The sequence below is a fragment of the Lampris incognitus genome, chromosome 2, assembly GCF_029633865.1.
Source record: "Lampris incognitus isolate fLamInc1 chromosome 2, fLamInc1.hap2, whole genome shotgun sequence".
Taxonomy (NCBI): Eukaryota; Metazoa; Chordata; class Actinopteri; order Lampriformes; family Lampridae; genus Lampris; species Lampris incognitus.
In genome coordinates, this window is record NC_079212.1 from 148,253,825 (window position 1) to 148,325,913 (window position 72,089).

The 72,089-nt window shown below is 46.5% G+C and overlaps 1 protein-coding gene across 1 annotated transcript; it reads left to right on the top strand.

Annotated features, from left to right (window-relative positions):
- The first annotated feature begins 5,591 nt into the window (after positions 1-5,591).
- On the top strand, positions 5,592-38,266 carry pdhb (pyruvate dehydrogenase E1 subunit beta). The gene is made up of 11 exons (XM_056273375.1): positions 5,592-5,641; positions 5,740-5,799; positions 11,392-11,499; positions 12,306-12,368; positions 14,048-14,083; positions 18,947-19,137; positions 20,598-20,692; positions 25,118-25,228; positions 25,432-25,523; positions 33,796-33,937; positions 37,204-38,266. The coding sequence occupies exons 1-11, from the start codon at positions 5,606-5,608 to the stop codon at positions 37,347-37,349; spliced, it is 1,080 nt and encodes a 359-aa protein (XP_056129350.1). The 5' UTR covers positions 5,592-5,605; the 3' UTR covers positions 37,350-38,266.
- The last annotated feature ends 33,823 nt before the right edge of the window (positions 38,267-72,089 follow it).

The following is a 72,089-nucleotide window of genomic DNA, read 5'->3' on the forward strand; positions in this document are numbered from 1 at the left end:
GGTGCAGGTGGAAGTGTGCTGGTAGGTGCAGGTGGAAGGTTGCTGGTAGGTGCAGGTGGAAGGTTGCTGGTAGGTGCAGGTGGAAGTGTGCTGGTAGGTGCAGGTGAAAGGTTGCTGGTAGGTGCAGGTGGAAGGTTGCTGGTAGGTGCAGGTGAAAGGTTGCTGGTAGATGCAGGTGAAAGGTTGCTGGTAGGTGCAGGTGGAAGTGTGCTGGTAGGTGCAGGTGGAAGGTTGCTGGTAGGTGCAGGTGAAAGGTTGCTGGTAGGTGCAGGTGGAAGGTTGCTGGTAGGTGCAGGTGAAAGTTTGCTGGTAGATGCAGGTGAAAGGTTGCTGGTAGGTGCAGGTGGAAGGTTGCTGGTAGGTGCAGGTGGAAGTGTGTGGACTTGTATCCATGGTAAATCTTGCTAGCATTTTGAACAACCTGCCACTGCAGTAGAAACCAGAAGTCAGTGGACTACAGTTATGCACAGAGGCGACTGGCCGGATACAACAGGGAGAAGGGGGGGTACAACTGGGAGAAGGGGGGGATACAACTGGGATAAGGGGGGGATACAACTGGGAGAAGGGGGGAGGGTACAACTGGGAGAAGGGGGGGGGGTACAACTGGGAGAAGGGGGGGGTACAACTGGGAGAAGGGGGGGGGATACAACTGGGAGAAGGGGGGGATACAACTGGGGGAAGGGGGGGTACAACTGGGAGAAGGGGGGATACAACTGGGAGAAGGGGGGGGATACAACTGGGAGAAGGGGGGAGGATACAACTGGGAGAGGGGGGGATACAACTGGGAGAAGGGGGGGATACAACTGGGAGAAGGGGGGGTACAACTGGGAGAAGGGGGGGATACAACTGGGAGAAGGGGGGGATACAACTGGGAGAAGGGGGGGTACAACTGGGAGAAGGGGGGGATACAACTGGGAGAAGGGGGGGATACAACTGGGAGAAGGGGGGAGGATACAACTGGGAGAAGGGGGGGGTACAACTGGGAGAAGGGGGGGATACAACTGGGATAAGGGGGGGATACAACTGGGAGAAGGGGGGAGGATACAACTGGGAGAAGGGGGGGGGATACAACTGGGAGAAGGGGGGGTACAACTGGGAGAAGGGGGGGGATACAACTGGGAGAAGGGGGGGGATACAACTGGGAGAAGGGGGGGATACAACTGGGAGAAGGGGGGGTACAACAGGGAGAAGGGGGGGATACAACTGGGAGAAGGGGGGGGATACAACTGGGAGAAGGGGGGGATACAACTGGGAGAAGGGGGGAGGATACAACTGGGAGAAGGGGGGGGTACAACTGGGAGAAGGGGGGATACAACTGGGATAAGGGGGGGATACAACTGGGAGAAGGGGGGAGGATACAACTGGGAGAAGGGGGGGGATACAACTGGGAGAAGGGGGGGTACAACTGGGAGAAGGGGGGGGATACAACTGGGAGAAGGGGGGGGATACAACTGGGGGAAGGGGGGGCACAACAGGGAGAAGGGGGGGGATACAACTGGGAGAAGGGGGGGATACAACTGGGAGAAGGGGGGGGATACAACTGGGAGAAGGGGGGGATACAACTGGGGGAAGGGGGGGGATACAACTGGGAGAAGGGGGGGGATACAACTGGGAGAAGGGGGGGGATACAACTGGGAGAAGGGGGGGGGATACAACTGGGAGAAGGGGGGGGATACAACTGGGAGAAGGGGGGGGATACAACTGGGAGAAGGGGGGAGGATACAACTGGGAGAAGGGGGGGGTACAACTGGGAGAAGGGGGGGATACAACTGGGATAAGGGGGGGATACAACTGGGAGAAGGGGGGAGGATACAACTGGGAGAAGGGGGGGGATACAACTGGGAGAAGGGGGGTACAACTGGGAGAAGGAGGGGATACAACTGGGAGAAGGGGGGGGATACAACTGGGAGAAGGGGGGGTACAACTGGGAGAAGGGGGGGATACAACTGGGAGAAGGGGGGGGATACAACTGGGAGAAGGAGGGGGATACAACTGGGAGAAGGGGGGAGGGTGCGTGTTGTTGGTTTTGGAGAAAAGATAGCAGACATTCCACAAACATCCTGAGCCGATACAGACAAACCATTTAAGTGTGGGACGGAGAACTGGTGTGTGGCCTGTGTGTAGTGTTCACACTCTTTATAAAGGATGGCTGAAGAGTTGTCGTTTAGTTTAGTTTAGTTTAGTTTAGTTTAGTCCACACACACAATGTCCTCATCTACATGGGACTTAGACGCCCCGTCTGCCCGAGTGTCCTGTAAAACACCGCTGTAACACGACGTTCATTAGCTAATCCTCCCCTCACCCGTCCCGGGACCTGTCCAGAGGTCGTTGGGGACCCGCTGTTGAATCCACAACCCGTCCTCTCCATATCTGTCTGTCCTCAACTGCCCTCTGTAAGCTGGCAAAGTCCAGGCCTGTCCACTCTGATGTTACACAGCCACCCCTCCTCCTCCTGCTGTCTCCCCCGTCTTCACCCGCCCCCACCTGTGCCTTGCAGGATGGCCTTGGCAAGGCCGGGACCTCTCGAGATGTGACCATACCGTTTCAGTTAATTATCTAGATAATTAATAGTTAATTATTTTGTTAATTAGATAATACAGAGGCAAATACGGCCCAATAAAGTAAATACATAAGAAATAGAAAACTGAACTTCATAAAAAGATGGGTGGAAATGTTTTTATTTCTGCACATGCAAAAAGAAATAGAAACATTCCATCACACGCACGCACACGCATGCACACGCACGCACGCACGCACGCGCGCACACACGCACACACACACCACTCCATTGTGGAATTGCAGGTGTGTGGTATTTAGAAGTAAATCCTTGTTTTATACTAATTGGCTTGGGAAAGGAACGTGGTCTGTGCTGCACTTGAAACGTCACGTGTCATGTGACTCGCTGTTCAGACTTGAACCCACGTGGTGCTGGTATCACAGCAGTGCCACGCGCTGTAGCCGTGACGTCTTGTAGCGCGTATCAGAGTCATGTAGGTCCTTCCTGGACTTGTGGTGAATGGACGTGAGCTCAGCGGTCTAAAACTGCCCACCGCCACAACCCGGAGAGTCTTTGTCCAACAGTTTTATCCGTTTTCATCAAACACAAACTCAGTTGTCCTCCACAGATGAAGCTGAGACACTGAGAACAAAACTCTGTTAAGTTGCCAGTTGCAGCAGAAGTAAAGGAAGTGCACTTTAAAGTTCTCAGTGGACTACCTCCTGCCCTGCCGTGGGTTTGGTTTAGACTGGAACCACTGCTCGTTTTGCCTTGAACACACTGAAGCAACACAACATGTGTGTTGTGAGTGTCAGCTTGCCGCTGCCTTTTGGGGAGATCTGCATCACTGGTCGTGTTTCCTACATGTGACAGGTGCTCTGCTCTAAAAAGAGGATGTGGGTTTTGGCATGCTTGTGAAAGATGGAACACACGGTTTGGCAAACAATTGTTATCCTTGGAAAGTTCTTTTCAAAATCAAAAATGCAACTGCAACTGCTCGGCACCATCATAACAGCAACTCTTCTATACGGTGCAGAGTCCTGGACCCTAACAAAAGCTATGGAGAAACAAATACAAGCCTCTGAATCCAGAGCATAGACTACTAGAATGCTGCAGATCCCATACCCAGCACACCTCACCAACACTGAAGTGCTGAACAGAGTTAAGGAAGCTATTGTCACCATGACAGTTTACTGACAGTGGTAAAAATAGGGAATCAAACTGGTTTGGTCATGTTTGTGGGACAGAAAGGGCACCTGCAAAGGACATCCTGCAAGGCCTGGTGGAAGGGACTAGGACGAGAGGGAGACTGAGAAAAACCTGACTAACCCACATCGCTACAGATGAGCTCAGTGGAGGCGGGGAGAGCTGCGATGGATAGATGGCTAGATGGATAGATAGACGGATAAAGATGGATAGATAGATGGATAGAGATGGACAGATAGATGGATAGAGATGGACAGATAGATAGATGGATAGAGATGGACAGATAGATGGATAGAGATGGACAGATAGATAGATGGATAGATGGATAGATGCTAGATAGATGGACAGATAGATGGATAGAGATGGACAGATAGATGGATAGATGGACAGATAGATAGATAGATGGATAGATGGATAGATGCTAGATAGATGGACAGATAGATGGATAGAGATGGACAGATAGATGGATAGAGATGGATAGATAGATGGATAGATGGATAGAGATGGACAGATAGATGGATAGAGATGGACAGATAGATAGATGGATAGAGATGGACAGATAGACGGATAAAGATGGATAGATAGATGGATAGAGATGGACAGATAGATAGATGGATAGAGATGGACAGATAGATGGATAGAGATGGACAGATAGATGGATAGATGGATAGATGCTAGATAGATGGACAGATAGATGGATAGAGATGGACAGATAGATGGATAGATGGACAGATAGAGAGATAGATGGATAGACGGATAGATGCTAGGTAGATGGACAGATAGATGGATAAGGAATGGTGGAAGAGACTTGTTGATGCATCGGCTGTGCCCCTACGCCCTCCATAGGTTACGGAAGTGATGATGAATGATAAAAATATTAATAGTACAAATACTAACTCTGCTAATATTAATGATACAATGTCATTATAATCAGTGATAGTGATATTTCCTTTCCCTTGTCACTTGACAGGTGGTGCCCAACCCTGCTCCTGGAGCGCTGCCCCCCTGCCGTGTTTCACCCCACCGCTCATTTAACACCGCTGGTGGGACCGCAAACCTGCTGACCCACACCGGGATTAGTGGACTCGGGGGCGCTGAACCGGGCTTGGCGTGAAAACCGGCAGGGGGCAACTAGCTCTCCGTGGGCAGCTAGCTCTGCGGGAGCAGCTAACTCTCCGGGTGCAGCTAGCCCTCCGGGGGCAGTTAGCTCTCCGGGGGCAGCTAGCTCTCCGTGGGCAGTTAGCTCTCCGGGGGCAGCTAGCTCCGCGGGAGCAGTTAGCTCTCCGGGGGCAGCTAGCTCTGTGGGAGCAGCTAGCTCCGCGGGGGCAGCTAGCTCTGTGGGAGCAGCTAGCTCTCCGTGGGCAGATAGCTCCGCGGGAGCAGTTAGCTCTCCGGGAGCAGTTAGCTCTCCGGGGGCAGCTAGCTCTGCGGGGGCAGCTAACTCTCCGGGGGCAGCTAGCTCTGTGGGAGCAGCTAGCTCTCCGTGGGCAGCTAGCTCCGCGGGAGCAGTTAGCTCTCCGGGAGCAGTTAGCTCTCCGGGGGCAGCTAGCTCTGCGGGGGCAGCTAACTCTCCGGGGGCAGCTAGCTCTGTGGGAGCAGCTAGCTCTCCGTGGGCAGCTAGCTCCGCGGGAGCAGATCTCCGGGGGCAGATAACTCCGCGGGGGCAGCAGGGGGCGTGTGGCAGGCAGTCCTCCTGAAGCTGCAGTTGTCCTTGGAGTTGTTTTGTTTTTTTTCTCCCCCAAATGTTGAGATTTGTTCCGCTTCCCGCGCGGAGAGCTCCCTTATTGGTTGGCTGTGATGACGCACCCCCGGCCCCAAACCAACAGCAACTTTAATTGGCTGAAATCTCGGCTCGCCGCTGTAGCCCCTCCCCCTGCCGAACAGAGGACAGGTCAAAGCAAGATGGCGCTGCTGAAGTGTGTGGTCCGCTCCGGAAGGGTACGTCGTGAGCTGAACGTTTCTCCTACCTCTGCTGTCCGTGTGAACGCGTCCAGCTTTGGCCGAGAGTCTAAATTAACCTCCTTGTCTTTTTACAGAATGCCGTGTCGCTGGTTCTGCGGCGGGAGTTGCACGGAAGCACGCCGGCCTCCATGCAGGTGAGTCCGGCTGGGACCTGCATGTGTCCATGTAGCGTTCAGCCTGAGGTCCAGGTTGGGAGGAGAGGCCGACATGTTCCGGTACAGGTGTAGGTTATTTCCTGGTGTCGGGTAGGCTGCTCCCTGCTCCTGCTGCTGGCTGCCCGACTGCACCATGCTGTGATTCGGAACCAGGCCCTCCAGCCGGTTTTCTGTAAGCCATCACGTTCACCTGTTCCGGTTTAAAACGTCCCTGGTACGAGGCTGGTAAGTGGAGCAGGTGAATGTAATGGACTACCTAGACTAGAGTCCCAGCAGGACTGGAAGACCTGACTGAGAAGCACTGGCATGATGGCTGTCATGACAACACCTTGCCTGGCTGCCATTCTCTGTTCCGCTGCGTCGTTTGGTTTTCTTTATCACGTCTTTGTTTAGTTTAGCAGTTTAACAGCAGAGGTGCTTATAAAACGTGTGATTGATGAGTGACAGGAAGACGAGCAGCACAAGTCCTTGGACAGGATTTGAATGCAGGACGCCATCAGGGCAAAGCCTCCTATCATGCAGTAGGGTTTGGTGTCGTTTGGGTTTTTACCAGCACCGCTGATGGAGCCCCAGTGATGGTTCTGATCATGTTATGAGAACGAAACCAAAACATTTTATGTTGATGGAATATTTGAGGTTTGGATCTCCATCCATCCATCCATCCATCCTTCCATTACCCAAACCGCTTATCCTGCTCTCAGGGTGGCGGGGATGCTGGAGCCTATCCCAGCAGTCACTGGGTGGCAGGCGGGGAGACACCCTGGACAGGCCGCCAGACCATCACAGGGCAATGAAACGTTCAAAAAATCTTTTTCTGTAAAAATTTCAAAACAGTCAATAATACAAGCACATTTTCTGAAATGTGAACGAAAGGAGAAAGGCAAGCTACTCCTTAAAACTCTCCTCTGACCAGATAAGAAGAGTTGGTACTAATCTAGTGTCATCATCACATCATCATCGGCGGTCACTCGGGGTCGAGTGTGACTGTCCTTTAGGACACCGGCACGTGGAGTGGCTGATGTGCCTGCAGGCACCACATGGTCCTTGGCAGGGGGTGGGTAGAGTCCACTGGTGTGGAGAACCAAGACAACTGGGGACCACCCTCTGTTGCAGCCTTCATCTGCCTTCACTGCTGTTGTCCCACTGTTTATTAAAGCTAGACATTATCATTCGTTACAGTTCTAATCCTGCTGTCATTAGAAACGCCAGCCGTAGATAGTTTTATCCTAAATGAATATCCTGTGAAAAGCAGGATGTTAACCGTGTGCTGTGTCTAACTAAATGCAAGAGTCTCAGCAGCTGAGGAGGAATGTAAACCCTTCGAGACAAATCCTATTTATCCTCTTGATCTGTCCATCCAGCAGTGAACAGAAGCTCTCTGGAGATGAACTGGAAGAGTTTCTGTTGATCAGTGAGCTTTAATCTGAGAGTCATGTAGAATGTAAACTGCATTCTCTGAGTAATGTAGAGTATAAACTGCATTCTCTGAGTAATGTAGAGTATAAACTGCGTTCTCTGGGTAATATCGGATATAAACTGCATTCTCTGAGTAATATAGGATATAAACTGCATGCTCTGAGTAATATAGAGTATAAACCGCATTCTCTGAGTAATATAGAGTATAAACCGCATTCTCTGAGTAGTATAGAGTATAAACTGCATTCTCTGAGTAATATAGGAGATAAACTGCATTCTCTGAGTAATATAGAATATAAACTGCATTTTCTGAGTAATATACAGTATAAACTGCATTCTCTGAGTAATATAGAATATAAACTGCATTCTCTGAGTAATATAGAGTATAACCTGCATTCTCTGAGTAATATAGAGTATAAACTGCATTCTCTGAGTAATATAGAGTATAAACTGCATTCTAATTAATGCATTTCATAAACTAGTTCTTACTGCTTAATGTATTACATAAACTAGTTCTTACTGCTTAATGTATTACATAAACTAGTTCTTACTGCTTAATGTATTACATAAACTAGTTCTTACTGCTTAATGTATTACATAAACTAGTTCTTACTGCTTAATGCATTTCATAAACTAGTTCTTACTGCTTAATGTATTACATAAACTAGTTCTTACTGCTTAATGTATTACATAAACTAGTTCTTACTGCTTAATGTATTACATAAACTAGTTCTTACTGCTTAATGCAGTTCATAAACTGGTTCTTACTGCTTAATGCATTTCATAAACTAGTTCTTACTGCTTAATGTATTACATAAACTAGTTCTTACTGCTTAATGCAGTTCATAAACTAGTTCTTACTGCTTAGTGTATTTTATAAACTAGTTCTTACTGCTTAATGTATTACATAAACTAGTTCTTACTGCTTAATGCAGTTCATAAACTAGTTCTTACTGCTTAATGTATTTCATAAACTAGTTCTTACTGCTTAATGCATTACATAAACTAGTTCTTACTGCTTAATGCAGTTCATAAACTAGTTCTTACTGCTTAATGCATTTCATAAACTAGTTCTTACTGCTTAATGCATTACATAAACTAGTTCTTACTGCTTAATGCATTACATAAACTAGTTCTTACTGCTTAATGTATTTCATAAACTAGTTCTTACTGCTTAATGCATTTCATAAACTAGTTCTTACTGCTTAATGCATTTCATAAACTAGTTCTTACTGCTTAATGCATTTCATAAACTAGTTCTTACTGCTTAATGCATTACATAAAGTAGTTCTTACTGCTTAATGCATTACATAAACTAGTTCTTACTGCTTAATGTATTACATAAACTAGTTCTTACTGCTTAATGTATTACATAAACTAGTTCTTACTGCTTAATGTATTTCATAAACTAGTTCTTACTGCTTAATGTATTTCATAAACTAGTTCTTACTGCTTAATGCATTACATAAACTAGTTCTTACTGCTTAATGTATTACATAAACTAGTTCTTACTGCTTAATGCATTACATAAACTAGTTCTTACTGCTTAATGTATTACATAAACTAGTTCTTACTGCTTAATGTATTTCATAAACTAGTTCTTACTGCTTAATGCATTACATAAACTAGTTCTTACTGCTTAATGTATTTCATAAACTAGTTCTTACTGCTTAATGCATTACATAAACTAGTTCTTACTGCTTAATGTATTACATAAACTAGTTCTTACTGCTTAATTTATTTCATAAACTAGTTCTTACTGCTTAATGTATTACATAAACTAGTTCTTACTGCTTAATGTATTTCACTTGTTCTGCAAACACAAGTGAAATGTGCTTTCAGGGTTTGATGAAGGGCTTCAAAACAACCAGCTCCAACTCAGACCTGGTTCTTAATACCGTTTGGTGTTGGTGTGTATTAGGGGTGCCCGGTGTATGAGGTAGACGGTATAAATGATATAAATTTGGCCTACGGTAGAGATTTGGACTCTACCGACCAATCGCGATAACGCTTGTTGATGACGTCATCGTATCTGCCTCAGTGTGACAATGGCTTCAAGCACAGAGACCACGGAGCAGGAGGAGCTGGTTAAAAAAACCGGTGCTACGTCAGTGATTTGGACTTGGTTCGGATTTAAGAAGTCGGATAGTGAGCAGAAAAATGTCATTTGCAAGATGTGTCGAGTGACAGTGCCTGCAAACAAAGGTAACACGAGCAATTTGTTCTACCATCTAAAAACAAAACATGTCCTCGAGTATGAGGAGAGCCAGAGGATGCGCTCGACTCAAAGGCCCAGTCAGTCTCCCAACACAGGAGGGAAGAAAAAGGTTTGCCCTACTACCCAACCGCAGACCTCTACTGCGCAAGCTTTTTCGAAGAGTACTCCCTCTGATAAAAAGAGCAAGCGTTGGACTGACATTACACAAGCCATTACGATACACTTATGCAAAGACATGGTCCCTTTCCAAACAGTGGAACACAGCGGGTTTCAAGACATGATTAAAACCCTTGATCCATGATACGTAGTGCCGAGCTGCAAGTACTTTAATGAGACAGAAATGCCCAAACTGTATGGCCAGCTGTATGGCCAGCTGTATGGCCAAACTGTATGGCCAGCTGTATGGCCAAACTGTATGGCCAGCTGTATGGCCAGCTGTATGGCCAGCTGTATGGCCAAACTGTATGGCCAGCTGTATGGCCAAACTGTATGGCCAAACTGTATGGCCAGCTGTATGGCCAAACTGTATGGCCAGCTGTATGGCCAGCTGTATGGCCAGCTGTATGGCCAAACTGTATGGCCAGCTGTATGGCCAAACTGTATGGCCAGCTGTATGGCCAGCTGTATGGCCAGCTGTATGGCCAAACTGTATGGCCAGCTGTATGGCCAAACTGTATGGCCAGCTGTATGGCCAAACTGTATGGCCAGCTGTATGGCCAAACTGTATGGCCAGCTGTATGGCCAGCTGTATGGCCAAACTGTATGGCCAGCTGTATGGCCAGCTGTATGGCCAGCTGTATGGCCAAACTGTATGGCCAAACTGTATGGCCAAGCTGTATGGCCAAACTGTATGGCCAAACTGTATGGCCAGCTGTATGGCCAGCTGTATGGCCAGCTGTATGGCCAGCTGTATGGCCAGCTCCGAGAGAATATTGAAAAAGACCTCCGTGAATTAAAGTATTTCGCAACTACTACGGACTTGTGGTCGAGTCGCAGCATGGAGCCTTATATCCGCCTCACGAAGCAAGTGAACTGGAGTAAACACCAAAGTTTAGTGTTTGTGTTTGCAGCTTGATTTTAATTTGAAATATGCTGCTTTTTTCTTAACTGAAAAGATGCTAAGTACTTTAAGTATTTCTTTCTTAAAAAATATCTGCAACTTGAGAAATTTGGTGTCGAGTAACACTTTTGCACTATAGAACAAAAGCCTGTCGTACTTGAAGTAGTGTTATTTAGAGTATCTATTTTATTTTTGTGTTCTTTAAGATGTAGAAAAATTAGTGTTTGGTAACTTTTGCACTATTTTGCATTACAGAAAACAACCTGTTGTACTTGAAGTGCTGTTTACAATATCTAGTTTATTATTGTGTTCTTGAAGTGAGAAATTATTGTTGGCAACCTTTTCACTGTTTTTGCAATTTGCATTATAGAAAACCTCTTTTACTTGAAGTACTGTGTACAATATCCACCTTATTTTTGTGTTCTTGAAGAAGTGAGCAATTGTTGTTGACACATTTTCACTATTTTGCATTATAGAAAACAGCCTGTTGTACTGTTTTTATTTAAAATATCAGCAATGTTATTTGTGTTGGTTTGCACTATTTTGCACCATAGAGTGCTGAGTTTTAATTTTGAGTTTTGAGATCTGCACAATAAATGTCCTCAAAATTACATTATATTTGTTTTTGTTTTTTTGTTGTTGTTTTTTATTTATTTTTTATCAATTTAGCTTTGCTAAGGGACTATATAACTCATTCAGAAACACTTCCATTATAATTTTTACACTTAAGTTTATATCGCGATATATACCGTTACCGTGAAGGGATTCAATTTATACTGCGATATGAATTTTAGGTCATATCGCCCAGCCCTAGTGTGTGTGTGTGTGTGTGTGTGTGTGTGTTTGCTGATGTTAATGTTGATGCTTGTGTGTCCAGGTGACTGTGCGTGATGCATTGAACCAGGCCATGGACGAGGAGCTGGATAGAGATGACAGAGTTTTCCTCCTGGGAGAGGAGGTCGCTCAGTATGATGGAGCCTACAAGGTGAGGACAACAACAACACACACACATTATTACATTACACCAAGTTCTGCTTCATGTCAGACTAGATGTTGTTACATCATTACTGTTGTGCGTTACATTAGAGAAGCACTCTGAGTCCCGATGTTACCGGAGGGTGTGTTAGTGTGTGTGGGTGTGTGTATTTTAGGGGAATTTAATCTTCTCTGATATTTTTCAAATTGCCAAATTCAGTTCAGTTTATTTTTTTATTTTTTTTAAATTTATTTCTGATTTTTCCCTTTTTTCTCCCAATTTAGTGGCCAATTGATCCCTATTTTAATTCAAACACCCACCCTCGTATTGCATGCGTTCGCCAACTGCATCTCTCCGGCCGGCAGTCTCGAAGGAAAGCGCCTCCCCACTTTCGTGACTAGGCGAATCCAAGCCGAACCACTGTTTTTCCGACACACACAGAGACGCATTCACATGACGAACACAAGCCGACTCCGCCCCCCTCCCGAAGACAGCGTTGCCAATGATTGCTGCTTCATCGAGTCCGGCCATAGTCGGATCTGACGAGACCGGGGCGCGAACCCCAGTCCCCAGTGGGCAACTGCATCGACACCAAGCCGATGCTTAGACCGCTACGCCACCGCGGACTAGTTCAGTTTATTTAAATCAAACTGAGGATGTGTGGATCTGTAGTGCAGATAACTGACTGATAATTTTGTGTGTCTGTGTCATTTGTGTTGTGTGAGTTGTATGGTGTGTGTGTTTTATGTTTTGCATTTTGTCTGTGTGTCTGTGTGTGTGTGTGTGTCTGTCTGTGTGTGTGTGTGTGTGTGTAGGTGAGCAGGGGCCTGTGGAAGAAGTATGGAGATAAGCGTATCATCGACACTCCAATCACAGAGGTCAGACATGTTACTGTTGCTCACTTCTTTCTGATACTGAGTCGTTCAGACGCATCGTTCTCTTCCTACTCCCGCTGTTCACTGCTCGCTGGTTCACTGTTCACTGTTTCACTGCTCACTGTTCACTGTTCACTGTTTCACTGTTCACTGCCCGCTGTTTCACTGTTCACTGTTCACTGTTTCACTGTTCACTGCTCGCTGTTTCACTGGTTCACTGCTCACTGTTTCACTGTTCACTGCTTGCTGTTCACTGGTTCACTGCTCGCTTTTTCACTGTTCACTGCTCGCTGTTCACTGCTCGCTGGTTCACTGTTCACTGTTTCACTGCTCACTGTTCACTGTTCACTGTTTCACTGTTCACTGCTCGCTGTTTCACTGTTTCACTGTTCACTGTTTCACTGTTCACTGCTTGCTGTTCACTGTTTCACTGCTCACTGTTTCACTGTTCACTGCTTGCTGTTCACTGTTTCACTGCTCACTGTTTCACTGTTCACTGCTTGCTGTTCACTGGTTCACTGCTCGCTTTTTCACTGTTCACTGCTCGCTGTTCACTGGTTCACTGTTCTGCTGCCCTACCAGCCAGCACTCACAACTGTCTCCATGTTTCACAGGTCAAAGGTCATGACTAAGCTCTAGATTTCTACATTTTTTTCCCCCTCATTTTTTTCCCCAATGGTACTTGGCCAAATACGCCACACTTCCGAGCCGTCCCGGTCTCTGCTCCGCCCCCTCTGCTGATCCAGGGAGGGCTGCAGACTACCACATGTCTCCTCCCATACATGTGGAGTCACCAGCCGCTTCTTTTCACCTGACAGTGAGGAGTTTCACCAGGGGGACGTAGCACGTGGGAGGATCACGCTATTCCCCCCAGTCCCCCCGAACAGGGGCCCCGACCGACCAGAGGAGGCGCTAGTGCAGAGACCAGGACACATACCCACATCCAGCTTCCCACCCACAGACACGGCCAATTGTGTCTGTAGGGACGCCTGACCAAGCCGAGGTAACACGGGGATTCGAACTGGCGAGCCCCATGTTGGTAGGCAACAGAATAGACCGCTACGCCACCTGGACGCCCCCCAAGCTCTAGATTTGAATGATATTTGTAACAGTGACGTCAGAACCAGCTTTGTTTGCCAAGTGTGTTGGTGCACACGAGGAGCTTGAGTGCGGGTCACATTCCTCATGTCCAGCATCAGATGGACTCAGCAGCATCCACGTTGGTGTTTTGTATGAACAAACACACAATGACAGTCATGTTTCCATCCATATTTTGAATTAAATTCGTCCACATTTATTTTTTTATTCAGCAAATCAGTTTCCATTGCAATGTATTGCATCTCTTTTATCATGAAAGACGTTTGTTAGGCTCAGGCGTGCATGGACACATTTGTGTCAAACTGGGACATTGTATCTATTATTTGTTTCTACTGTTGGAGATATAAAAGTTAGAGCTCAGTCTAATGTTATGACTCAGAAATGTTCATACCTATTAAACTGGATGTATATAATGTAAACCTATATTACTGGAAGGTTTTAGTCATCTGTATTCAGTCACAGAAGGTCAGCAGCAGTCTGAGTCTGCGTTGGTCCAGTGAGAACAAGACCTGGACTTAAAGGAATTAGGAGATTTCGATGGAAAGCAGGTTAACTTTGTTGATTTCTGTTGCTGGTTTCTGCAGATGGGTTTTGCTGGAATCGCTGTGGGAGCAGCTATGGTAAGTCACTGACATGAACTCTCCACCATCTACTTCCATTCATTTACTATTTAGATAAAATGATAATTCTTTGTTTTGTATTTATCTATAGTGATGATAGCCCTACCTAGTTTTTGTATGTATGTAATGTAACGTATGGATGTGGGTTTTTGTATGTCTGTATAACTGCAAGGTGATAGTTTGTGAATATGTGTAGTTATGGTTTGTTTCTGTAACAAACTATAACTACACAAGATTGCTAAGATTTTCACTGGGAGTGATGAAGAAGGGCAGGATTAGAAACGAGTATATTAGGGCCCAGACACACCAAACCGACTAGCAGCAACGAAGGCCGACTGTTGCGTCGCCTCACGTCGCCTGCCATCTAGGCCAAAAAGTAGCACTTGAACACACCTTAAAGACTACAGCCCACGGCCAACTAGCATATACGTTCTGCACTGATTCACTAAGCTGAACAGCCAATCAGAGTGATCTCTCTCAACAACGGGCTCCGCCCATTCAACATGCTGACTCAGCCGAAAAGCTGCCGACAGGGGTCCGACTAGTGCCGACGGTGCGGGACACACCGCAAAAACTAGGGTCACAGACGCTCACCAACGGCCCGACATTGACCGATGGCCGACCATCGGCCCAGTGTGTCAAGGCCCTAAGAGGGACAGCTCAGGTTGGACAGCTTGGAGACGAAGCAAGAGAGACAAGATTGAGATGGTTTGGACATGTGTGGAGGAGAGATGCTGGGTATACTGGGAGAAGGATGCTGAATATGGAGCTGCCAGGGAAGAGAAGAGGAAGGCCAAAGAGGAGGTTTATGGATGTGGCTGGTGTGACAGAGGAAGATGCAGAGGACAGGAAGAGATGGAGACGGATGATCCACTGTGGCGCCCCCTAACGGGAGCAGCCAAAAGTAGTAGTAGTAGATAGTTTGTTTCTATATGTGTGTGTGTGTGTGTGTGTGTGTGTGTGTGTGTGTATGTATATATATATATATACACTACCGTTCAAAAGTTTGGGATCACCCAAACAATTTTGTGTTTTCCATGAAAAGTCACACTTATTCACCACCATATGTTGTGAAATGAATAGAAAATAGAGTCAAGACATTGACAAGGTTAGAAATAATGATTTGTATTTGAAATAAGATTTTTTTTACATCAAACTTTGCTTTCGTCAAAGAATCCTCCATTTGCAGCAATTACAGCATTGCAGACCTTTGGCATTCTAGCTGTTAATTTGTTGAGGTAATCTGGAGAAATTGCACCCCACGCTTCCAGAAGCAGCTCCCACAAGTTGGATTGGTTGGATGGGCACTTCTTGCGTACCATACGGTCAAGCTGCTCCCACAACAGCTCAATGGGGTTCAGATCTGGTGACTGCGCTGGCCACTCCATTACCGATAGAATACCAGCTGCCTGCTTCTGCTCTAAATAGTTCTTGCACAATTTGGAGGTGCGTTTAGGGTCATTGTCCTGTTGTAGGATGAAATTGGCTCCAATCAAGCGCTGTCCACTGGGTATGGCATGGCGTTGCAAAATGGAGTGATAGCCTTCCTTATTCAGAATCCCTTTTACCCTGTACAAATCTCCCACCTTACCAGCACCAAAGCAACCCCAGACCATCACATTACCTCCACCATGCTTAACAGATGGCGTCAGGCATTCTTCCAGCATCTTTTCATTTGTTCTGCGTCTCACAAACGTTCTTCTTTGTGATCCAAACACCTCAAACTTGGATTCATCCGTCCACAACACTTTTTTCCAGTCTTCCTCTGTCCAATGTCTGTGTTCTTTTGCCCATCTTAATCTTTTTCTTTTATTGGTCAGTCTCAGATATGGCTTTTTCTTTGCCACTCTGCCCTGAAGCCCAGAATCCCGCAGCCGCCTCTTCACTGTAGATGTTGACACTGGTGTTTTGCGGGTACTATTTAATGAAGATGCCAGTTGGGGACCTGTGAGGCGTCTGTTTCTCAAACTAGAGACTCTAATGTACTTATCTTCTTGCTCAGTTGTGCAACGCGGCCTCCCACTTCTTTTTCTACTCTGGTTAGAGCCTGTTTGTGCTGTCCTCTGAAGGGAGTAGTACACACCGGTGTAGGAAATCTTCAATTTCTTAGCAATTTCTCGCATGGAATAGCCTTCATTTCTAAGAACAAGAATAGACTGTCGAGTTTCAGATGAAAGTTCTCTTTTTCTGGCCATTTTGAGCGTTTAATTGACCCCACAAATGTGATGCTCCAGAAACTCAATCTGCTCAAAGGAAGGTCAGTTTTGTAGCTTCTGTAACGAGCTAAACTGTTTTCAGATGTGTGAACATGATTGCACAAGGGTTTTCTAATCATCAATTAGCATTCTGAGCCAATGAGCAAACACATTGTACCATTAGAACACTGGAGTGATAGTTGCTTGAAATGGGCCTCTATACACCTATGTAGATATTGCACCAAAAACCAGACATTTGCAGCTAGAATAGTCATTTACCACATTAGCAATGTATAGAGTGTATTTCTTTAAAGTTAAGACTAGTTTAAAGTTATCTTCATTGAAAAGTACAGTGCTTTTCCTTCAAAAATATGGACATTTCAATGTGATCCCAAACTTTTGAACGGTAGTGTATATATATATATACACCCCTATAAGTGTGTATATACAGTGCATCCAGAAAGTATTCACACCCCTTCACTTTACCCACATTTTGTTATGTTACAGCCTTATTCCAAAATGGATTAAATTCCTTTTTGTTCTCATCAATCTACACACAATACCCCATAATGACAAGGTGAAAAAGGTTTTGTAGAAAGTTTTGCAAATGTATTAAAAATAAAAAACTGAAATATTGCATGTACATAAGTATTCACACCCTTTGCTATGACGCTCAAGATTGAGCTCAGGTTCATCCTGTTTCCACCGATCATCCTTGAGCTGTTTCGACATCTTGATTGGAGTCCACCTGTAGTAAATTCAACTGATCGGACATGATTTGGAAAGGCACACACCTGTCTATATAAGGTCCCACTGTTGACAGTGCATGTCAGAGCAGAAACCAAGCCATGAAGTCAAAGGAATTGTCTGTGGACCTCCGAGACAGGATTGTATCGAGGCACAGATCTGGGGAAGGGTACAAAAAAATGTCCACAGCTTTGAAGGTCCCGAACAGCACAGCGGTCTCCATCATTCGTAAATGGAAGAAGTTTGGATCCACTAGGGCTCGTACTAGAGCTGGCCGCCCAGCCAAACTGAGCAATCGGGGGAGAAGGGCCTTGGTCAGGGAGGTGACCAAGAACCCGATGGCCACTCTGACAGAGCTCCAGCGTTCCTCTGTGGAGATGGGAGAACCTTCCAGAAGGACAACCATCTCTGCAGCACTCCACCAATCAGGCCTTTATGGTAGAGTGGCCAGACGGAAGCCTCTGCTCAGTAAAAGGCACATGACAGCCCGCTTGGAGTTTGCCAGAAAGCACCTAAAGGACTCTCAGACCATGAGAAACAAGATTCTCTGGTCTGATGAAACCAAGATTGAACTCTTTGGCCTGAATGCCAAACGTCACGTCTGGAGGAAACCAGGCACGTCTCATCACCTTGCTAATACCATCCCTACAGTGAAGCATGGTGGTGGCAGCATCATGCTGTGGGGATGTTCTTCAGCGGCAGGAACTGGGAGACTAGTCAGGATCGAGGGAAAGATGAATGGAGCAAAGTACAGAGAGATCCTTGATGAAAACCTGCTCCAGAGCGCTCAGGACCTCAGACTGGGGCGAAGGTTTACCTTTCAACACGACAACGACCCTAAGTACACAGCCAAGACAAGGAAGGAGTGGCTTTGGGACAAGTCTGTGAATGTCCTTGAGTGGCCCAGCCAGAGCCCAGACTTGAACCCCATTGAACATCTCTGGAAAGACCTGAAAATAGCTGTGCAGCGATGCTCCCCATCTGACCTTACAGAGCTCGAGAGGATCTGCAGAGAAGAATGGGAGAAACACCCCAAATATAGGTGTGCCAAGCTTGTAGCTTCATACCCAAGAAGACTTGAGGCTGTAATCCCTGCCAAGGGGGCCTCAACCAACTACTGAGTAAAGGGTGTGAATACTTATGTACATGCAATATTTCAGTTTTTTATTTTTAGTAAATTTGCAAAAATTTCTACAAAACCTTTTTCGCTTTGTCATTATGGGGTATTGTGTGTAGATTGATGAGAAAAAAAGGAATTTAATCCATTTTGGAATAAGGCTGTAACATAACAACATGTGGGGAAAGTGAAGGGGTGTGAATACTTTCCGGATGCATATAATATATATATATATATATATATATATATATATATATATATATATATATATATATATATATATATATATATATGTGTGTGTGTGTGTGTGTGTGTGTGTGTATATGTGTGTGTGTGTGTGTGTGTGTATATATATATATATATGTATATGTATAGAGAGAGTCAGTGTCCCTTACATAAAGACTGAGCTGCGTCTCATCTAATTTTTCTTGGCTCTTGTTTGAGTTTGTCTCCATGTTCGTTTCTGAGCTTAATTGTCAGATCCAGAAATAGTCTTGTTGTAGAGTCATTTGAAGTATCTCTGAGTGAAATATATTTTCAGATAAATGGTCAAAATGTAAAATATTGATATATTTAGTATATTTAACTGGTTTTATATATGTTAGTCTGTCTTTCAATGCTGTTTGATGATGTATCAGGTTATTGCAGTAGGAACTGTGGTATGTTGGTCAATACCTCACCCAGATTAGTTCCTGTCCACACATCTGACTTGATGAGCTAATTGTGGAAATGTTGTTCTACTAAGTCTGCACACACACACAATTTAGATATGAGAGGTGACCTTTGTCCTTTTTGTTCCTGCAGGCCGGCCTCAGGCCCATCTGTGAGTTTATGACCTTTAACTTCTCCATGCAAGCAATTGACCAGATCATCAACTCTGCTGCCAAGACCTACTACATGTCTGCTGGCCTGCAGCCAGTTCCCATTGTCTTCAGAGGGCCCAACGGGGCGTCGGCAGGAGTCGCCGCCCAACACTCCCAATGCTTTGCTGCTTGGTGTGTAAAGCTAATGCCCCAATACTCACAAATGCCCCAATATTCAGAAATGGATATTCATTTAAAGACCTAGTTTAACGACTATGGCCGGACTCGATGAAGCAGCAATCATTGGCAACGCTGTCTTCGGGAGGGGGGCGGAGTCGGCTTGTGTTCATCACATGAATGCGTCTCTGTGTGTGTCGGAAAAAACAGTGGTTCGGCCTGGATTCGCCTTGTCACGAAAGTGGGGAGGCGTCTCCTTCGAGACTGCCGGCCGGAGAGATGCAGTTGGCGAACACATGCAGTACGAGGGTGGTGTTTGAATTAAAATAGGGATCAATTGGCCACTAAATTGGGAGAAAAAAGGGAAAAATCAGAAATAAATTTATAAAAATAAAAGAAAAATAAAAAACTTTTTTAAAAAAAAAAGACCTATTTTAAAACAATGTCTATGCCTCACTAGCTGGTGCATTAGCATAGTACACTAACTCGAAGAGATGGAAAAATATATTTTTTATTTTTATGTTGCATATGTAAAAGGAGGATTATGAAATGAAATGAGAAGAACGCTGAACAGGAAGAGGACTCGGATATTCTCTAACATCTGAGCTATGATGTTAGGAAATATTGTTTCGAAATGATTTATAACTTTAATATCATGAATAAATATAAAAGGTGGAACTCCGCGTCCGGGTGGCGTGGTGGTCAATTCCGTTGCTTACCAACATGGGATCGCCAGTTCGAATCCCCATATTACCGCTCGCTTGGTTGGGCATCCCTACAGACACAGGTGGCCGTGTCTGCGGGTGGGAAGCCGGATGTGGGTATGTGTCCTGGTCGCTGCACTAGCGCCTCCTCTGGTCAGTCGGGGCGCCTGTTCAGGGGGGAGGGGGAACTGGGGGGAATAGCGTGATCCTCCCACACGCTACGTCCCCCTGGTGAAACTCCTCACTGTCAGGTGAAAAGAAGTGGCTGGTGACTCCACATGTATCGGAGGAGGCATGTGGTAGTCTGCAGCCCTCCCCGGATCAGCAGAGGGGGTGGAGCAGAGACCGGGACGACTCAGAAGAGGGGGGTAATTGGAAGAGTGGGGTAATTGGCCAAGTATAATTGGGGAGAAAAGGGGGGAAATCCCAAAAAAAAAAGTGGAACTCAGTTTTCTATATTTTTCTTTTTAAGAATTCTCCTGAGTTCAGCTTCTCTCATTCTTTTTTCTGACACTCATGATTTCATCAGACACATTTACATGCAGCCAGTCAGATTATCAAACTATGAAACCCCGCCCACCCTTACCACCAACCTTCTATTGTACTTATCACTCAAAGGTCAGTTCGTGAATGTGGATCAGGACTAGACCACTTCCTCACAGTTCTTGAGCCAATTTTCTGGCCATTTTGTAAAGCACTTTGTGAAACCTATGTAAAGTTTATAATTGTCTTTAGTGAGAATAGAAAATACTGCTGTTTCTATGTCTACAGGTACGGCCACTGTCCCGGTCTGAAGGTGGTGAGTCCCTGGAGCGCAGAGGACGCCAAGGGTCTGCTCAAATCTGCCATCAGGGACGACAACCCAGGTACGACCTATGCAGCAGGTCAACGGTCACTAGGGCTTTAGGTTTCACATGACTTGGATTAGGGATGCACCATACATCAGCAACCATAGCTGATGGCAAAGAAAATTAACTATTGGCATCAGTGGCGGCGGCAGAGTATTTCTTTTTTGTTTTTTTGTTAACACTGGAATGATTTCACTATTACCTAAAGCGACCATGGGTGGTCAAAATGACGGCTGGTTTTTAAACTCTATATTCTGTCAAGATAAATACTCAGTTGAGATATTAATGCATTATGCTAGTATGTCTGTTAGGAAACAACTGACACCAAAATTAACATTTTAACAACTATAATACTATTTTTAAACAATTTAAAATTAAGAGAGACATGGTCGAACTGTCATTCATTCATTCATCATCAGCCGCTTCTCCAGGGTTGGGTCGCGGTGGCAGCAAGCTAAGTAGGGCACTCCAGACGTCCCTCTCCCCAGCAACGCCCTCCAGCTCCTCCTGGGGGATCCCAAGGCGTTCCCAGGTCAGATTGGACATGTAGTCCCACCAGTGAGTTCTGGGTCTACCCCGGGGCCTCCTCCAAGGTGGCCGTGCCCAGTAAACCTCCAAAGGAAGGCGCCCAGGAGGCGTCCTAATCAAATGCCCGAACCACCTCAACTGACACCTTTTAACGCGAAGGAGCAGCGGCTCTACTCCGAGCTCCCTCCGGATGTCCGAGCTCCTCACCCTATCTCTAAGGCTGAGCCCAGACACCCTACGGAGGAAACTCATTTCAGCCATTTGCAACCGTGATCTCACCCTTTTGGTCACTACCCAAAGCTCATGACCATACGTGAGGCTTAGAACAAAGATTGACTGGTAAATTGAGAGCTTTGCCTTCCAGCTCAGCTCCCTCTTCACTACAACGATCTGGTACAACGTCCGCATTACTCCCGATGCTGCACCAATCCACCTGTCAATCTCCCGCTCCATCCTACCCTCACTCGTGAACAAGACCCTGAGATACTTGAACTCTTTCACTTGAGGCAACAACTCATCCCCATCCCAGAGGGAGTAATCCACCATTTTCCAGTAGAGAACCATGGCCTCAGACTTGGAGGTGCTGGCTCTCATCCCAACCATTTCACACTGAGCTGCAAACCACCCCAGTGTGCGCTGGAGGTCATGTTCTGATGAAGTTAACAAAGCCACATCATCTACGAAGAGCAGAGATGCAATTCTGAGGTTCCCAAAAAGGACACACCCCTCACCTTGGCTGTGCCTTGAGATCCTGTCCATGAATATCATAAACAGAATTGGAGACAAGAGACAACCTTGGCGGAGTCTGACACCCTCTGAAAACGTGTCTTGTCTTTGTGCCGAGAATGCGGACACAGCTCTCAGTTTGGTTATACAAGGACCGGATGGCTTGTTGCAACTGCGCCGGGGTACACGGTCGTAAGCCTTCTCTAAGTCCACAAAACACATGTAGACTGGCTCCCATGCCTCCCTCAGCACTTCCGCAAGGGTAAAGAGTTGGTCCGTTGTTCTACGGCCAGGACGGAATCCGCATTGTTCCTCCTGGATCTGAGGTTCAACAATTAGTTGGAGCCTCCTTTCAAGCTCCCTAGAGTAGATTTTCCCAGAGAGGCAGAGCAGTGTGATGCCCCGAAAATTGGAGCACACTCTTCGGTCCCCCTTTTTTAAATATGGGAACCACCACCCCAGTCTGCCACACCACAGGTACTGTCCCTGACCTCCACACGACACTGAAGACGCGTGTCAGCCAAGACAGCCCGACAATGTCCAGAGCCTTCAGCATCTCAGGGCGAATCTCATCCACGCCCAGCGCCTTGCCACCGAGGAGCTTCTTAACTACCTCAGAGACCTCTGTCAGGGATGTGGATGGGGCTTCCCCCGAGTCTTCAGACTCTTACCTCCTCCACTGAGGACGTGTTAGCTGGGTTCAGGACCTCCTCAAAGTGTTCTTTACACCGCCCGACAACATCCCCAGTCCGGGTCAGCAGTTCACCTTCCCAGCTGAACACAGCCTGAGTCAGGCCCTGCTTCCCCTTCCTGAGTCGTCTGATGGTTTGCCAGAACTTCCTTGAGGCCAACCGAAAGTCCTCCTCCATAGCCTCGCCGAACTCCTCCCACACATGAGTTTTTGCTTTTGCAACCGCCGAAGCCGCAGCCCTTCTGGCCTCCTGGTACCTGTCTGCTGCTTCAGGAGACCCCTGGGCCAACCAAGCCTGAAAGGCCTCCTTCTTCAGCCTGACGGTTTCCCTCATCGCTGGTGTCCACCAGTGGGTTCTTAGGTTGCCACCTTGACAGGCACCGATGACCTTATGACCACAGCTCCTACCTGCCGCATCTGCAATAGAGGTTTTGAACATGGCCCACTCAGACTCCATGTCCCCAGCTCCCTCGGGATACATGAGAACTTCTTCCGGAGGTGGGTGTTGAAGACCTCACGGACAGAGGCCTCCGCCAGACTTTCCCAGTTCACCCTCACTACACGTTTGGGTTTGCCAGGTCTGTCCGGCAGCCTTCCCTGCCATCTGATCCAATTCACCACCAGGTAGTGATCAGTTGACAGCTCTGCTCCTCTCATCACCCGAGTGTCCAAAAAATACGGCCGCAGATCTGATGATACGACCACAAAGTGTATCATCGATCTGCGGCCTAAGGTGTTCTGGTACCAAGTACACTTATGAACTACCTTATGTTCGAACATGGTGTTTGTTATGGTCAATCCATGACTCACACACAAGTCCAATAACAAGGCACCGCTCGGGTTCCAATTGGGGAGGCCGTTCTTCCCATCATGCCCCTGCAGGGTTTTCCATCGTTGCCCACGTGAGCATTGAAGTCCCCCAGCAGAACTATAGAGTCCCTAGGCGGAACCCTATCCAGGACACCACCCAGAGACCTCAAGGAGGTTGGATACTCCAAATTTCTATTCGGTAAATATGCACACACAACAGTCAGAGCCTTCCCCTCAGCTCGCAGTCGTATAGAGGCAACCCTCTCATTCCCCGGGGAGAGCTCCAACACAGCGGCACTCAACCGGGGACTTGTGAGTATTCCCACACCCACCCAGCGCCTGTCACCTTGGCCAACTCCAGAACAGTAATGAGTCCAGCCCCTCTCCAGGAATTTGGTACCAGAGCCCATGCTATGTGTGGAGGTGAGCCCAACTATATCTAGTTGGTACCGCTCCACCTCCCACACCAGCTCAGGCTCCTTCCCTGCCAGAGGTGATATTCCACGTCCTGAGGACCAGTCTGCTATGCCGGAAGTTGGAACGCCCCAGTCGCCGCCTTTGCCTGCCACCTGGCCTGCATTGCACCCTACCCCAGTGCTCTTCCCCGCGGGTGGTGGGTCCACAGGGTGGCATTTCAATCTGTGGGGTAAAATTGTGGAACAGTCTGAGCACAGAACTCAAAGTACAAACATTACGCAGTTAAGAAGAAGTACAAAGGCCTGATTATCAAGAGATATAGGGATGACAAAGAGTCATGTTAACTAAGTTTTATTTATCTCTAAACATTTCTTAACTTCTTTCTTTTTTCATTTTTCTTCCAATGACGCCGAGTGGATATTTGGGTTGCATGTTGCATTGAGAACTGTTTATTCTTGGTACATGACATCAGGATGCCTTTCTTTCTTTCTTTTTTCATGTTTTTGATGGGGTTTTTTTTTTTCTTATTGTTCACAGTAGGTGAGTTTGTATTGTGCAGCACAACTTGCATTGAATGTGAACTATGCAGTACAGTGGTAATTGAGTTTGAAATGTATAGTAGCTGAATTAACGAGTAGGTGAGAAGGGGTATATAATACAAGTGTGTACTTCCTCCTGCTGCTTTTCCAACATGTAACAAATAATCTGATGCATACGGAGATTTGTTCACTGAGTTTGATGTGTGGATTTGTTGATCACTTGACATTATTGGCAGTGGATTATCTGTATGTTATATCCTGCTTATTTACATGTTCGAAATAGTTCATCTTAATCATCATTATCATCATCAACTTCATTCTGCTTCTTGTGCTGGTGAACCAATGACTGTGTCTTGCTTGAAACTTAGCGTAAAAGCTTTGGTTTATGTTTTGAACTTGTCTGAAAGTGGCTGGATACAAAGAGCTTTTGTCAGTGTATCAGTCCCTTGAATATAGTATTATGAAGACCAAATAAATTGACATGAATTATCTATTCGTCAGTTTACCGGCTTTGACAGAAAAATCACAATCATTTCTGATATCTGCAGAAATTTTCAAATTGGTGCACCTTTAACTGAAAATGATAAAAACTATACATATTGTTAGCAATCACTCTTCTGTCTGGACTTGACAGCTGTCAGTCAGTCCTATTTTTCTCAATTGGTGAAAATCTCATTTCGCAACTGTCCCTTTCTCGGTATGTGTGCCTGTGCGTGTGTGTGTTCATTTCAGTGGTGTTCCTGGAGAATGAACTCATGTATGGTGTTCCCTTTGAGATGTCAGAGGAATCCCAGTCCAAAGACTTTGTCATTCCCATCGGCAAGGCCAAGGTCGAGAGAGCAGGTGAGATTAACATGCTTACTTAAAGACCAATACAGAGCCCACGTGAGTCGTCATGTGGTCAGACCAAATGAGTCATGTGACAATGCGTTCAAGTTCTGAGGTAAAAGATGGATGATTGAAGAGTTGAACAGGAAGTGAAGGGGAAAGAAATGTATTGTTCATGTGTTCCTGAAGACTGTTTTTTGATCGGTCCTGTGTGACAGGAAGCCATGTGACCCTGGTGTCCCACTCGCGGTACGTTAGCCACTGTCTGGATGCTGCAGCAGTTCTGGCCAAAGATGGTGTCGAGTGTGAGGTGAGAGCTCTGTTCCATTCTCTTACCAATACCCTTTTCATTCTCCTAAAAACTCCTCATTCTCCTGTTAATACTAGGTTCATCATGGTAGCACAGTTTAATTCTATTGCTTCATTCTTATCTACATTTGACACTGGTATTACTCACTTTGGCCACTAGAGGGGCTCACTAGCTTTCTTATCAGTTGCATACAGTATCACTGTATGAAACAGTGTACCGTAGGCCTGCACTTCAGGACCATAAAGGTCCAGTATGACTTAGAGAACAACTAGCGCTGAAACCTGAGTGTTGAGGACTACACTTTTATTGCTCTGATGTTTTATTGTGTTGTCCACTGCTTTTTGAGTTTGGTCTTAGAGTTCAGGCCTTTGCTACATTGTTTTAATTACTGAGGTTTTTGGAGAGCAAACTATAAAAAAAAAAAAAGCAAATGGCGTAAGGTGAAAACACTCCTGTTGTGTATTATTGTAGTCACGAAAATAGGGTTTTGATTATCATTCAGAATTCAGTATTTCACCACACTTCACAATAAGAACCTGATCTTACAAATAAAAAGTGCTATTATTCAAGGCAAGTAAAATTAAAAGTATCCTGCAGTTGAAAGCCCACCGTTCTGTGAACTCAAAAAACACGTGCACATCTGACATATACATGTAGTTGATAGACACGCTGCAAATATAATAACATGTCGTGGCAATTATTTAATTCCATTCTGACGTTAAAGGAGGACAAAAATCTCTTACAGTATTGTCACATGATTTTAATATATGTTCAATGAACAGACGCATCTAAGCCCAGGTGCTTGAATGTGCCCCGATCAGTACAGTCCAGTCTTTCTTATAGGGTAGTTGTCTGTTCTTCCCCTCCTTATCTCATGTCTTCCAGCCCTCATCCCACCAAGACCATTTCTGAAATTACTGTGTATACACTTGCTTCACACAGTGAGTCTCCCACACGTTCCTCTATCAACCCAACGGTTTAACAGCCATTCATCCATTATCCGAACTGCTTATCCTGCTCTCAGGGTCGCGGGGCTGGTACACATGAACTTAAAGCATCTATCTAAGCAATGTAAAATAAAGTTAAACGTGGTATAGATCATACACGGTGAAAGATTAAAAGTAGGCAAACATCAAATATGAATTGCTCTCACAAACCCCCTTTTTAATTACTTTTAATTAACAAATCGTCTACATTAAGCATCAAAGAAAACATGATGATGGATATGTATTTTGGGGAACATCTTACCTCACACAGAATGACTGTGAGGTCTGTCAGTTGTAAGCCAACTGAAATGCATCAGATTTATATCAACACACTCCACACTTAGCAGTCAGACAGAAGTCCCAATTATTCCATGTCCTCTCGAGCAGAACATCTCACCTCACTCTTGACTAGAAATGAGTAAAAGACTCGAGAAGTTATCTACACTAATCTGAGCAGACACATTGCACACACAAACCCCCCCCCCCCCCCCCAGTGTTCATGGGTCTGCCTGTGAGGATTTCAAAAGGTGACAGGCCTGTTGTAGCCCTCCCTCTTGCTCTCATATCGACTGCTGGGGACTCATACATAACCTTGTGGCATCCCGGTCCACATACTTGTTTTACCCTGAAACGTGAAAGCAAACCAATACTGAGAGTCTGGATGCACACGGACACTACTGCATTTACTGCTCGTAATTCTTGCATGAATCGCCACTCTGTTGGCTGATTCTCCAGCCTTATCTTTTTAACTGGCAAGATAGGCATCCTCACTGGTGAATAAGCACATGGGATAGTGACCCCTGCTGCCAGCAAACTGTTAAACACTGGTGTTATACCTATTACTGCCTCTGGTTTGAGCAGATATTGTGCCTGACATGAACGGTATGTGCCCTTGGGTGTCACATGGAGGGGTTCAGCCCCTTTAACTAATCCTCACATCATAATTATCTGTAGCCCATAAAATTTGTGGCATTTCTTGCAACTCTGATGAGTCAGTGGTTAACTGAGGGAAATTTCTCCACCCCCTCAAGTTGTATTTACTGCTCTGTGTTAAATGCACACTCCATTTTCCCATAAGGGTGCTCTGAAATGGGCATCTATATGCTTACATTCAGGGTGAGTATTGCACTCCTTCTCCCCTTGTCTCCCACATTCAATTCAACTCAATTCAATGTATTGTCATTAAAACAATGTGCAGGCACATGTTAAAAATGAAATGAGGGCTGTGGCTTCACCAAACAATGCAAGACACACACAGACAAACACAGCAAACACAGTATAAGATATACACACATGAATACCAAAAGCTAAAAATAAGTTGAAATAGAGCAAGAATACAAAATATTTAAAAATGTCTACAGACATTCAGTGGTTTGCCAGGTTCAGGTGGGCAACAGCTTGTGGAAAGAAGCTGTTTTTGAGCCTGGTAGTGCGGGCTCTGAGGCTCCTGTAGCGCCCCCCAGAGGGCAGGGGGGAGAACAGTCCATGGTTAGGGTGGGTGGGATCTGTGCTGATGCTCAGACCCCTTCGAAGGCAGCGTTTGTGATAAATGTCTTTTATGGCTGGGAGCTGGGTACCGGTGATATGCTGGGCCGCCTTGACGACCCGCTGCAGAGCTTTCTGGTCTACTGGGTGCAGTTGCCGTACCACACTGAGATGCAGATGGTCAGGATGCTCTCTATGGTGCAGTGGTAGAAGTTGGGGAGAATTTTGGGGGGATAGACGGGTGCTCCTCAGCCTCCTCAGGAAATGCAGGCGTTGTTGGGCCTTTTTCACAAGAGCCTGGGTGTTTGACGTCCAGGAGAGGTCCTCGCTGATGTGGACTCCAAGGAATTTAAAGCTGGAAACACGCTCCACTTCCACCCAATTGATGTGTATGGGGGAGTGGCTGCAGCTTCTAGACCTCCTGAAGTCCACAATCGGCTCCTTTGTCTTCTGCACATTGAGGACAAGATTGTTGGTAGTACACCATGATGTGAGGTGCTCAATCTCGTCCCTGTAGGCCGTCTCGTCATTGTTGGTGATACGGCCAATGACTGTGGTGTCATCTGCAAACTTAACTATAACATTTGAAGGGTGAGTTGGCAGGCAGTCGTGGGTAAAGAGGTCTTGTGAACACTGAGTGACCCACGGCTCTAAAACCTCCCACTGGGTGTAAACTGTTTTGACTAGAGGCACATGTGGTGTCGAGTTACACACCCAGTGGAGCTAAGTTATGGCAGCATTCAGCACAGCTGTTAATGCACACATATCATCATCCCAATACATCCAGTCAGTAGTCATAAAATCACTTTCTTTCCCTTGCCTGAACCAAACTTTCTCTAATTCCTCATCAACTCTTTCACTTACATTGGCTGTGACATGTAAATCAGAATCTTCCATGAACGTGTGCTGTGGTGACATGCGAGAATGCGCTATTTTAAGCAAATCAGAGGTTATTGATCTCGGCCCCGATGGCGACATATCCCATTGGGATATGTACAATGGCTTGCCATGCCCTAATAGTACATACTGACCTCGGATGTCTGATACTCTAGTGACCTTAATTCCTTCCTCTGTATAATGCAATACCAAGCCCAATGTACACACCAAATCTCTGGCGAACAGATTTACAGGACAATATTTGGAAAAGAGAATAGTGTTTTTTTTCTGTCACTGTCTTCTGTGACGACCGACAATGGTGTGGTAACTGCTACGCCTAATGCTCCTACAGTGTTGATGTAGCTACCACTCGGTTTCGGGGGCACGTGAAATTCATTTTGTTTTATTACTGAAACCCTAGCTCTGGAGTCAACCAAAACCTATTTCTAAAATAATTTCAGGTAAATTCTCAATTGTGCTCACTTTTGTCATATTGAATACGCTTTGGCTGTCATGTGTTAATGTATGTGCGTTCGTGTGTGTGCATGCGTGTGTGCGTATGTAGTGTCGGGGGTGCATTCAGCAGACTCCGGAATCTCCCTCATCCCCGCCACCAGTCACGCTTCATCTTGGGTGTACACACTGTGTGTCCAGTGGGTCCCAGTCTCTTTCTTGGTTCAGTACAGTCTTTTGCCCGATGATCAGGGGCCCCACAGTTCCACCACCCCTCGTCTCTAGGGCCTGCATTACGGGGTCCTCTACTTGGAATTTGGCCTCTGCTCCGAGGGGGACCGCCGTGCCCTCTGCCTCTGTCGGGACTCTGCTGAGTCCAGAACTGTGCCAGCTGCGCCATTTGAAGCTTGTTAGTCAACCGAGCTTTGGTTCATTGTGCTTTTGTCTCTGTGAGTTTCATCTTGTTTCAACATGGATGGTATGCTCTTAAACGGCAGCCAAACGTCCTCTGTCCCAGCCCACACAGTGTTTGCACACCTGACAGCTAATTTCTTCCTCCATGCCGTCCAGGAAACAGGTCTTGAACTGCCGTTCATACGGGGAGTCATTTCGTTCGTTCTGTGGCGCTGGTGATGCTAGACTGCTGTTTTCCCTGAAAACTTTAGTCAGTCTGACTAAAAAGTCAGACACAGTCTCTCCAGGCTGCTGTCTACAGTCCTTTATTGTCCCCCATCTCATGGTGGCTGGGAAACTGTCTCTCATTCTGCCACATAGTCCCTCTACATGGCACCAATAACCGGCACTGTCTGCCAGTTATAACGGGTCAGTTTCATCCCAGCTGTACCCGCCCAGAGTGGAGGCGGGGATGGTAGCTGGGCTCCGCGTAACGGGCTCTGCTGCTACAGCCAGCTGTTCTCGGGCCTCTGGATATAGATGGGCAAGCTGCCGTCGGTCTGCAGCTGGTTGCTGCTGATCTATGGGTCTCTGATGAGCGGCTGAGATGGGGAAGAAATCCAGGTCCTTCTGTAAAAACTGAGAACAACTATTAATTGTCCCCCCTCCCCCTTATCATTTCTTTCACTATTCCTTTGCCTATTTCTTTTCTCAGCCTCCTCTTTCCACGTCTTCAATGCTCTCCAATCCACTTGGCCTGTCCTTTTTATTTTATGTTCATATTTTCCCATCTTATTCTTATCCTGCAGTTTATTATTTTTTGCAGCTGTTTTTTTTTCTTTTCAGTTGTTCTACAATAAAACTACCAGTTTCAGGAAATCTAAATGTCTTTTTCCACATTGAAAGCTGATTAAAGGAGTCATCACCATGTCTTTCACACATAATTATTACACATCCTGTCAGACAGACAGTTAAAAGTTTGCTTTGTTTCTTCCACTCTGCAGTCACTCTTACCCGGAAGTTTCCTTTCATGACCATTCAATTGAAATTATTCATTATTTCCTTTGTCAGTGGGTCGTCACCCCTAAGTGAATGCCATTACCGTCAGACGTCTTCACGTGGTCTTCAATACTGTATCCCCATTTAAATAAAAAGCCGAATTCCTTCCCCCACAATCTCACAACAGTCTCTTCTCACCCCAGGAGTCGACTACGAGCTGTCCTCAGGGGAGGTAAACTTCCTGGGTCTTAGGCGATTTTTCAATCCCTTCACCGGTACTGGTTGGCCGGATAAAAAAAATGAAACTTGATTGATTGATTGATTGATTGATTGATTGATTCAGTCCGTGCAGAGAGTGGGTCAAAGGAGAAGATGAGTTAGGCATCCCGGACGAGTCCCCAAATTGTCGTGGCAATTGTTTAATTCCACTCTGACATTAAATGAGGAGCAAAACAAAAATCTCTTACAGTATTGTCACATGATTTTAATATATATGTTCAATGAACAGACGTACCCAAGCCCAGATGCTTGAATGCACCCTGATCAATACAGTACAGTCTCTCTTATATGGCAGTTGTCTATTCTTCCCCTTCTTATCTTATGTCTTCCAGCTCTCATCCCACCAAGGCCATTTCTCCAATTACAGTGTACAGACTTGCTACACTCAGTGAGTCTCCCACACATTCCTCTGCTATCAACCGACAGTTTAACTGCCATCCATCCATTATCCGAACCGCTTATCCTGCTGTCAGGGTGGCGTGGCCAACAGTTAACAATAGGCTTTTATTTGCGCACCTGGAGAAGACATCTTATAAGACTGCTTTTGTTCTGTTACACATGGACTTTAAGCATCTATCTAAGCAATGTAAAATAAATTTAAACATGGTATAGGTCATACATGGTGAAAGATTAAAAGTAAGTAAACGTCAAATATGAATTGTCCTTACGAAGTCCACATGACAGTTTATGAATTAACAAAGTTAGGTTTATTCTGTCATTTTCAAAATGTGGGTAAACTATTGCTTATGCGAGTAACCCTAGTTGCATATAGGCCATTCCTCCAGTGGAAAGTTATGAACAGTGATCTAAAATTCACTTTAAAAAATTAGCTTCAGCCTGCTTTCTTAACAGAGAGTGTGGCTGAAATCATAACATCAATGCAATAGAATACCATCCACCCTCGTACAGGTTCATGTCCTACTTCTCAGGGAGATCATTTAGAGTATATTGGATGGGAGAAGTGTCCAAACCACACGGCTTATCCTCAGGGGTGCCTCAAGGGTCAGTGCTTGGTCCCCTTCTCTTCTCAATAAACACTACCTCACTTGGTGCAATCATCTTCTCCCATGGGGTCTCATACTATTGCTATGCTGACGATACCCAGCTCTTCTCATCATTCCTGCCAGATGACCTCACAGTCTCGGCATGGATATCGTCATGCCTTGCTGATATCTCTGCATGGATGAAAGAATGCCACCTTCAGCTAAACCTGTAAGACTGAGATCGTTGTTATGCCAGCCAAGTCCATCCTTACAACAGCAGATCAATATCCAGCACGGATCAAACCAACTCATACCCACAAAGTCTACCCGAAACCTGGGTGTCATGATTTATGACCAACTAACCTTTAAAGTTCATGTGGCCTCGATTGCTTGGTCCTACCGATTTGCCCTGTACAACATCAGGAAAATTAGACCCTACCTGTCTGAGCATGCAGCACAACTCCTGGTACAGGCTCTTGTTATATCACGCATTGACTACTGCAACTCCTTAATGGCAGGTCTCCTGCGTGCACTTTCAAACCTCTGCAAATGATCCAGAATGCGGCAGCCTAATTAAAGAAAACGACAACAACAAAAAATCCCAATGCCCCAGTGCATTGACAGTGACACTGTACTGTAGGAGATGCCATCCTTCAGATGAGACTTTAAACCGAGGTCCTGGCTACTGTAGTAATTAAAGATCTTATGGCATTTATCGCAAAGACTAGGCGGTCCCATGGTGTCCTTGCAAAATCCAACCTGGCTGTCTCCATCTGGCCACCTAATCATTCCCCATGTAATTCCCCCAATGATTCCTCCCTCTCCACCTCAAACTGATGTGTGGCAGGCATTCTGGCGCAAAATGGGTGCCTTACATCACCCAATGCTGCATATTGGTTGTGGTTGAGGTGAGTTTCCCCCCTTCAATGGGAAGCACTTTGGGTGTCTAGATAAAGCACTATATAAATGTAAACCATTATTATTATTATTAAGTGAGTGCCCTGATCTCAGAAAGCACTCCCTTTATACATTGCAGCCCAAACATGCTTATTGTCACAATCACAATAGTGTGTACCCAGAGTTTCTCCCCAATCCTGTTTGGGGGAAGAATCTTATCTTTATTGCTGGACTGTCATCCTAATGGATAACAGAAATTGCTCAAAGAGTTCATAGGTCAGGTCTCCTGTCATCCTTATTTTCCAGCTCGTAGTTCTCCAGGACTGTTCCTTCAGACCTTGTTACACTCAAGTGAGCTTCCTATACATTCCTGTGCTATCAGCTAACAGTTAACAATAGGCCTTTATCAGTTCACATGGAGAAGACACTATATACCATTATCTTCGATTTGCTACACATGAGCTTTAAGCATCTATCCAAGCAATATATACAAAAGTTAAATATGGTATAGGTCATACAGGGTCAAAGATTAAAAGTAAGCAAACATCATATATGAAGGCAGACAAATTACCATCACAGATACTTTCAGTCACTATTTGTTATTCAAACTCTGAATATAAGCTTTTATCTATCTGTCTATATTTCAGAATAGTATTGACAGTGTGGAGTAAATAACACTGGCACTGACCGTAGGACCTTGTTCCACCGACAACCGGGACCTCTGTGACAAGCCTAATTATTATGCACTTAAGATTCTCCTATTAATACCTTCTTTCCTATTAATACCTCCATGGGTGGAGTTGTGTGTCTGTCTGACTACAATTTTTCACCTGTTTGTTCCTATCTGTCTTATAGTTTCTCTGTGTCTCAACCTGTCAAAAGCTGTCTGTCTGTTGACCTGTCGGTCTACCCTCCCTTTAGGTGATAAACCTGCGGACCATCAGGCCCTTGGATGTGGAATCAATTGAAACCAGTGTGATGAAGACAAACCACCTGGTGACAGTGGAGGGAGGCTGGCCTCAGTTTGGAGTCGGAGCAGAGATCTGTGCTAGGATCATGGAGGGTAGGAACCAACTGACCAACTGAATACCTACCGACCAACCGCCTGCCCAAACTAAATGAATGTGTAGCATTGCATTAAATTTCTACATAACCAACATCAACCATTTCAAAAATCCAGCAGTTCCTCTCGACCACAAATTCCAGAACACCAGAAGGACGTGATTCGGTTTAATGTCTACTAAAAGAACAAATCTTTACAGATGTGGAGCTCTAAATTTGTAAAGTAGAAACTAAATCCTCATTTAAAATTTAAGATGAGGTTTTGTTCTCAGATTTATTAGCTGGCATTGCCTCTGTGGTCACGTGACACAGAGGTGTCATGCCTAACCAATCAGGAAATGATGTCAGTCCACATGCTGTGAGATCTCCACGCGCACAGAGGAGATAGACAGATGGCTGGTTCTGTTGACGTTTGTGTGTTTAGTTGTGTTTCATGAGGCCATTGTCAGTTGGAGAGCTCCGTTGCCCTCAATAGGTCAGTCAGCAGTTAAGCCATTAAAGAGTTTGTACTCTGCATTGAAAATCATTAATAGTAACTATTATTACCACGTTTCACCACTAGAGGGGTCATTACTGATGTTGCACGAAGACACATTTAATAAGGTTTAGAAACTGCATTAGTAAAACTAACCTGAGATCAGCTTAGAAATATCACAACTGGACAGTGAACCCAACTCTTGTACACCGTTATCGATTAGTGATATGAGACATGTTGTAGGAGTGTGTTTATGGAATGCTACTGCCAAACATCAACACTTAGGCGATGGTCTAAACTTTAATGTGCTGGACACCAGTGAGTTAATTTCACTGCGTTTCTCCATGAAATCTGTCCCCTGTCTCAACCTGCTGATAATGTTTAACACCAGAATGACCGGGATTTCCCTCCTACCTCAAACCACTGTTGGCGGTCAAAATGACGGCTGGTTTTTAAACTCTATATTGTGGGAAGATACCCACCTGAGATATTAATGCATTACATGTGTTAGTATGTCTGTTATGAAACTAACTGACACCAAAATTAACATTTTAACAACCTTAGTACTATTTTTAAACAATTTAAAATGGCCGCTGTCCAACGCCTGTAAATCCTGCAACGCCTTGGTGGTAGTCATGGTGCGTCTGTAGCGGCGTCTGTAACCAGACATGTTGGACATAATCACACATTAGGTTTAGACTATTTGTCTTCACTGGAGGACGCTAGTGTGTTTCTAGGACAGAGCAACGAACTTCACGAAGGAAATGACGCGACCAACACACGTCATAAATACTGACATGGCGCACACCGTCACACACACATTACGAAACGGTCATGTTGACCGCTCATGGTCGTTTTAGGTAGATCTGATCTTAACTTTTTTGTGTAATTGATGTAAAACTGATTTTAATGCAAATATATGCAAATTTAGGAGCATTGAGGGAGCAGCAGGTCTGCATCTTTTTTTCTTTTTCTTTTTTTTTCAAAAAGTTAAACTTTGAGAATCCAAAACTGTCAAAATGATGGCCTTGGTCATTCTAGTGTCAAAAAGGATTTCAGTAGTTTTATGATGGCAACTACCTTTATGGATGAGTGCTGCAACCATCTAACTTTTGGCACTTTCTCCAGAGCAAAAGATAGATTGAAAAATCAGCTGGAAGAAAAAGCTGATTTTTAGAATTTCTGTATGCACGCTGAATAATCCAGGTAAGAAGATCACAGAAGGTCGAATCAGTTCATCTGGACACAACTGACAGACATGTTTCTTCATCATCTAAGTGTCCTCTTCAGTCTCACCTGACTGCAGGTGTCCCACCCTTATAAACAATACAGTGACTGCAGGTGTCCCCACCCTTATAAACAATACAGTGACTGCAGGTGTCCCCACCCTTATAAACAATACAGTGACTGCAGGTGTCCCCACCCTTATAAACAATACAGTGGCATAACGACCCAAACCAACGATCAGTTTCATATTCAAATATGATGTGACCACTAACTAGAGTTACAGTGGTCATGTGTACTATTCACAAAGGATTGGGGAATAGTTGCAATCACAGCATTGTAAGATGGTGACAGATGTACTCTTAGCCCCCCATCCCAGTTCAGGGATGGTCGTTCCCTCTTCACATAGATGGCCTCTTTGACTCCACGTTCAAACCAGCATTCCTCCCTATCAAGGATGTGCACATCCTCATCCCTGAAAGAGTGGCCACTGGTCTGGGTCTGTAAATGGTGTAGACTGTGGAGTCCTGGCCTGTAGATTGTGTAGACTGTGGAGTCCTTGCCTGTAGAAGGTGTAGACTGGTGAGTCCTGGCCTGTAGATGGTGTAGACTGTGGAGTCCTGGCCTGAAGATGGTGTAGACTGGTGAGTCCTGGCCTGAAGATGGTGTAGACTGGTGAGTCCTGGCCTGTAGATAGTGTAGACTGGTGAGTCCTGGTCTGTAGATGGTGTAGACTGTGGAGTCCTGGCCTGTAGATGGTGTAGACTGTGGAGTCCTGGCCTGAAGATGGTGTAGACTGGTGAGTCCTGGCCTGTAGATGGTGTAGACTGTGGAGTCCTGGCCTGTAGATGGTGTAGACTGTGGAGTCCTGGCCTGTAGATGGTGTAGACTGGTGAGTCCTGGCCTGTAGATGGTGTAGACTGTGGAGTCCTGGTCTGTAGATGGTGTAGACTGTGGAGTCCTGGCCTGTAGATGGTGTAGACTGTGGAGTCCTGGCCTGTAGATGGTGTAGACTGTGGAGTCCTGGCCTGTAGATGGTGTAGACTGTGGAGTCCTGGTCTGTAGATGGTGTAGACTGTGGAGTCCTGGCCTGTAGATGGTGTAGACTGGTGAGTCCTGGCCTGTAGATGGTGTAGCTGTGGAGTCCTGGCCTGTAGATGCTGTAGACTGTGGAGTCCTGGCCTGTAGATGGTGTAGACTCTGGAGTCCTGGCCTGTAGATGGTGTAGACTGTGGAGTCCTGGTCTGTAGATGGTGTAGACTGGTGAGTCCTGGCCTGTAGATGGTGTAGCTGTGGAGTCCTGGCCTGTAGATGCTGTAGACTGTGGAGTCCTGGCCTGTAGATGGTGTAGACTCTGGAGTCCTGGCGTGATGCGTTAGCTCTCCTGTGTTGTGCCATCCTCTTGCCACTGTGCTGCTTAGAACGGTGGAGATACCTGTAGTCAGTTGAGACTGAAGAGGTCACTTAGATGAGTGATGATGAGTGATGAAACGTTCAAGATGAAACGATCAGATATATCTGATCTATTTTTGTGCTGACCTTTAACCCTAGTCTGTATGTGTCCTTAGGTCCAGCCTTTAACTACCTGGATGCGCCCGCGACCCGGGTCACGGGTGTAGACATTCCCATGCCCTACGCCAAGATCCTGGAGGACAACAGCCTGCCGCAGATAAAAGACATCATCTTCTCCGTCAAAAAGACTCTCAACATCTGAGAGGACACTGTGGCTGCTGTTCACACACACACACTCACACACACTCACACACACTCACACACTAGCCTCTTTCCCTCTGGACACTTTAGGCATATGTGATGTTAGCGTGTTGCATGTGTATGTGCAGAGCATGTGTGTGATGGCAGCCATGTTGTTCACCTTCAGACTCAGATAATCAGACTTCTGTCAGGCTGTTTTCTTTGATCCACTTCTGATTCTGTTCTGTGTGAGCAGCCTAAATCCACTTGGACTTTGGATTAGTCTGTTTGAACACACATGAAACCCTCTCATGTCAGAGCCCAAATATCAGAGTCATTAGGTCCTCTGACTCCCTGTAAACACACCTGAAAAGGCTCCCCTTCTTCCACCACATTGAAACTCCTCCAAAATTACACGTTGACAGAACTCTTTTTATTTTTGTGTCTGAATTCAGAGCCGTACACAGAAGATTTGGTGCAGTTCATAACACCTGACGAGCAGCTTCCTCCTCTATAATTAACATCTGGCACAAATGACGGAACTTGTATCACTTGGTAACAGCCGCAGAGCTGCATGGCGGTGCCAGTATGGCTGCCGCTGAAATTTACCCTAGCCAAACTCTGTTTATGGCTTTGGCTTCACCTGCCACTGTAGTTTCCTCTACTCTCCCTCTTTTTCTGACATATTTGAGTCTAAGAAGATTCACTCCCTAACCACCGTCTTCTTTGACCCATAAAATGTCCCTACACCGCACCAGGTTCAGCCCCTAAAAACATACTAAAAATCAGCTGTTTGTAGATTTCAGTGACAGCGGAGGAGAGGGTAAAGAAAAGTCTATTGTAAGAAGCTATTTATTAAAGCTGAATCCCACCAACATGCTTATTTATGTTGCTGTAAATGACTCTGTTACAGAAATAAAACCTGGTTCCATCATGGTCCGAGCTGCAGTGCTGCTTGGTTAATTGTGGTTGAATTTCGGTACGTCTGCTTCTGTTTTATAGCCTGGAAATCCAATGCATCGGGCAGCACGATGGACAAGTGGGTTAGCGCTGTCGCCTCACAGCAAGAAGGTCCTGGGTTCGAACCCCGGAGTTGTCCAACCTCGGGGGTGGTCATCCCAGGTGGTCCTCTGTGTGGAGTTTGCATGTTCTCCCCGTGTCTGCGGTGGGTTTTCTCCGGGTGCTCCGGTTTCCCCCACCATCAAAAGATTCAGATTCAGACAACTTTATTTATCCCAGAGGGGCAGCTCAGCTCCACAATCTACCCACACCATACACAACTCGCAGCCAAGCGGCAATCAGCAGCATGTCAGAGACAACAGACAGATCAGTACATGGGCAAGAGATGCACACTGGCGCCCTCGCGTGGCCATGCATGCAGATTCACACGAGGACCAGGCGAAGGACAAAAATTCACATAGGTTAAAAGAATAGAATAAATAAATGGAGCATCCTAAGATGCATTGCATGTTACATTCCAACACAACATTCAGTGAATGTACAGACCCACAAGCCATGTGAAACACACACAAGGTATAAACCAACTATTATGGTGTAAAACAAAATAAAGCATTCATTTAAAATGACTACTCTCAGCATTTAACAGCCTGACAGCAGAAGGAATGAAGGATTTACAATAGCGATTTGTTTTCCTAGGGGGCGCTTTATAGCGCCGGCCTGAGGACGTTACATCCAGTGGATGTAACAGCCACAGTCCACCCGTTAAACCAACAAAACGTTGTTCAACACATGACTGGTAGAACATACACGAGATGGTGTTACACACATTAAAGGAGCTCAGCTTCCACAGGAAGTGACTTCTTTGTTGTCCACACTTCACAATCAAATCTGTTCACATCCAACTTGAGTTGGGAGTCGAACACGGTTCCCAAGCACTTGTAAGTGTCAAGAATTGGAACATCCTCGCCATGTGTAGTGCTGGCTTTGGGGTTACCACTGTTCCTCCTCAAAAACACTGGTAAGTTCCTCAGTTTTTGACACTTCAAGGCAGTGGTGCCCAACCCTGCTCCTGGAGAGCTACCACCCTCCTGCCGTTATTCACTCCCACCCTTATTTAACACACCGGATTCTACTACAAAACCTCCTGACCAAGACCTTGATTAACTGAGTCAGATGTGTTGGAGTGGAAACCGGCAGGAGGGTAGCTCTCCGTGAGCAGGGTTGGGCACCTCAGCTGTATGGTCAAGGAAGTTATCGCACCAGTCAACAAAGGCAGGTAGGGCACAACCGTCATCTGACCCCGAGCCCTGAAGAAGAGACAAAGTGCGGTATCGCCAGAGAATTTCACCAGGTAGCTACCCTCTTTAGAAGACCTGCAGCTGTCTGTACGCACAGTAAACAGCCGGGGGGAAGGGGCTTGCGTTCTTCCCCCCCCCCCTAAACATGCATGTTAGGGTTTATATTCCTGTCTGTGCCCCTGAGCAAGGCAATGGGAAAGAACTGGAGTTGGTCCCCAGTCGCAGCATGAAGGTGGCAGCCCACTGCTCCTAGCTATACACATCACAGCTAGGACAGGTTCATTTGCAGTAGCTAAATTTCCCCAAGGGGGTTAATAAAGGAAACTTAATCTACTTAACTGCCCCTGTCTGGTGCTTTCTGCCTTTCTGTCAGCAACAGGTCACAGAAAAGGTCGAAATTGTTTGGCAATATCTGTTAAAAATGATTTGATTTACTTCAAATTGACATCATAATGTTTAACTTTCTATTTCAAAGGATGTAGTCCTGTGCATCCTCAATATTCTGTGCATGTTTTTTAGGTGAAACCATATGGGATTTGTGTAAATGTGCAATGACGTTCCACAAAACACTGAAGTCTGGATTCTGATTTTCCTACTTCCCAGTTCTACTGCATTACTTTATATTAAACCTCACTACTGCTGGCTGTCTGGGTGGCACAGTCCCATGTTAATCATCTTTATCAAAATAAAAGCCTTTCCTCAAAATAAGGTAGAAAGTAATTTTGAGCTATTTGTCTCACGGTGGCGCAGTGGTTAGCATGGTGGCCTCACAGCAAGAAGGTCCTGGGTTCGAGCCCCGGGGTAGTCCAACCTTGGGGGTCATCCCGGGTCGTCCTCTGTGTGGCGTTTGCATGTTCTCCCCGTGTCTGTGTGGGTTTCCTCCGGGTGCTCCAGTTTCCTCCCAAAGTCCAAAGACATGTAGGTCAGGTGACTCAGCTGTACTAAATTGTCCCTAGGTGTGTATGTGTGGGCCCTGTGATGGCCTGGTGGCCTGTCCAGGGTGTCCCCCCACCTGCCGCCCAATGACTGCTGGGATAGGCTCCAGCATCCCTGCGACCCTGAGAGCAGGATGAGCGGTTTAGATGATGGATGGATGGATGGATGGATATCTCATAACTACAGATCACAAAATGGAGGCAAAGACCAGGATGGCTGCCTAAAATGTGTGCTCCGGTGACTCCGCTGAATTCGTCTTTAAAAGATTTTATTTCTGAGTCCATTTTTGGAGTGAAATGGGCCAAAAGAAAGCCGCTACCCTCACAGATGAGGTTGAGGAGATTAAGAAATCTTTCGACTTCCTGTTGACCAAGATGGCAACAATCACTACTCAAGTCAGTTTTATTTGTGTAGCCCAGTATCACAAATTACAAATGTGCCTCAGGGGGCTTTACAGCAACACAACATCCTGTCCTTAGACCCTCACATCAGATAAGGAACAACTTCCTAACAACCTTTTAACAGGGAGGAACAACACGAAGAAACCCCAGGGAGAGCAACAGAGGAGGATCTCTCTCCCAAGACACAATGTGCAATGGATGTTGTGTTTACACAATTTACACAATACAACATTGAAAGAGGATAACACAATTATAGTGGAATAGTGTGCATTTTAACTTATGAAGTGATTCTGAATTGTTGGTTCATCTAGACTAGAGTAAGTATCATCTTTCTTGCTTAACAAGTTGCTATTAGTCTTATTCCAGCTGCTTGCGTATTAGTCCTTTTCTCTATACATCTGCTGCTGGTTCCTAGTGGGAACTAGTGGGATCTTATTCTAGCTGTAGCTGTTTTTCACCTAGTGTGTCCTTAAATATTTATTGTTGCCTACCTGTTTAGACTTAGTTATCCTTTTAGCTTATAAATATATCCCTTGGTAACTTGCTGTTTGCAGTTTTAATAGTTTTGTGTGAAGTTTGATAGAGTTTTACATGAGTGACCAGTTTCTGGGCAATAGGCCTAGTTTCAGTGTACCTCTTTGGCCAATTGGGTGTGGCCTGCACTTCTGGCAGACAATTAGCAATCAGTCTTCTTTAAATCACTGCTGCTACTTGGAGCGACAGGCAAACAAGCCTAGCTTGACAAAGGCAAACGCAACTTTTTCAAGCCAGGACTTCGACAAGCAAGGACTGCTGTTTTTAGATCCGGTCAGTCATCTGTATTTTGTGGACCTAGTATAGACTATGTGTTTCCTTCACATTCCTGCCCTTTCCTCTTCCCGGGGCTGGCATAGACGTTGGGTCACTCCTAGGCGCTGTGACCCTACCAATCTCATCTATCCCACTCTCTCCACTCACGTTGAGCAAGTGGTGATGGGAGGGCTCTGGAATTGCCAGTCTGCGGTGCCGAAAGCTGAGTTTATCTCAGGCTACGCATCCTTGCTCTCCCTCAACTTTCTTGCTCTAACTGAGACCTGGATCATGCCAGAAAACGCTACCACACCCGCAGCTCTGACTGATGTGTACTCTTTTTCTCACACTTCCAGAGCTGGGAGGCGAGGTGGTGGTACTGGCCTGCTAATCTCCCCGAAATGGAAATACTCTCTTGTTTCCATTCCACAATTTTCTCCGCCCTCTTTTGAATTTCATGCTGTTACTGTCTTATCCAGTTAAACTCACCATTGTGGTTGTGTACCGCCCACCAGGCCCCCTTGGTGAGTTTCTGGAGGAGCTTGACACACTTGTCTCGCACTTCTCTGTTGATGACTCTGCACTTAACCTTCTCGGTTACTTCAACATCCACACTAACAAGCTAGATCCTCTTCTCTCTTTCCTCTCCTCCTTTGACCTTCACCCTCTCCTCCTACCCACAAGGCCGGCAACCAGCTGGACCTTATCTTTACTAGACACTGTCCTATTTCCAATCTCTCTATTACTCCCCTCCAGTTCTCTGACCGCTGTTTTATGTCCTACTCTCTCTTCAGCCCCTCCCCCTACCCACACGATTTCCACCCGTAGACACCTCCACTGATCTTTCTCTCTCCTACCCCCTGACACTGCTACTGATCTTCTCTCTACCCTCTCCTCTTCTCTGGACAACCTCTGTCCCCTCACCTCCAGGCCTGCACGCCCAACTCCACCTGCCCCTTGGCTGACCGAGTCAGTACGTACTGAGTGGCAGCGCAAATTGAGAAAAGGCAGGGGACCTTCTCAACTTCCATCTCTTTCCACTTTCTCCTCCTCCCTTTCTGCTGCCAATGCTGCCTTCTATCGCTCTAAAATCCTATCCTCTGCTTCTAATCCTAAGAAACTCTTTCAAACCTTCTCTACACTCCTTCAACCTCCTACTTCCTTCTCCCTGATGACTTCGCTAACTTCTTTGACAAGAAGGTAAATGACATCAGATCCTCCTTTTCTCACAACCCGGTTAGTGCTGCTTGCACTATCGCACCCTCTCCACATCCCACCTCGCTCCCCTCTACCCCGACGAGGTCCTCAACCTCATCACATCCAGTCGCCCCACCACATGCTCCCTTGACCCGATCCCTCCCCTCTTAAGTCTATAACACCTCCCTCCAGGCAGGATGCTTTCCATCTGCCTTGAAGACTGCTAGAGTCACCTCCCTTCTCAAGAAACCATCACTTAACCCCTCTGACGTCAAAAACTACAGACCGGTTTCCCTTCTACTCTTTCTATCCAAAACTTTCGAACGTGCTGTCTTTAACCAACTTTCTTATACCTCCACCAGAACCACCTCCTGGACCCCAACCAGTCTGGGTTCAGGGTGGGTCACTCGACAGAGACGGCCCTCCTTAGTGACAGAATCGCTGCACTCTGCGAGAGCAAACTCTCTCTCCTCTGTCCTGATACTCCTGGACCTGTCAGCTGCGTTTGACACAGTGAACCACCAGATCCTGCTCTCTACCCTCGAGGGGCTGGGTGTCACAGGCTCTGAACTCTCAATGTTTGCATCCTACCTGACAGTGGTGATGGCCTTTTCCTCCCGGGAAAAGGCCATCACCATGACAACACCGTGGTTACGCCAACTCGGACTGTGAGGAATCTGGGTGTGATCCTGGACGACCAACTGTCGTTTGCTGCAAACGTTGCACCGGTTGCTTGCTCCTGCAGATTTCTCCTCTATAACATCAGCAGTGTCGGCGCTACGGGGGGGCCATTGGCCGGGCCTCGCCCCTCCAAATGAAAGTTGTGCGCCCCCCACCAATTACCCAGTGATGATGTGAAAATTAGTAATTGAACATCATGTTAAAATTAATTAATGCACATAGCACATTTAAATACATAATCAATGAAATAAAATGCTTAAATGTCGTGATTGTGGAGGAGCGGGGTTAGCAGGACACCGGAGCGGAACATCAGTGTGTGATTTTGTCCATTCCGGTGGTCATTGCGTGTGACACACAGGAAAAGGATACTTTAAAAACGTGGCAAAATCGACCGACCGAGCTAGCTAGCGAGCTAACTGTAAAATCGTGATGGATATAAGAAAGTGGCTTTCTCGTGGTCCAAACAAGTCTACACCAGCAGAAAGAGAGGACAGATGCTGCAACACCACGCGGTCTGCGGTAGCGTCTGCGCGCGCGAATGGAAAACAACGGGGAAACGAGCAGAGCACAGGTAAGGATTCTAAGCGCAGCACATTCGAAGGTTAATTTAGCAAATAATTAATAAAAAAAATTCACAATCAAAAACTATTCAACTATAGAATGTAAATTTAACAGCCCTAATGCTCATGCCCCCCCCCCCCCCCCCCGTGAAGACCGTAGGCCCGGCCGTCAGATTTGTTCTGGCGCCGACGCTGAACAGCAGGAGGATTCTCCCATTCCTCACCGACGAGACGGCACAGGTGCTCATCCAGGCTCTGGTCATCTCCCGGCTGGACTACAGCAACTCCCTCCTTGCCGGCGCCCCGGCGTCGGCCATCAGACCTCTGGAGCTTGTTCAGAAAGCTGCAGCTCGTCTGGTGTTCACCCGCCCTAAGTTCTCCCACACACCTCCCCTTCTCATGTCCCTACACCGGCTCCCAGGAGCTGCTCGCATCCAGTTTAAGGCTCAGGTGCTGGTCTACAGGGCAGTGAAAGGAACAGCTCCTTCCTATCTCCAGGCCATGGTCAAGCCCTACACCTCCGCCCCACCACTTGGCTCTGCTGCCTCGGGATGCCTGGTTGCCCCGTCGCTCAGAGGCCCCTGCTGCTGATCGACCCGGTCCCGGCTCTGTTCTGTCCTGGCCCCACAGTGGTGGACTGAACTCCCCACTGACGTCAGGACAGCCGAGTCACTGCCCATCTTTCAGCGCAGGGTGAAAACTCACCTCTTCAAGAATTACTACCCTGTTACTTGTTCTTACCACTTATTGTATTCACTCATTTAAAAAAGAACAAATCTCTTTCTTGTGCTTTTACTTTAGCACTGGTTTTGCTCTTAGATGCTTGTTTAGATGCACTTATGACCTCTGATGACTAGTAGTTCTCCTGATCTCCTACGTTACATGATGCTCTTATTGTAAGTCGCTTTGGATAAAAGCGTGGGCTAAATGACTGGAATGTCATGTAATTATAAAATGTATGAATAATATGATGCGCAGGATGCCAGGCAGTGTCCAGACCCCACCGGAACAGCCCAGGACCCAAGTCACGCGATCATGTTTATATTAAAAAAAAAAGAGCGTCTTGGAGCTGATGTATGAAGTCCAGTCACCCAAGAAACAAAACGTGGATAAAGACAAAGATCCCTTCTCTGGAGAACTGAGTGGCCGACCTGGATGAGTACTCCCAGATAAACATATCTGATTATCACCGGCCTAAAGACCAGACACCGGACCTACGCAGCGACGGCTCACAGGACCACGCCGCCTGGAGCGGGACTGTCATGGTGCTGCTGGGTGTGTGCTGTGTTGTACGCATGCGCTGTTGAGTGGGTGTGGCTTAATGAACTGCACGACATACACAACCACAACTTCAGCAAAAACCATTGACGTCCTCCGCAACGTCTTGGCGTCTCGTGGACTACCGGAGGAATCCGTTTCAGACAATGGACCTCAGGTCACACTGACCATCTACTGTGCTCAAAAGAAGAAACGGCGTATCGACACTTGGCCGACATCCCAGACCCGGTAACGGACTACACCAAGCTGTCAGCCAAGTCCAGCAGAGTTCTGGAGTCTCGGGTAACCAGAGAGTCCATTCCTGAACTCACTCACACTCCAAGGTCTCCTGCCAGAGACAACTCTGCTGGCTGTGCAGGGCCCAGCTCAGCCGAGAGACCGTCGGCCTACCCCTGTCAAAACCAACTGCCCTGTGGTGCGCCATTACCCTGACATTGTAGTGTAGGAACCAAGTCAACCGCAAGGGCAGAATAACCCCTTGGACTTGGCTGCCAGGGTAGAGTAGGCTACCTCTCCCTTGTTAAGTTAGAAAAAAAACATTACTCTTCCAATGAAGAAGAAAAAAGAGTTCCTTGAGCTAACTAGCTAAAAAGAAAAAACATGGTTTGAAATGTTACTTGTTGAGTTGATTATGAACATGTGAGTTGCACTTTTGAAGAGTCTATATTGGAGGGGTTTTTTATTTGAAGGGGGGGAGTGTAATGTATTGGCATTGAGATAGCAGTATTGGAGTGCCCTCTGCGGGTGCTGGGTGTGTTCCCTGCTGTGCTGTGGGCATGCGCAGTTCAGTGGGTATGGATTAAAGAACTGCATGACATACACCGTGGTCTCAGTCTCCGTAATATATATATATATATAATATATATACACTACCGTTCAAAAGTTTGGCATCACCCAAACAATTTTGTGTTTTCCATGAAAAGTCACACTTATTCACCACCATATGTTGTGAAATGAATAGAAAATAGAGTCAAGACATTGACAAGGTTAGAAATAATGATTTGTATTTGAAATAAGATTTTTTTTACATCAAACTTTGCTTTCGTCAAAGAATCCTCCATTTGCAGCAATTACAGCATTGCAGACCTTTGGCATTCTAGCTGTTAATTTGTTGAGGTAATCTGGAGAAATTGCACCCCACGCTTCCAGAAGCAGCTCCCACAAGTTGGATTGGTTGGATGGGCACTTCTTGCGTACCATACGGTCAAGCTGCTCCCACAACAGCTCAATGGGGTTCAGATCTGGTGACTGCGCTGGCCACTCCATTACTGATAGAATACCAGCTGCCTGCTTCTGCTCTAAATAGTTCTTGCACAATTTGGAGGTGTGTTTAGGGTCATTGTCCTGTTGTAGGATGAAATTGGCTCCAATCAAGCGCTGTCCACTGGGTATGGCATGGCGTTGCAAAATGGAGTGATAGCCTTCCTTATTCAGAATCCCTTTTACCCTGTACAAATCTCCCACCTTACCAGCACCAAAGCAACCCCAGACCATCACATTACCTCCACCATGCTTAACAGATGGCGTCAGGCATTCTTCCAGCATCTTTTCATTTGTTCTGCGTCTCACAAACGTTGTTCTTTGTGATCCAAACACCTCAAACTTGGATTCATCCGTCCACAACACTTTTTTCCAGTCTTCCTCTGTCCAATGTCTGTGTTCTTTTGCCCATCTTAATCTTTTTCTTTTATTGGTCAGTCTCAGATATGGCTTTTTCTTTGCCACTCTGCCCTGAAGCCCAGAATCCCGCAGCCGCCTCTTCACTGTAGATGTTGACACTGGTGTTTTGCGGGTACTATTTAATGAAGATGCCAGTTGGGGACCTGTGAGGCGTCTGTTTCTCAAACTAGAGACTCTAATGTACTTATCTTCTTGCTCAGTTGTGCAACGCGGCCTCCCACTTCTTTTTCTACTCTGGTTAGAGCCTGTTTGTGCTGTCCTCTGAAGGGAGTAGTACACACCGGTGTAGGAAATCTTCAATTTCTTAGCAATTTCTCGCATGGAATAGCCTTCATTTCTAAGAACAAGAATAGACTGTCGAGTTTCAGATGAAAGTTCTCTTTTTCTGGCCATTTTGAGCGTTTAATTGACCCCACAAATGTGATGCTCCAGAAACTCAATCTGCTCAAAGGAAGGTCAGTTTTGTAGCTTCTGTAACGAGCTAAACTGTTTTCGGATGTGTGAACATGATTGCACAAGGGTTTTCTAATCATCAATTAGCCTTCTGAGCCAATGAGCAAACACATTGTACCATTAGAACACTGGAGTGATAGTTGCTTGAAATGGGCCTCTATACACCTATGTAGATATTGCACCAAAAACCAGACATTTGCAGCTAGAATAGTCATTTACCACATTAGCAATGTATAGAGTGTATTTCTTTAAAGTTAAGACTAGTTTAAAGTTATCTTCATTGAACAGTACAGTGCTTTTCCTTCAAAAATATGGACATTTCAATGTGATCCCAAACTTTTGAACGGTAGTGTATATATATTAAGTTAAGCGTTCTCCCAGTTTATTACAGGGGCTGATACCTCCCAAGCTGAGAAGCAACATCAGGTAGTTGGTTTCCTGGATAGCAGGGGCTTTTCTGTTGACAGCAGGGACATCGAGGCTTGTCACACCCTCCCCAACATAAACAGAAGGGCAACGCCAGCTATAATAATCTGCTTCAAGAACACGAGGAAAAAGCAGGAGCTTCTCAGACGAGGATGGAAATTAAAGGGGTCCGGTTTGTACATAAATACGGACATTGCAAGGAGAGCAGGCATACTGGAGAGAGACCGGGGATCCAGGCGACGTGGACAGCAGGCTGCAACATGGAACAGCATCAGAGGCAGCCTAAGTGCTTATCATACGGGACATAAATGAGCTGGACAAGTTTGATGTATGAAAGCTGGGAGAGCAATCGCAACAAGCTCATAGTATGAAAACATAAAGATTGTAATGGCACACATTCTTTGCCCCCAAATTCCGATTCTCAAGCAGCCCCTGTGGTAGTTTGTTGTAAAAAACGGTGATAACTGAAGTGTTTTCTCAGTGATCAGCTCAGATCACGTGACTCGTGGGTTAAAAGTAGACCAGGAAGAGACTGTAGTGTGTATGAATTTCTCCTTGCAGTCAAACAGAAAGCTCCTCTCCCTTTTTCCTTTGCGTTTGTACCTTGGAGAGCTTTCGCTTTTGTAGATGGACCACGCATCAGGGACAGAACAGTAAAGCGGCAACCTCACAGCAGGTACCGCAGTTCAAGAAAAGCAAAAGTTTCATCTCAAGCATTCCTTGCTCATCATCTCGCTTCACAGGCCTAGACGACATCGGCAAGACACGATGGCAAAGAAAACACTTGAGACTGAAGATGCAACGGCACAAAGCCAAGCACTGACAAGATCCTTAGCCTCCATTCCAACAAGCGGATCAATAAGCTCATCAGCTAGCATAGCCGCTGCCAAAGCGCGTGTCAAGCTGGAGGCCGCCTGAGCCAGGGTAGAATTTAGCAAGTAGGAATATGAAGTGACTGAAGAGACTATCAAAAGTAGCAGAGGCTCGCATGGAGGCAATTCTAGCAGCTCTCAAGCATGAAGGTGAGGTAGCTGCAGCCATTGCTCAGAAGAAAGTGCTGGAGCTGGCAGCAGAAAGTGAGTGTGGAGAAAAGATTTCAGGTGTGAGGTCTGAACGCACTCACAACTACATCGTGTGTCAGTCCCAGCTAGGGTGGAGAACTCCTGTAGGGGTTGAGCCATATCAGCTACTTCTACAACTACAACTACTTGCAGCTTCAACCCTCTAAGTTTCCAAAATCCTAACGTCTCCCTAATCCTATTCACTATCTGTTCATACTGTGTATCTCTCCCTTCCTTATCCTCAACCCCTAAATTCACACCCAACACCCTGAAATAATCCCTCTATTTTAACCCTATTCCTAAATCTTCTCTACCTGCCCCTATATACATAACTTCTGACTTATCTACATTAACTTCAGCCCCTGATGCCCTACCATACAGCTCTAAACTATCTAATACCTCAACTACACCTTCCCTGTCCCTTACTGTAACTGTCACGTCATCTGCATACTGATCAAATAAACTCACCTGCCCTCCTGGTAACTCTATACCCTTAGTCCTATCATTTCCCTTCAGTAGTGCTGCTAATGGCTATGCCGACAAGGAGTACAGCAGAGCCTGACTGACCTCTCTATCCTAAACATGTCTGTGACATTGATTTTAACACTACCATACATCCTTCTGAGCCATCCCAATAGCCCATGCCCAAAACCAAATTTCTCTTAACACCTTGTATAAATAGATATGATCTACCCTATCAGAATCAGAATACTTTATTTATCTCCGAGGGGAAATTGGGTTCTATTACAGACACTCACACTCTAATAAGAAAAAAAAAACTAAACATTAACAAGATACAAGATAACAAGAAAATAGAAACAAATAGAAACAAGAAAAACAAACAAATAGAAATAACAGATAAATAAGAAATAAGAACAAAATATAACAACAAGCATGATGCACACAACACCCTATCTATACTGCAGTACCACAACACACAACAAGCAGCACAAACAAAACCCGGCAGGGTAAAACACGTCGAAGGGCCAGTCTAACGACCATTAACTCCGAGTGTCTGACGCCCTGAGGGAGGAGCTGTAAAATTTGATGGCCACAGGCAGGAATGACCTCCTGCGGTGCTCTGTGATGCTTTTTGACAGAAAATGCTTTATTCAAATCTAAACAAATAACTATCCCTCCTTTGTCTCCCCAATAAAGTAAATGGAGTCTCTGATGATACTTATTGTGTCTGCTATGTCCCTGCCTGGTGTGCTGTAAGCCTGTGTGCTTCCCACCACCGTTCCTATAACTCTTTTTATCCTGTTGGCTAACACTCTTGCTCATATTTAATAATCATTATTTAACATGCTAAGTGGCCTATAGTTTTCTAATCTGTTCCTACTCCCTTCCTTGTAAATAATGCTGACTAACCCTGTTGACACACTATTGTATTTAGAAATCACGTCAGGACACAGCGCTGTCGCTCGACACAACCTCTCCGTGGCATTCTTTATTTAGACTGACACAGCACCACAGGCAGACCCGATCAAACAACCCAGAGCCCGCAGGCATCACCAATCGATCCCAGCACAATAGAACAGCACCAAATCAAATGCAGCACTGTCGATGTGTGCAGACATAACATCCCCCCCCCCGGCAGGATTTCAAACATGAAAGGTTGACACAAAGTCCTCTAGGTGGCCAGGGCGTAAACGTGTGCGAACAGGTCACGGGGCGGCCTGAGGCTGGGCAGGCCGAGGTGGGGAAGGAGAAGGCAGGGGAAGCTGAGGCCCAGGAATGTCTGGGGCCCGTGTAGGAACTGCATGAAGCCCCGGGGCGTCTCGCCATGCCGAGGGAATGGCTAAGGTCGTGTCACTAACTGTGTGTGGCGGAGCTGAAACCTTCCGTAGACGACTGGAGTGCCACCGAGTGCCATCGCTGAGGAGGTAAGTGGCTGGGCCCAGCTGACGGGTGACTTGGAGAGGAGAGGACCAGTATGAAGCCATTTTATTGTCCCTGTGGGGCCTGCGGACCCTGACCCAGTCTGACACATTGAAGTCTGGCACCCTGGTTCGTTTTGACTGGTCAAACCGTTGCTTCATCCGCGTCTGCTGACGAGTGACTGAGGCTCTGACCCCAGAGGGAGGTGCCTGGGGTGTGGAGGGGCGGAGCCTGTCAAGGGGCATGCACAGTTCCCGGCCTAGCATGAGAGAGGCTGGGTAGACGCCTGTGGTCGAGTGCTGTGTGGCTCGATAGTGCAGCAGAGTGTGACGGATGGCCTGCGTGAAAGAGCGCCCTTGGGCCATGTGTGCTCTGAGGCCGTTCTTCAGTGACTGGTGAAAACGTTCAACGCCGCCATTGGCCTGGGGGTGGTAGTACGCAGTGCGTATGTGACGGATGCCCTTGCTTTCGAGATAAGCAGTGAACTCAGCAGAGACCAGCTGAGGGCCGTTGTCAGTGGTGATGGCCTTTGGGAGGCCCCAGCGAGAGAAAAGAGAGTCCAGGAAGTCGATGATGATCTGTGAGGTCACAGTGCCAGAAGTGGTGAGTTCAGGCCATTTTGAGTGTAGATCGTAGGCGACCACCATGAAGCGTTGGTGGTGGGGAACTCCATGGATCTCACCACAAATGTCCAACTGCAGGTGTTCCCAGGGCTGAGAGGGCCAGGCGAGAGGTTGCAGGGGTGGGGGAGCCTGGTGGCCAGTCTTGCCACTCACAAGGCAGGCAGAACAGTCCTTCACCAGAGCCTCAATATCTCTGTCTATCCCCGGCCACCACACCAGGTCTCGGCAGCGCTGTTTCAGTTTCACAATGCCCAGGTGGCCTTCATGCGCCGTATTCAAAACACGTGCACGGAGAGCAGCTGGGACCACTGTGCAAAACCCACGTGCCAGGCAGGAGTCGTTCCAGCAGGAGAGCTCCTGTCTGACTCGGGAGAACGCAGCCAGCTCCTCTGGGACCTTGTGAGGCCAGCCGTTCTGGATGTAGGTGCGGAGCTGGGAGAGGACAGGGTCCTGTTCGGAGACTGCCCTCAGCTCCTGCAGAGAGACAGTGGCCTGGAGGGGTGTGTGTAGCATTTGGATAATGTCCTTTTCCACACAGTCAGTGTCCGTCTGTGGAGCTGGGGTGGAGACAGAGCGAGAGAGCAGGTCGGCGACAACATTGTCTCTGCCTGGGGTTAACTGCAGGCTGAAGTTGTACTGGCGGAGGCGGTCAGACCAGCGGTGCAGCCTCAGGGGTTTGTGGCCTGTCCCAGATGTGGACAGCAGCGCTGTCAGGGCCTGGTGATCTGTCCTGAGGGTGAAGGAGCGGCCATAGAGGTAGAGGCGCCACCTTTCACAAGCCCAGATACAGGCTAACGCCTCACGCTCACCCACGGAGTACCGCTGCTCGGTCAGGTTGAGGGCACGGGAGGCGAAGGCGATGGGCTTCTCCACACCGTTCTGGGTTTGAGACAGCACAGCCCCTATCGCTGTGGCTGACGTGTCACAGGTCACAAAGGTGGAGCTGGAGATGTCGAAGTGAGCCAACACTGGTGGTGAAGTCAGTTGAGTCGTGAGATCACGCACAGCGTCACTGCATGCCTTTGACCACACCCATGGCTCGTCCTTACGCAGCCGCTGGTGCAGGGGGGCTGTGGTCGCAGACTACTGGGGAAGAAACCTCAGGTAGTAACTTGTCATACACAGGAAGGAGGCGACCTGGGCGGCCGAGCTGGGCTCAGGGATGGCCTGAATGGCGTCCACGTTGGATTGTAGTGGAGTTACACCGCTCGCTGACAGCCGGAACCCCACGAACTTGATGGCTGGCACAGAGAGGACACATTTCTCAGCATTGAGAGTTAGCTTGTGCTTGGACAGGGCTGCGAAGACCATGTTAAGGCGCTTGTCGTGGATTTCACTGGTGGGCCCGTGTACCACTATATCGTCCAGATAAATGGCCACGCCCAGTATGCCAGCCAGCACGGAGACCATGATTTTCTGGAAGCAGCTAGGGGCGGAGCTGAGACCGAAAGGCATCCTGGTGTAGCGAAACACTCCTGCATGTGTCACAAAGGCTGTGAGGTTTCGGCTGCTGGGGTGGAGGGGCACCTGTAAGTACCCCTGTCTGAGGTCGAGCTTGGAGAACACCTCAGAGCCATAGAACTGAGCAGTGAGTTCTTCTGAGGTGGGCAGTGGATACTTATCAGGGACCACTGCCTTATTTACTGCACGTAGATCGACGCAGACACGCAGGCCCCCCGACTTCTTCTTAGCCACCACGAGGTTTGAGACCCAAGGTGACACGTCCACTGGTTCAATGATGCCAGCTTCCAGCAGTTGTTGCAGCTTGGTGGAGACCCCATCACGGCGAGCCAACGGGATGCGGTGCAGTAGTTGGATGACAGGTTTCACAGCAGGGTTGATGGGCGAAGGCGGAGAGGCAGCCCAGCCCCATAAACAGCGATGGCCACTTCTGCTGGCAAGGTGTGGCAACAGTCAGGATTGCTGCCCCCTTTGTGTCTAAGAGGGAGAACCCCAGAGCAGAGAACAGGTCCAGGCCCATCAGGTTGGCCCCACGGCGTGCCACATGAAAAACTGCATTGGGCACCAGCTTGGTTCCATAGCGGACAGTCACTTGGAGAGAGCCACCCAGATCGATTTTGGAGTCACCATACCCACAGAGGACAGCTGAGGGTGCGGACAGTGGCAGTGAACTGAAAAATTGACTGTAGGTATCAACATTCAGGAGAGACACACCTGCACCAGTGTCCAACAGCAGGGGGACGCACACATCATTGATGTTGACTGTGCATGATTTGAATGACACTGGCGCAGAGCTCACCTTGTGACTGACGGCGGTTGAAGACTGGGGGGTGTGGCCCTCTGACCCAGCCGGGGAAGATCGACAGACGTTGGCAAAGTGATTGTGCTTACCGCAGCTACGGCATGTCTGGCCACGGGCAGGGCAGTTCTGAGCCCTTGAAACATGAGACCGAGACCCACAGTTACCACAGGACTGTTGAGGGCGGGGCCGAGAACGCCGTCGTTGCAGTTGCAAGACGTCCCCAGTGGAGTCGGCGCCCGCCTCGCTCTGGCTGGGTTGCGTCCCGAGGGGCAGCCGTGAGTAGAGGGAGGAGTCGTTGGCAGCTTGACTGGAGGTGGCCACTTGCTGTGTATTTAGCATAGCAGCACACTCAGCTGCTCCCCCAACCTGTAGTGCGATGGTAATTGCTCTGGACAGCAGCAGATCGTCTTTTTCCAGCAGGAGAGTCTCACGCACCTTTGCGTTGTTGGTGTGTTCGATTAGCTGGTCGCGAACCATCTCGTCCTGAAGCGGGCCAAACTTGCATGAGCTAGCTAGCCCTCGCAAATTAGCTACGTACTGCCGCACAGACTCACCAGGCAGTTGGTGTCGCTGACGGAATATAAATCGCCGAAGGAGGGCGCTCTGTGGAGCAGCGAAATGGGTGCTCAGAAGTCCCACAGCTTCGTCAAAGCTTGTGACGTTCCCCAGAGTCCCGAGCACACGATGACCCTCTGCTCCCAAGCAGTGTAGCAACAGAGCCGTCTTCCTAGCCTGGCTCACGTCGTCGAGCCCTGAGGCGATGAGGTCATTTTCAAAACTATGTAGCCAGCGAGTCCATGGTACCGGAGGCTCGCCAGGTAACGCCAGGAAGGGGGCAGGTGGTGGGAGAGAGATATCAGCCATCCTCGTCGCCAATATTGTGTTTAGAAATCACGTCAGGACACAGCGCTGTCGCTCGACACAACCGCTCCGTGGCATTCTTTATTTAGACTGACACAGCATCACAGGCAGACCCGATCAAACAACCCAGACCCGCAAGCATCACCAATCGATCCCAGCACAATAGAACAGCACCAAATCAAATGCAGCACTGTCGATGTGTGCAGACATAACACACACTAACTGGCATCTCGTTCTTTTCTTCTACCCACCTAAGTAATCTATCTAACACTGGCACCAAGTCCTCTCTAAACTATGTAAAGTTTACCAATTAAACCATCTATACCCGGACTCTTGTTCCTACCTAACCCTGCTATTGCTGCCTCTATTTCTCCTGCCCCTATGTCTCTCTCACACATCTCTCTAGCATCATCATTTACCCTGGCCTTCACCTTATCTAACACTGTCCTATGCTGTCTTCATCAATCTGTTCTTTCCGAAATCAGTCCCCATAAAAATCTTCTACTCTTTCAGCTATCCCTACAAAATCTGTATCCCTATGAAATCTGTAATCTCCCTGCAATCCTTTCCTTCCACCTTTTCTAAATAATTCTTATTTTGTTTCGTCTTTTCTAACCCTAAAAATACCTTGCACATTTCTCTCCCGCAACTACATATATCTAGCCCTGCTTCTAGCTACTGCTCCCGTACACCTCTTTTGTTCCATCTCCTTCACTTCATCTTTTAATAAAATATATTCAAATTCAAATGGTTTTATTGGCATGACGTAACAATGGAAATATTGCCAAAATATGTTCAGCCATCTTGTTGGTTAGTTTTATGAAACATAATCTCATTGACTAGTTTTGTGACGTATGTTCTTATTGACTAGTTTTATGATGTATGGTCATGCTGACTAGTTTAATGAAACATGTTCCTGATTAGATTTAATAAATATGGTCATGTTGGCTAGTTTTATTAAATATGTTCTTGACTAGGTTTAATAAATAGGGTCATGTTGACTAGTTTTATGAAATATGTTCCTGATTAGATTTAATAGATAGGGTCATGTTGACTAGTTTTATGAAATATGTTCCTGATTAGATTTAATAAATAGGGTCATGTTGACTAGTTTTACTAAATATGTTCCTGGCTAGGTTTAATAAATAGGGTCATGTTGACTAGTTTTATTAAATATGTTCTTATTGAGTAGTTTTATGGAATATGGTCATGTTGACTAGTTTTATGAAATATGTTCCTGACTAGATTTAATAAATAGGGTCATGTTGGCTAGTTTTATTAAATATGTTCTTATTGAGTAGTTTTATGGAATATGGTCATGTTGACTAGTTTTATGAAATATGTTCCTGACTAGATTTAATAAATAGGGTCATGTTGACTAGTTTTATGAAATATGTTCTTATTGAATAGTTTTATGAAATATGTTCCTGACTAGATTTAATAAATAGGGTCATGTTGGCTAGTTTTATGAAATATGTTCCTGACTAGATTTAATAAATAGGGTCATGTTGGCTAGTTTTATTAAATATGTTCTTATTGAGTAGTTTTATGGAATATGGTCATGTTGACTAGTTTTATGAAATATGTTCCTGACTAGATTTAATAAATAGGGTCATGTTGGCTAGTTTTATGAAATATGTTCCTGACTAGATTTAATAAATAGGGTCATGTTGGCTAGTTTAATGAAATATGTTCCTGACTAGATTTAATAAATATGGTCATGTTGACTAGTTTTATGAAATATGTTCCTGACTAGATTTAATAAATAGGGTCATGTTGGCTAGTTTTATTAAATATGTTCTTATTGAGTAGTTTTATGGAATATGGTCATGTTGACTAGTTTTATGAAATATGTTCTTATTGAGTAGTTTTATGGAATATGGTCATGTTGGCTAGTTTAATGAAATATGTTCCTGACTAGATTTAATAAATAGGGTCATGTTGACTAGTTTAATGAAATATGTTCTTATTGAATAGTTTTATGAAATATGGTCATGTTGACTAGTTTTATGAAATATGTTCCTGACTAGATTTAATAAATAGGGTCATGTTGGCTAGTTTTATTAAATATGTTCTTATTGAGTAGTTTTATGGAATATGGTCATATTGGCTAGTTTTATGAAATATGTTCCTGACTAGATTTAATAAATAGGGTCATGTTGGCTAGTTTAATGAAATATGTTCCTGACTAGATTTAATAAATAGGGTCATGTTGGCTAGTTTTATGAAATATGTTCCTGACTAGATTTAATAAATAGGGTCATGTTGGCTAGTTTTATTAAATATGTTCTTATTGAGTAGTTTTATGGAATATGGTCATGTTGACTAGTTTTATGAAATATGTTCCTGACTAGATTTAATAAATAGGGTCATGTTGACTAGTTTTATGAAATATGTTCTTATTGAATAGTTTTATGAAATATGGTCATGTTGACTAGTTTTATGAAATATGTTCCTGACTAGATTTAATAAATAGGGTCATGTTGGCTAGTTTAATGAAATATGTTCCTGACTAGATTTAATAAATAGGGTCATGTTGACTAGTTTTATTAAATATGTTCTTATTGACTAGTTTTATGAAATATAGTCTTATTGACTAGTTTTAACCCAGCCACTGAGGATGCACAAGCCAGTGCATTCTTAGTGCCAGTCCCAAGCCCGGATAAATGGGGAGGGCTGCATCAGGAAGGGCATCCAGCGTAAAATCTTTGCCAAATCAAATATGCGGATCATAAGTCAGATTTCCATACAGGATCAGTCAAGGCCCGAGTTACCAACGACCGCTACCGGTACTTTTGGCCAGCAGGGTGCCGATGGAAACTATGCTACTGTTGGGCGAAGGAGAAGGCATGTCCAGAGGCAGCGGGAGAGGAGGGAGGGAGGGTAGGAGTGTGGAAGTGAGAGTCAGAACCTTGAATGTTGGCACTATGACTGGTAAAGGGAAAGAGCTGGCTGATATGATGGAAAGAAAGCAGGTATACAGTGTGTGCAAGAGATCAGGTGGAAGGGGAGTAAGGCCAGGAGTATAGGAGGTGGGTTCAAACTCTTCTACCATGGTGCGAATGGGAGGAGTAATGGGGTAGGGGTAATTCTGAAGGAAGAGTATGTCAAGAGTGTGCTGGAGGTGAAGAGTGTCAGACAGAGTGATGAGTATGAAGCTGGAAATCGAAGATGTATTGATGAATGTTCTCAGCGCATATTCCCCACAAGTTGGGTGTGAGATGGAAGAGAAAGAAGAATTCTGGAGTGAGTTGGACGATGTGGTGGAGAGGGTACCCAGCGGGGAGAGAGTGGTGATTGGAGTGGACTTCAGTGGGCATGTTGGTGAAGGAAACAGAGGTGATGGGCAGGTGTGGTGTCAAGGACAGAAATGTGGAAGGACAGATGGTGGTGGATTTTGTGAAAAGGATGGAAATGGCTGTGGTGAATACATATTTCAAGAAGAGGGAGGAACACAGGGTGACGTACAAGAGTGGAGGAAAGTGTACACAGGTGGACTATATCTTATGTAGGGGGTGCGATCTGAAAGGGATTGGAGACTGCAAGGTGGTGACAGGGGAGAACGTAGCTAGGCAGCATCGGATGGTGGTCTGTAGGATGACTTTGGAGACCAAGAAGAGGAAGCGAGTGAAGACACAGCCGAAGATCAAATGGTGGAAGTTGAAGAAGAAAGACTGTTGTGTGGAGTTCAGGCAGGAGTTAAGACAGGCACTGGGTGGTAGTGAAGAGTTGCCAGATGGCTGGACAACCACTGCAGAAATAGTGAGGGAGACAGCTAGGAAGGTACTTGGTGTGTCATCAGGACAGAGGAAGGAAGACAAGGAGACTTGGTGGTGGAATGAGGAAGTACAGCAAATTATACAGAGGAAGAGGTTGGCAAAGAAGAAGTGGGATAGTCAGAGAGATGAAGAAAGTAGACAGGAGTACAAGGAGATGCAGCGTAAAGCAAAGAGAGAGGTGGCAAAGACAAAGGAAAAGGTGTATGGTGAGTTGTATGACAGGTTAGACACTAAGGTAGGAGAAAAGGACTTGTACCGATTGGCTAGACAGAGGGATCGAGCTGGGAATGATGTGCAGCAAGTTAGGGCGATCAAGGATAGAGATGGAAATGTGCTGACAAGCGAGGAGAGTGTGTTGAGAAGGTGGAAGGAGTACTTGGAGGGGCTGATAAATGAAGAAAATGAGAGAGGGAGAAGGTTGGATGATGTAGGGATAGTGAATCAGGAAGTGCAGTGGATTAACAAGGAGGAAGTGAGGGCAGCTATGAAGAGGATGAAGAGTGGAAAGGCAGTTGGCCCTGATGACATACCTGTGGAGGCATGGAGATGTTTAGGAGAGATGGCAGTGGAGTTTTAACTAGATTGTTTAACACAATCTTGGAAAGTGAGGGGATGCCTGAGGAGTGAAGAAGAAGTATACTGGTACCGATTTTCAAGAACAAGGGTGATGTGCAGAACTGTAGCAACTACAGAGGTATAAAGTTGATCAGCCACAGCATGAAGATTTGGGAAAGAGTAATAGAAGCTAGGTTAAGAGGAGAGGTGGTGATCAGCGAGCAGCAGTATGGTTTCATGCCAGGAAAGAGCACCACAGATGTGATGTTTGCTTTGAGAATGTTGATGGAGAAGTATAGAGGAGGTCAGAAGGAGTTACATTGTGTCTTTGTGGGTTTAGAGAAAGCGTACGACAGGGTGCTGAGAGAGGAGGTGTGGTATTGTATGAGGAAGTCGGGAGTTGCAGAGAAGTATGTAGGAGTGGTGCAGGATACGTATGAGGGAAGTGTGACAGTGGTGAGGAGTGTGGTTGGAATGACAGATGGGTTCAAGGTGGAGGTGGGATTACATCAAGGATCGGCTCTGAGCCCTTTCTTGTTTGCAATGGTGATGGACAGGTTGACGGATGAGATCAGGCAGGAGTCTCCATGGACGATGATGTTTGCAGATGACATTGTGATCTGTAGCGAGAGCATGTTGCAGGTGGAGGGCAGTCTGGAGAGGTGGAGGTATGCACTGGAGAGAAGAGGAATGAAAGTCAGTAGGAGCAAGACAGAATACCTATGTGTTGATGAGAGGGAGGACAGTGGAATGGTGAGGATGCAAGGAGTGGAGGTGATGAAGGTTATGAGTTTAAATACTTGGGGTCAACTGTTCAAAGTAACGGGGAGTGCAGAAGAGAGGTGAAGAAGAGAGTGCAGGCAGGGTGGAGTGGGTGGAGAAGAGTGTCAGGAGTGATGTGTGACAGAAGGGTACCAGCAAGAGTTAAAGGGAAGGTTTACAAGATGGTAGTGAGACCAGCTATGTTGTATGGTTTGGAGACAGTGGCACTGATGAAAAGACAGGAGGTGGAGCTGGAGGTGGCAGAGATGAAGATGATAAGATTTTCATTGGGAGTGATGAAGAAGGACAGGATTAGGAACGAGTATATTAGAGGGACAGCTCAGGTTGGATGGTCTGGAGACAAAGCAAGAGAGACAAGATTGAGATGGTTTGGACATGTGTGGAGGAGAGATGCTGAGTATATTGGGAGAAGGATGCTGAATATGGAGCTGCCAGGGAAGAGGAGAAGAGGAAGGCCAAAGAGGAGGTTTATGGATGTGGTGAGGGAGGACATGCAGGTGGCTGGTGTGACAGAGGAAGATGCAGAGGACAGGAAGAGATGGAAATGGATGATCCACTGTGGCGCCCCCTAACGGGAGCAGCCGAAAGTAGTAGTAGTACTAGATATCTCTACAATAAACCCATTTTTTTTGGCTCATTTTTTCATTCCTCCGTGAGTCTTAGGACAAACTGGATTAACGGTAACACATCCTGCCTTGTCAAGGTGTTAAGTGGTGAAGCATGTACATAGATTCCTCTAACCTTGACATTTAGATTCACAGTGATAGCTATATTTCATACTTTGTTGACTGTCTAATGAAAAATATGAGTAATAATGAATGATTGTTATCAATAATTCAGCAAATTAGCTTTGCCTTTCTTTCCAGCCCGTTCATTGTAGTACAAACTAAACATTGTCGGCAGCCCTACCAACATGTCCCCTGGCTCTGCCAAGTGATGGAAGCTAAGCAGGTGTGGGCTTGGCTAGTATTTGGAAGGGAGACTTCCTGAGGAAACTGATTTGCTGCCGGAAGTGGTGTTGGTGGGCCAGTAGGGGACAGTCTTCCCTCTGGTTCTAATAATAAAAAAAAAATTTAAAACCAAGAAAAAAATCCCAGTGCAGTGAGGGGGACACTGTGGTGTAGGAGATGCTGTCCTTCAGATGAGACCTTAAACCGAGGTCCTGACTACCTGTGGTCGTTAAAAGATCCCATGGCACTTATCACAAAGAGGAGGGCAGGGGTGGGCAGCCTTATCCAGAGAGGGCCGGTGTGGGTGAAGGTCTTTGTCCCGACCAAGCAGTTCCACACCTGTGTCTCCAGATCAGGTCCCTCAGCAAAGCCTCTGCTGGTTGGTTAGTGGGGTCAGGTGTGTAACTGCTTGGCTAGGACACAAACTTCACCCTCACCGGCCCTCTCTGGATAACCTTGCCCACCCCTGGAGTAGGAGGTTTCCCAGTGTCCTGGCAAAATTCCCAACCTGGCTCTCTCCATATGGCCACCAACCCCCCCCCCTCCCCCATGTAACTGGCTCAATGATTCCTCCCTCTCCACCTCAAGCTGATGTGTGGTGAGCATTCTGGTGCAAAATGGCTGCCGTGCACCACCCAGGCGGTGCCACACATTGGTGGTGGTTGAAGTGAGTTACCCCCTTCAATGTGAAGCACGTTGGGTGCCTAGAAAAGCGCTGTATAAATGTGGTTATTATTATTATTATGATCATCATTACTGTTGTTGCAGCATTGCTGTTACTTGTTTAAGTTCTTTGCCAGCAGTCCCATCAGGGTGGCCCCAGTAGGACCACATTGACACACAACCATACTAACAGACAAGTATGCTACACTTTCCCAACATGAACACCCGACCACAAAGCATGCCCCTTGCTCCAGCTGTCACTGGGCATGCTCTCGTTTTGATTTGCTTTTGCTCTCAGTCAGAGTGGCAAGTAAATCAGAAAAACCACAGGCAGAGCCACGTCAGCCGGACGAGCCCTGGTTAGAATAAGGGTGGTGGGGGGGGGGGGGTTGTGATGGTGGTTGGTTAAAAAGGGGAATTCAAGCAGACTGATATAAAAGGTAAAAGGTGGTCACCTCTGAACTCTGGAGGACATGTTTGGCGCTGGACTGGGCTGTTTTTGTCTGTATTTTTATTATTTTATATATTTTTATATAATTTTTGAACAAAAAAAAAATCAAACTACATTGAGCAAAATGAATAATGGCGCTGTTTAATTTGCAGTGAGCGGCCGACTGCACTATAACCACACTGTGTCATGGTGTAAATAAGCTAAGCTCTGCACTGCTAAATTATACCGGTAAAATCTGATCATTTACCAACTAAGAACTGTTGTCACAGATGTCTTGGAGCATTGGGTGGATGCATGCTCAGTGATGCAGGTGAGGGAGTCGCAGAAGGGGGAACCGGTTCACCTGCACACAGCGGGGTTCCGCACCAGCTGGCACATCTGCAGAACACCAATCACTGGTCTCGATAACACAATTACAGCGGGCTCTCGAGACAACTACACGCCATCACACGCCACCGCACACGCCACTGCACACGCCACTGCACACGCCATCACACGCCACTGCACACGCCACTGCACACGCCATCACACGCCACCGCACACGCCACTGCACACGCCACTGCACACGCCATCACACGCCACTGCACACGCCACTGCACACGCCACTGCACACGCCATCACACGCCACTGCACACGCCATCACACGGAGCAGCTCACACGTGTGGAGGCCATGTCTCCAAGTGGCTCATAACGTCTTAACCTTACAAAGGGACGGGGCGGGGTCTACCCAGTGACCAGGGTGACGTTTACAGCGATTACAGCCAGTGCCAACTACCACCATTAGAGGGCGCCACGAATACAATAAAACGTTTGTATAAGTGAAGACCACGGGAACGACTACATGATATTTTGACGAACGTCCACGTATTAACATGCAGGCACTTTTTACTCCTGCTACACCGGCATTCCAGACAGTTCTAGAGTTCTCCCGCGGTCCAGAAGTCTTCTCTTAGGCCAGGCTCTCTCGGCGCCTTCCTGGATGATGTCCAGTCCATCCATCCATCCATCACCCGAACCGCTTACCCTGCTCTCAGGGTGGCGGGGATGCCGGAGCCTATCCCTGCAGTCCCTGGGCGGCAAGGCAGGGAGACACCCTGGACAGGCCACCAGGGCCATCACACACACACACACACACACACACACACACACACACACACACACACACACACACACACACACTTTCATACCTAGTGACGATTCAGTACCGGCTGAGTCAGCTGACCTACATGTCTGGCCTGTGGGAGGAAACCGGAGCCCCCGGAGGAAACCCACGCAGACCCGGGGAGAACATGCAAACTCCACACAGAGGACGACCCGGGACGACCCTCAAGGTTGGACCACCTCGGGGTTCGAACCCAGAACCGGCGACCGAAGAAGAAGGACCGGCGACCGCGAAGAAGAACCGGGAGGAGGAGGCCACCGCGCTAAGCACTGCGCCACCGTGCCGCCTGGATGATGTGGTGCAGCTCTGTATTAGTGGTGCTCCTCTGTATTAGTGGTGCTCCTCTGTATTAGTGGTGCTCCTCTGTGTTAGTGGTGCTCCTCTGTATTAGTGGTGCTCCTCTGTATTAGTGGTGCTCCTCTGTGTTAGTGGTGCTCCTCTGTGTTAGTGGTGCTCCTCTGTATTAGTGGTCCAGCTCTGTGTTAGTGGTGCAGCTCTGTATTAGTTGTGCTCCTCTGTATTAGTGGTGCTCCTCTGTGTTAGTGGTGCTCCTCTGTATTAGTGGTGCAGCTCTGTATTAGTTGTGCTCCTCTGTATTAGTGGTGCAGCTCTGTATTAGTGGTGCAGCTCTGTATTAGTTGTGCTCCTCTGTGTTAGTGGTGCAGCTCTGTATTAGTGGTGCAGCTCTGTATTAGTGGTGCTCCTCTGTATTAGTGGTGCTCCTCTGTATTAGTGGTGCTCCTCTGTGTTAGTGGTGCTCCTCTGTATTAGTGGTGCAGCTCTGTATTAGTTGTGCAGCTCTGTATTAGTGGTGCTCCTCTGTGTTAGTGGTGCTCCTCTGTATTAGTGGTGCTCCTCTGTGTTAGTGGTGCTCCTCTGTATTAGTGGTGCTCCTCTGTATTAGTGGTGCAGCTCTGTATTAGTGGTGCAGCTCTGTATTAGTGGTGCTCCTCTGTGTTAGTGGTGCAGCTCTGTATTAGTGGTGCTCCTCTGTATTAGTGGTGCAGCTCTGTATTAGTGGTGCAGCTCTGTATTAGTGGTGCTCCTCTGTATTAGTGGTGCTCCTCTGTATTAGTTGTGCTCCTCTGTGTTAGTGGTGCAGCTCTGTATTAGTTGTGCAGCTCTGTATTAGTTGTGCTCCTCTGTGTTAGTGGTGCAGCTCTGTATTAGTGGTGCAGCTCTGTATTAGTTGTGCAGCTCTGTATTAGTGGTGCAGCTCTGTATTAGTGGTGCTCCTCTGTATTAGTTGTGCTCCTCTGTGTTAGTGGTGCAGCTCTGTATTAGTGGTGCAGCTCTGTATTAGTGGTGCTCCTCTGTGTTAGTGGTGCAGCTCTGTATTAGTGGTGCAGCTCTGTATTAGTTGTGCTCCTCTGTATTAGTTGTGCAGCTCTGTATTAGTGGTGCAGCTCTGTATTAGTTGTGCTCCTCTGTATTAGTGGTGCAGCTCTGTATTAGTGGTGCTCCTCTGTATTAGTTGTGCTCCTCTGTGTTAGTGGTGCAGCTCTGTATTAGTGGTGCAGCTCTGTATTAGTGGTGCTCCTCTGTGTTAGTGGTGCAGCTCTGTATTAGTGGTGCAGCTCTGTATTAGTGGTGCAGCTCTGTATTAGTTGTACCGCTCTGTATTAGTGGTGCTTCTCTGTATTAGTTGTACCGCTCTGTATTAGTGGTGCAGCTCTGTATTAGTGGTGCTCCTCTGTGTTAGTGGTGCAGCTCTGTATTAGTGGTGCAGCTCTGTATTAGTGGTGCTCCTCTGTGTTAGTGGTGCTCCTCTGTGTTAGTGGTGCAGCTCTGTATTAGTTGTACCGCTCTGTATTAGTGGTGCTCCTCTGTATTAGTGGTGCAGCTCTGTATTAGTGGTGCAGCTCTGTATTAGTTGTACCGCTCTGTATTAGTGGTGCAGCTCTGTATTAGTGGTGCTCCTCTGTATTAGTGGTGCTCCTCTGTATTAGTGGTGCTCCTCTGTATTAGTTGTACCGCTCTGTATTAGTGGTGCTCCTCTGTATTAGTGGTGCAGCTCTGTATTAGTGGTGCTCCTCTGTATTAGTGGTGCAGCTCTGTATTAGTTGTGCTCCTCTGTATTAGTGGTGCTCCTCTGTATTAGTGGTGCAGCTCTGTATTAGTGGTGCTCCTCTGTATTAGTTGTGCAGCTCTGTATTAGTTGTGCAGCTCTGTATTAGTGGTGCTCCTCTGTATTAGTGGTGCTCCTCTGTATTAGTTGTGCAGCTCTGTATTAGTGGTGCAGCTCTGTATTAGTTGTGCAGCTCTGTATTAGTGGTGCTCCTCTGTGTTAGTGGTGCAGCTCTGTATTAGTGGTGCTCCTCTGTATTAGTGGTGCAGCTCTGTATTAGTTGTGCTCCTCTGTATTAGTGGTGCTCCTCTGTATTAGTTGTACCGCTCTGTATTAGTGGTGCAGCTCTGTATTAGTGGTGCAGCTCTGTATTAGTGGTGCTCCTCTGTGTTAGTTGTGCAGCTCTGTATTAGTGGTGCTCCTCTGTATTAGTGGTGCAGCCCTGTATTAGTGGTGCTCCTCTGTATTAGTGGTGCAGCTCTGTATTAGTGGTGCAGCTCTGTATTAGTGGTGCTCCTCTGTATTAGTGGTGCAGCTCTGTATTAGTTGTGCTCCTCTGTATTAGTGGTGCTCCTCTGTATTAGTTGTACCGCTCTGTATTAGTGGTGCAGCTCTGTATTAGTGGTGCAGCTCTGTATTAGTGGTGCTCCTCTGTGTTAGTTGTGCAGCTCTGTATTAGTGGTGCTCCTCTGTGTTAGTGGTGCAGCTCTGTGTTAGTGGTGCTCCTCTGTGTTAGTGGTGCTCCTCTGTGTTAGTGGTGCAGCTCTGTATTAGTTGTACCGCTCTGTATTAGTGGTGCTCCTCTGTATTGGTGGTGCAGCTCTGTATTAGTGGTGCTTCTCTGTATTAGTTGTACCGCTCTGTATTAGTGGTGCTCCTCTGTATTAGTGGTGCAGCTCTGTATTAGTGGTGCTTCTCTGTATTAGTTGTACCGCTCTGTATTAGTTGTACCGCTCTGTATTAGTGGTGCTCCTCTGTATTAGTGGTGCTCCTCTGTATTAGTGGTGCAGCTCTGTATTAGTGGTGCTTCTCTGTATTAGTTGTACCGCTCTGTATTAGTGGTGCAGCTCTGTATTAGTGGTGCTCCTCTGTATTAGTGGTGCAGCTCTGTATTAGTTGTGCTCCTCTGTATTAGTTGTGCAGCTCTGTATTTGTTGTACCGCTCTGTATTAGTGGTGCTCCTCTGTATTAGCTGTACCGCTCTGTATTAGTGGTGCAGCTCTTTATTAGTGGTGCTCCTCTGTATTAGTGGTGCAGCTCTGTATTAGTGGTGCAGCTCTGTATTAGTGGTGCTCCTCTGTATTAGTGGTGCTCCTCTGTATTAGTTGTGCTCCTCTGTATTAGTGGTGCAGCTCTGTATTAGTGGTGCAGCTCTGTATTAGTGGTGCAGCTCTGTATTAGTTGTGCTCCTCTGTGTTAGTGGTGCAGCTCTGTATTAGTGGTGCAGCTCTGTATTAGTGGTGCTCCTCTGTATTAGTGGTGCTCCTCTGTATTAGTGGTGCTCCTCTGTGTTAGTGGTGCTCCTCTGTATTAGTGGTGCAGCTCTGTATTAGTTGTGCAGCTCTGTATTAGTGGTGCTCCTCTGTGTTAGTGGTGCTCCTCTGTATTAGTGGTGCTCCTCTGTGTTAGTGGTGCTCCTCTGTATTAGTGGTGCTCCTCTGTATTAGTGGTGCAGCTCTGTATTAGTGGTGCAGCTCTGTATTAGTGGTGCTCCTCTGTGTTAGTGGTGCAGCTCTGTATTAGTGGTGCTCCTCTGTATTAGTGGTGCAGCTCTGTATTAGTGGTGCAGCTCTGTATTAGTGGTGCTCCTCTGTATTAGTGGTGCTCCTCTGTATTAGTTGTGCTCCTCTGTGTTAGTGGTGCAGCTCTGTATTAGTTGTGCAGCTCTGTATTAGTTGTGCTCCTCTGTGTTAGTGGTGCAGCTCTGTATTAGTGGTGCAGCTCTGTATTAGTTGTGCAGCTCTGTATTAGTGGTGCAGCTCTGTATTAGTGGTGCTCCTCTGTATTAGTTGTGCTCCTCTGTGTTAGTGGTGCAGCTCTGTATTAGTGGTGCAGCTCTGTATTAGTGGTGCTCCTCTGTGTTAGTGGTGCAGCTCTGTATTAGTGGTGCAGCTCTGTATTAGTTGTGCTCCTCTGTATTAGTTGTGCAGCTCTGTATTAGTGGTGCAGCTCTGTATTAGTTGTGCTCCTCTGTATTAGTGGTGCAGCTCTGTATTAGTGGTGCTCCTCTGTATTAGTTGTGCTCCTCTGTGTTAGTGGTGCAGCTCTGTATTAGTGGTGCAGCTCTGTATTAGTGGTGCTCCTCTGTGTTAGTGGTGCAGCTCTGTATTAGTGGTGCAGCTCTGTATTAGTGGTGCAGCTCTGTATTAGTTGTACCGCTCTGTATTAGTGGTGCTTCTCTGTATTAGTTGTACCGCTCTGTATTAGTGGTGCAGCTCTGTATTAGTGGTGCTCCTCTGTGTTAGTGGTGCAGCTCTGTATTAGTGGTGCAGCTCTGTATTAGTGGTGCTCCTCTGTGTTAGTGGTGCTCCTCTGTGTTAGTGGTGCAGCTCTGTATTAGTTGTACCGCTCTGTATTAGTGGTGCTCCTCTGTATTAGTGGTGCAGCTCTGTATTAGTGGTGCAGCTCTGTATTAGTTGTACCGCTCTGTATTAGTGGTGCAGCTCTGTATTAGTGGTGCTCCTCTGTATTAGTGGTGCTCCTCTGTATTAGTGGTGCTCCTCTGTATTAGTTGTACCGCTCTGTATTAGTGGTGCTCCTCTGTATTAGTGGTGCAGCTCTGTATTAGTGGTGCTCCTCTGTATTAGTGGTGCAGCTCTGTATTAGTTGTGCTCCTCTGTATTAGTGGTGCTCCTCTGTATTAGTGGTGCAGCTCTGTATTAGTGGTGCTCCTCTGTATTAGTTGTGCAGCTCTGTATTAGTTGTGCAGCTCTGTATTAGTGGTGCTCCTCTGTATTAGTGGTGCTCCTCTGTATTAGTTGTGCAGCTCTGTATTAGTGGTGCAGCTCTGTATTAGTTGTGCAGCTCTGTATTAGTGGTGCTCCTCTGTGTTAGTGGTGCAGCTCTGTATTAGTGGTGCTCCTCTGTATTAGTGGTGCAGCTCTGTATTAGTTGTGCTCCTCTGTATTAGTGGTGCTCCTCTGTATTAGTTGTACCGCTCTGTATTAGTGGTGCAGCTCTGTATTAGTGGTGCAGCTCTGTATTAGTGGTGCTCCTCTGTGTTAGTTGTGCAGCTCTGTATTAGTGGTGCTCCTCTGTATTAGTGGTGCAGCTCTGTATTAGTGGTGCTCCTCTGTGTTAGTGGTGCAGCTCTGTGTTAGTGGTGCTCCTCTGTGTTAGTGGTGCTCCTCTGTGTTAGTGGTGCAGCTCTGTATTAGTTGTACCGCTCTGTATTAGTGGTGCTCCTCTGTATTGGTGGTGCAGCTCTGTATTAGTGGTGCTTCTCTGTATTAGTTGTACCGCTCTGTATTAGTGGTGCTCCTCTGTATTAGTGGTGCAGCTCTGTATTAGTGGTGCTTCTCTGTATTAGTTGTACCGCTCTGTATTAGTTGTACCGCTCTGTATTAGTGGTGCTCCTCTGTATTAGTGGTGCTCCTCTGTATTAGTGGTGCAGCTCTGTATTAGTGGTGCTTCTCTGTATTAGTTGTACCGCTCTGTATTAGTGGTGCAGCTCTGTATTAGTGGTGCTCCTCTGTATTAGTGGTGCAGCTCTGTATTAGTTGTGCTCCTCTGTATTAGTTGTGCAGCTCTGTATTTGTTGTACCGCTCTGTATTAGTGGTGCTCCTCTGTATTAGTTGTACCGCTCTGTATTAGTGGTGCAGCTCTTTATTAGTGGTGCTCCTCTGTATTAGTGGTGCAGCTCTGTATTAGTGGTGCAGCTCTGTATTAGTGGTGCTCCTCTGTGTTAGTGGTGCTCCTCTGTGTTAGTGGTGCTCCTCTGTGTTAGTGGTGCAGCTCTGTATTAGTTGTACCGCTCTGTATTAGTGGTGCTCCTCTGTATTAGTTGTGCTCCTCTGTATTAGTGGTGCAGCTCTGTATTAGTGGTGCTTCTCTGTATTAGTTGTACCGCTCTGTATTAGTGGTGCTCCTCTGTATTAGTGGTGCTCCTCTGTATTAGTGGTGCAGCTCTGTATTAGTGGTGCTTCTCTGTATTAGTTGTACCGCTCTGTATTAGTTGTACCGCTCTGTATTAGTGGTGCTCCTCTGTATTAGTGGTGCAGCTCTGTATTAGTGGTGCTTCTCTGTATTAGTTGTACCGCTCTGTATTAGTGGTGCAGCTCTGTATTAGTGGTGCTCCTCTGTATTAGTGGTGCAGCTCTGTATTAGTTGTGCTCCTCTGTATTAGTGGTGCTCATCTGTATTAGTGGTGCAGCTCTGTATTAGTGGTGCTCCTCTGTATTAGTGGTGCTCCTCTGTGTTAGTTGTACCGCTCTGTATTAGTGGTGCAGCTCTGTATTAGTGGTGCTCCTCTGTATTAGTGGTGCTCCTCTGTATTAGTGGTGCAGCTCTGTATTAGTGGTGCTTCTCTGTATTAGTTGTGCTCCTCTGTGTTAGTGGTGCAGCTCTGTATTAGTGGTGCTCCTCTGTATTAGTGGTGCAGCTCTGTATTAGTGGTGCAGCTCTGTATTAGTGGTGCTCCTCTGTATTAGTGGTGCTCCTCTGTATTAGTTGTGCTCCTCTGTGTTAGTGGTGCAGCTCTGTATTAGTTGTGCAGCTCTGTATTAGTTGTGCTCCTCTGTGTTAGTGGTGCAGCTCTGTATTAGTGGTGCAGCTCTGTATTAGTTGTGCAGCTCTGTATTAGTGGTGCAGCTCTGTATTAGTGGTGCTCCTCTGTATTAGTTGTGCTCCTCTGTGTTAGTGGTGCAGCTCTGTATTAGTGGTGCAGCTCTGTATTAGTGGTGCTCCTCTGTGTTAGTGGTGCAGCTCTGTATTAGTGGTGCAGCTCTGTATTAGTTGTGCTCCTCTGTATTAGTTGTGCAGCTCTGTATTAGTGGTGCAGCTCTGTATTAGTTGTGCTCCTCTGTATTAGTGGTGCAGCTCTGTATTAGTGGTGCTCCTCTGTATTAGTTGTGCTCCTCTGTGTTAGTGGTGCAGCTCTGTATTAGTGGTGCAGCTCTGTATTAGTGGTGCTCCTCTGTGTTAGTGGTGCAGCTCTGTATTAGTGGTGCAGCTCTGTATTAGTGGTGCAGCTCTGTATTAGTTGTACCGCTCTGTATTAGTGGTGCTTCTCTGTATTAGTTGTACCGCTCTGTATTAGTGGTGCAGCTCTGTATTAGTGGTGCTCCTCTGTGTTAGTGGTGCAGCTCTGTATTAGTGGTGCAGCTCTGTATTAGTGGTGCTCCTCTGTGTTAGTGGTGCTCCTCTGTGTTAGTGGTGCAGCTCTGTATTAGTTGTACCGCTCTGTATTAGTGGTGCTCCTCTGTATTAGTGGTGCAGCTCTGTATTAGTGGTGCAGCTCTGTATTAGTTGTACCGCTCTGTATTAGTGGTGCAGCTCTGTATTAGTGGTGCTCCTCTGTATTAGTGGTGCTCCTCTGTATTAGTGGTGCTCCTCTGTATTAGTTGTACCGCTCTGTATTAGTGGTGCTCCTCTGTATTAGTGGTGCAGCTCTGTATTAGTGGTGCTCCTCTGTATTAGTGGTGCAGCTCTGTATTAGTTGTGCTCCTCTGTATTAGTGGTGCTCCTCTGTATTAGTGGTGCAGCTCTGTATTAGTGGTGCTCCTCTGTATTAGTTGTGCAGCTCTGTATTAGTTGTGCAGCTCTGTATTAGTGGTGCTCCTCTGTATTAGTGGTGCTCCTCTGTATTAGTTGTGCAGCTCTGTATTAGTGGTGCAGCTCTGTATTAGTTGTGCAGCTCTGTATTAGTGGTGCTCCTCTGTGTTAGTGGTGCAGCTCTGTATTAGTGGTGCTCCTCTGTATTAGTGGTGCAGCTCTGTATTAGTTGTGCTCCTCTGTATTAGTGGTGCTCCTCTGTATTAGTTGTACCGCTCTGTATTAGTGGTGCAGCTCTGTATTAGTGGTGCAGCTCTGTATTAGTGGTGCTCCTCTGTATTAGTTGTGCAGCTCTGTATTAGTGGTGCTCCTCTGTATTAGTGGTGCAGCTCTGTATTAGTGGTGCTCCTCTGTGTTAGTGGTGCAGCTCTGTGTTAGTGGTGCTCCTCTGTGTTAGTGGTGCTCCTCTGTGTTAGTGGTGCAGCTCTGTATTAGTTGTACCGCTCTGTATTAGTGGTGCTCCTCTGTATTGGTGGTGCAGCTCTGTATTAGTGGTGCTTCTCTGTATTAGTTGTACCGCTCTGTATTAGTGGTGCTCCTCTGTATTAGTGGTGCAGCTCTGTATTAGTGGTGCTTCTCTGTATTAGTTGTACCGCTCTGTATTAGTTGTACCGCTCTGTATTAGTGGTGCTCCTCTGTATTAGTGGTGCTCCTCTGTATTAGTGGTGCAGCTCTGTATTAGTGGTGCTTCTCTGTATTAGTTGTACCGCTCTGTATTAGTGGTGCAGCTCTGTATTAGTGGTGCTCCTCTGTATTAGTGGTGCAGCTCTGTATTAGTTGTGCTCCTCTGTATTAGTTGTGCAGCTCTGTATTTGTTGTACCGCTCTGTATTAGTGGTGCTCCTCTGTATTAGTTGTACCGCTCTGTATTAGTGGTGCTCCTCTGTATTAGTTGTACCGCTCTGTATTAGTGGTGCAGCTCTTTATTAGTGGTGCTCCTCTGTATTAGTGGTGCAGCTCTGTATTAGTGGTGCAGCTCTGTATTAGTGGTGCTCCTCTGTGTTAGTGGTGCTCCTCTGTGTTAGTGGTGCTCCTCTGTGTTAGTGGTGCAGCTCTGTATTAGTTGTACCGCTCTGTATTAGTGGTGCTCCTCTGTATTAGTTGTGCTCCTCTGTATTAGTGGTGCAGCTCTGTATTAGTGGTGCTTCTCTGTATTAGTTGTACCGCTCTGTATTAGTGGTGCTCCTCTGTATTAGTGGTGCTCCTCTGTATTAGTGGTGCAGCTCTGTAT

Excerpts from the sequence above, each read along its gene's own strand:
- pdhb (XM_056273375.1), top strand. The coding sequence starts at position 5,606 with ATGGCGCTGCTGAAGTGTGTGGTCCGCTCCGGAAGG. Across the intron at positions 25,524-33,795 it reads AAGATGGTGTCGAGTGTGAG|GTGATAAACCTGCGGACCAT; the intron begins GTGAGAGCTCTG and ends CCCTCCCTTTAG. Across the intron at positions 33,938-37,203 it reads CTGTGCTAGGATCATGGAGG|GTCCAGCCTTTAACTACCTG; the intron begins GTAGGAACCAAC and ends ATGTGTCCTTAG.